This window comes from Cryptomeria japonica, chromosome 10 (assembly GCF_030272615.1).
Source record: "Cryptomeria japonica chromosome 10, Sugi_1.0, whole genome shotgun sequence".
Lineage (NCBI taxonomy): Eukaryota > Viridiplantae > Streptophyta > Pinopsida > Cupressales > Cupressaceae > Cryptomeria > Cryptomeria japonica.
The window spans coordinates 201,840,485-201,912,573 of record NC_081414.1 but is presented as its reverse complement, the minus strand read 5'-3'; the positions used below and the strand labels follow the sequence as shown (position 1 = coordinate 201,912,573).

At 35.7% G+C, this 72,089-nt stretch overlaps 2 protein-coding genes across 2 annotated transcripts; one reads left to right on the top strand and one right to left on the bottom strand.

Annotated features, from left to right (window-relative positions):
- Nucleotides 1-21,052: 21,052 nt before the first annotated feature.
- Nucleotides 21,053-32,345, top strand: LOC131031466 (aldehyde dehydrogenase 1). Its single transcript, XM_057962585.2, has 10 exons — nucleotides 21,053-21,281; nucleotides 24,279-24,421; nucleotides 24,520-24,673; nucleotides 25,243-25,472; nucleotides 25,955-26,041; nucleotides 26,371-26,544; nucleotides 26,658-26,795; nucleotides 31,473-31,610; nucleotides 31,729-31,790; nucleotides 31,934-32,345. Exons 1-10 carry the CDS (start codon nucleotides 21,143-21,145, stop codon nucleotides 32,205-32,207), a joined length of 1,539 nt encoding a protein of 512 aa, XP_057818568.2. The 5' UTR covers nucleotides 21,053-21,142; the 3' UTR covers nucleotides 32,208-32,345.
- Nucleotides 32,346-49,569: 17,224 nt separating this feature from the next.
- Nucleotides 49,570-52,795, bottom strand: LOC131031475 (expansin-A11). Its single transcript, XM_059213549.1, has 3 exons — nucleotides 52,396-52,795; nucleotides 51,769-52,090; nucleotides 49,570-50,126 (listed from the first exon to the last, which is right to left on the bottom strand). Exons 1-3 carry the CDS (start codon nucleotides 52,748-52,750, stop codon nucleotides 49,817-49,819), a joined length of 987 nt encoding a protein of 328 aa, XP_059069532.1. The 5' UTR covers nucleotides 52,751-52,795; the 3' UTR covers nucleotides 49,570-49,816.
- Between the last annotated feature and the right edge of the window lie 19,294 nt (nucleotides 52,796-72,089).

Sequence of the window (72,089 nt, the reverse complement as noted above, 5' to 3'; positions counted from 1 at the left end):
AGTTTCAAGGTAGATATATCGAAACCAATAGTGTTGCCCAATGTAGACATATAAAAATTAAAAGGGCAAGCACTCATTGAATTTGGTAAACTATGCAAAGGAAAGGCCGAATAGGGAAAACAAATGTCCATACAAAAGAAAAATAAAGTACTTCAGAAGGTAAAGACACTATTATCAGATATGCTACCCGCAACTACAGTGTCAATAGATGCAGCCATCCATATTCAGCTAGATGTACTCCTCAATTAGATAGAGACATCTGGAGTAGATGCATCTGAATATTTGAGCAAGTTAAAGGACAAAGAGCTCACTGCAAAAATGATTGAAGAGGTACAGAAAGCTATTGCTCTTGGCAAAGTTAAACTTGTCAAATTTATTGTTGAGTTGTCCCCTCAACTCAAGAACATTCTTTATTTATTTCAGAAACTTTGTACATACTCTTTATTCATTAAAGATATCAAAAATAAAACAAAAGCAATTGAGAAAGAGATCACCGATCGGTGATCTCAAATAAGTTGACCACCGAGCCCAATTCTATTCAGAATTTTTATACAAAGTTACAACAGCTCATGGCTCAACAATTGGAACTCAGGAATGAAGAGCACAAAATAAGGATGGACATTATGACTCTTCAAACCTTATTCATTCCACACTTTTCCTCCGTTCAAGAACAGATCAACCGAGCCACTTACCTATCTACTACACAAGAGGGAAGCACATTAGATGGCTTAATTTCTCTATTGGCTGACATTCAAGGACAAAATTCTTTAATGGACAGTGTCAAGGATGCACTCTCTGTCGCCCTCACCAAAGCAAGGAAAAAGTATAAATCCATTTTTGACCAGTTGCCTCGACCAAATGGTAACTAAATTTTGATGTTTGTCAAAAAGGGGGAGTATAGTATCAAAGTATACAGAGGGAGTGTAGTATACAGGGGGAGTATACCGAGCAGTGAATAGAGCAGTAAGCAAAGAACAAGAGCAGCACACAGAACATTGATCATCGAGCATGCAAAATCAGAGTTATGTACAGTATATTGATAAGGGGAGTATATCTGAATATACTACTTCATTGACAAATGTATGTATTGTCATTTTAGTCAAATTTTGCAAGTATGTAGATTTTTGAGTTATAACTTTGAAAGTAGTTTTTGTCAAACATCTCAACTAATGTCAAAAGGGGAGATTGTTACTACTTACTAAGATTGCCATTAGTCTTATATTCAAAGTTATTCTATATATTCTAGTCGGTTACTTCTACCAAATCTTTTAGTTGGTAAGCACAGTGAAGTCGGTTATAGAAGAAAGTATTCACAGAGCCCAGTATACACCGAACACTCTACCGAGTAACACTCTATGTCTACCGAGCAACAATAATGATATACCGAGTGAACACACACTGAGTGAAACGTGTTACCAGATTCACTGAACCTAGACATATATGGGAAACGTGTTACAAAGATCGAGGAACAAGTAACCGTTATCACATTGGAAATTGCACTTAAAGATTGTGTATTATTTTGAGGTCATCTAACCAATGAAATATTTTGCATGTTTATTCATTCGAGAAATCATGTTTGTAAGATCGAAGCAATGGACCAGATCACCAACATAAGAGATCTATTTATACAACATGAATTCAGGATTAGATATGTGTGCAAGTATATATGTGCATGTGTGTGTGAAGCAAGACATATACAAAAAGGAAAATCATGAGATATCACAGAATGTTATGAATGTTACAGTTGGCAGAGAAACACAGAGGTCATCGAGAAGGATTTCAGAGAACAGTCAAGGATTAGAGTAAACAAAAGGGTTTACCGAGTTAATATATGAATTACCGAGGTATGCTATAAGCAAGGTAATATCATTTTGAGCACATAGAATCTGCTATAACATTTCAGATGTAAATTTGCAGATAATTTGTAAAGATTTGATTGTAATATTTTGAGTTGTAAGAAAAACCTCTAACAAGGTAAAAGACTCTAACTAAGTCTATAAATTGTAAAGCCTCTAACCAGGTGCAACATTTAGAATAAGTGTTGTAAAATCCTTTAGCAAGGTAGATCTAACAGATCTTGATACTCCTAACAGGGTAAGCTATCAGAAATAGCTAAACATGTAGCTCTAACCGAGCAACCTTTATTATTGCAGTAGTGAAGTTGTGGGTGTCATCCCCACCACAGTTTTTCTCTCTAACCAAGAGTTTCTGCGTAACCAAAATATATGTGTTATGGAGTGAATCATGTATGATTGTTATTTATTTATTTTAGCATTATATTATGTTACTGCACTATTCAGTTTATGCTTAACAGTAAAGTTATTGTTGAAGAAAAGTTTTGAAGTACTGATTCACCCCTCCCCTCTCAGTACATTAGCTTTCCATATTGGGCCTAACAATCATAGAAGTTACTGAATTTGAATATAGCACAAAAGTTAATCTATTAAGCTTCAAACAAAACAACCATAAAGGTTGTAGGCATAATCTAATATGTTTATCATTCACAAAACTTAATTAACATAAAGACTTCTTCACAGAGCCAAAGTCTAATCAATTTTCTCCAAAGTCTGAACCCCTAAAATAACATAAAGAAGGCCTATAAATAGTCTTTGGCCCTTAACAAACAACAGGAAAGCACAAGAAAAATCCCAGCAATCGCTCTCTATCAGGAATCTTGCCGCGTGGCGCTCATAGAGATGGATGCAAAAGAAAAAATGAAAACAACCTTGGATGTTGTTATTCTAACTGTGTCATGGTGACCCCTGCACCTGCCAAAACAAGAAAATCGCGACACCAACAACATTTTGGTTCATGAATCACCAAAGAAGACACACGACAACTCAGAGGAGACCCGAAGTCAAATGCAAAAAGGGAACCGGAACATGCAAAGCGGAGACACCAAGTGTCACTGCCAACATACAGAAGATGGTGGGTCTAGAAAACATACGTCGAGAAAAAACTTGCACCACATGGAAGCTCCGCGTTCTCTCAACATAAGGTGAGAAAAGTGAGCTGCTTAGAGAAATGATGTGACACCATGTGGCATGCGCACAAACGAGCGTGAGAGCGGGCTGAAAAACAAAGGAAGGTGCCAACACTTAACCAAAATGCCGCTCATGAACAACTTCGAAAGAATATTAACATTTCTTGGCGACTAAATGAGGAATTCTTCCCATGGAATGCTAGGACCCAAAATTGTTGGTTTAGAGACCAAACTCTATGCTTGAATTGGGAAAAGAAGATCAAAGACCTATTGCAATAGAAACCAATCATCTTCGAAGGGCAATACCTAAGCTTCCAGGATCTGGCAATTATGGTCCAAACAGATCACTTTATTGAATGGAAAGCTTGTTGGTTCATCCTGGACCATCTTCAAGAGTGCATAGAGCTGGGCCAGGGGGTACAAGAGCTGCTCGACTTCCTCCATTGAGATAGGATTACTAGGACACTGTAGGAAAGTCTGATATTGTTGCAACTACTCAATTTGTGTCATAACTTGCTCAATCCCTAAAATGGAGCCATCTGCAGGAAAAGGCGAAGGCAAACCCGAGAACACAAACTTCTCCACACACCGCTTGACATTTGGAACTAAAATCCTCAAGGAATCAAGTGTTTCTAATGCTTGCATGGCTTCCTTATGTTGATTAATGAAAAGATTGGCCCTCCTGATCAATTGTTTGCGATCTACAACTCCCTTTTCTACCAACTCTTCATCTGAAGCAACATATAACAACTGAATCAAACTCTGGGCCACAAAAAGCTTAGGACTAATGAAAAGTGTAATTTTGTCAATAAGAATGCCCACTCTAGCACAAAGATATTGTGCTTCACCTAGGAACCTCAACATGAGCTATAGCGAAGGGCAATATTTCTTAACCTTCTCCTAATGAGAAACATACAATTCTTCCACAACCGGGGAGAGATCTTGAGGAACTTCCAGAGGGGGCGAGGAAGATGAGATAAGTGAAAGATTTCATCATCCTTCACTCTTATCTCATTTTGTGGATCCTTACATCTGTCCTATTCACAAGCAACCTGATGTTCTAAAGTGAGGATCTTGGTACCTCTATCCTGAAAAGCTTCCTGAATCCACACTATGCGATCTTTCTCTTGCTGAAATAATCCCTTTGTATCCTGGAATGTCTTCTCATTCTATTTTAGGATACTCTGCATCTCGTGCGTGTCTATTTCAAACTTTTATCTCTCCTCAGAAAGAGTGACCTGCGCCTTGCCCAACTGTCGAGTGTATTTTTCCTTCAGGCGAATCTCCTCCTGTAGCTGAGTTTGAATATAGGTAGCATCTCTAGTAGCTACTTCCAAATGTTGTATTTCTTGTTCTTTCTATTGCAATTCCTTTAGTGTCACATTCCTTATCACCTCTTGCCATTTCAACTGAGAACTCACGTTGTTTAGGGCGACTTACAACTTCTTTTTTTATAGAATTGGCTTGAGCTAATAGGCCCTGCAACCGGTTAATTTCAACACTTCCTGCCTTGTCCTCCTTCCTTTGATGGTCCAAGGATTCTCTGAGGTGCCTGAGCTTTGCTTGCATCTTGTCTAGGTGATGACTCTTCTTGATAAAATCCAAAGACACATCCTTCGAAGTTTCTTCCATCATTTCCACCTTATCCATTCTAGTAGCATTTGTGAGATCAACCCTGACAACATGTAGGGAGTAATCATCTGGCTTCATTTGAGCCTTCGATTTGATGACCTTTGGGAACACGGTTGCAAAGAAGAGACTATCATTCTCCTCATTGAAATATGTCTGCACATGTCGTCAGGCTGGCTTAGCACAATCCTTCTCCTTCCTCTTGTGAGCTCGGTTAATACATGCAATCTTAGAGTAGGTGATTTGTTGATAATAAGTATCCTGGGCTGAAATAGCTTGACCTGCAAACATTGAACTAGGAGGGATGGTATAGCGTAAAGATGAAATGGGGCCACCAAAGCTGGTTTGAATAGGTTGCACTAGCATAGTTTGGGGAGAACAACTGGACAAAGGGAGAGACTCCTAAAAAAACTGGATCAATGGATGTTGTATCGACATTCGGGGAAGGAGTGGAATCTCTAAAACCAAGCCTATGTGAAACAGGGGTTGTAGGAGAAATCTATAGGAAGAATGTTGTAGGGAAAATGACATCAAGGGTAGGGAGAAAAGAAGCGGCCTGCAATGATGCAACCTGGGGTTCAATCGGTGTTCCGACGAGTGCTAATTTAAGAGTAGTAGGGACCTAAGAAGACATAGGTGCAACTTGGGGCACTGAGGAGACCAAATATTGAGAAGAGATGAAGGGAAAATTAGGGCGTACATGAACCGTGGAAGTCGCCATTTGCAGAGAGGCTGAAGGAACCGCAGGAACTCGAGAAGATGAACCTCTTCTTGCAGAACCCATGTTTTGTTTCTTCCTGGATGGGGGATTGGGGGTTTGCTTTTCAATTGGCCTCTTTAAAGATTGGGAACATGACTTCCGAGCTGAGCTAATGAAAGGAACTAAATTTCAGCCTCGGTACATTTATAACCCCTACTTATCATCGAGCCTCCTCGATGGACGAGTCCTCACGTGGGGATTTGTCACTTGTCGCTTCTTCATCATCATCACCATGCATTTTCCATTCATCTTCAAAATGTCTGTCCAAAGGAGCATTCCCCACATGAGCCCTGGGTTGTAGAGTTTATTAACAGTAGATCCAAAAATGCTCCCTCTTCTTTCTACGCAAAAACTCATCTTTCATAGCCTGCAACATGTTCTAGGGAATAGGCTTAACTGGGTTGTGCCTTTGCGAGGGAGAGTAGAAACTCAACCATGAGGGGCGCTTAGTGATGGGAAAATCACTAGGACCCACATAAAGGCTTGGGTCATTTATTGGTGGGTTGGTGCACACCTCCCACGAGCTTCATGGTACATGCTTAATGGCATTTTTTTTGTATTTGCTGGACAGGAACCCATCCGGGTCATAGCTCCATACATCATCAATTGCTACCAAGCCGAGTTGCACCAGCTTGGAGGTCAAGACCTTCTCAGTGATGCTCCTTCACTTGAGAATGATAGGGCCAATAGCCTTGTGATCTTCGGTTATGGATATATTATTTTTTCTTGACCCTATAGCTTTCTCAACCTCCACCAGCTACCAGAATATTTCAAGGGCTAGGGTTCTCTCGGTGACATATGTAGGCAGGCGGAATGGCGCTTTGGAAAAGCCATGTACCCGGATAAAAGAGAAATATTTACCCAAGAACCAGTCACAGCAGGGGCATTCATTACACATCCAATTTACCCAAATTTGAGAAAATCGAGCAACAGGCTCCTCGAGGATAACACCAAAATCATGAAGGACGAGGGCCAAAAAACAATCAGAAAACTGGTATGTGTCATAGGTGGCTAACAAGATGGGTGTCCAAGTGGACACATGCATCCTATTTCCTCGCTCGTCATGAGTAGCCAATCGCATGAATTGGCTAAAGAAAGTGACATTCTGGTGTAAAAATAGATGAACTAAGATTGAGGCAAACCTAAACCATCGTGATTGCTCAAACTCTGTCAGCTGTCTCACCATTTCTCTAGCTATCAAAATAGAGAAGTCAAAATAGAATGGTTCTTTCTGCTTCTGACATTTGAAAAAAAACCCCATCATGGGAGCAGTGATTTCCCATTCATTGTCATGACCACACATGAACACAATGGTAGAAGTGATGTCCTTAAGATCATCTTGCCTTAAGTCACTATAGGGAACAGGGAGCTTTGGAGGCTCAACCACTGATCTTCGATTCAACCCGACTTGACAAAAGGGAACAACGTCTCGCCTAGAGTACCAATAATATTCCATTTTGTCAAAAATCTATGTGCTATCAATTATGGGACAACACAACATGTCTTGAATAGCTTCTGGGGGTATAATGACCTACAAAGAGGAGCTTTGTATCAAAAGAGAGTTTGGCACGAACCTATTTACACATACGAACACAAATTCTAGACAATGTGGAACCATGGGGACCAGGAATTGAGGAATGCTGCTATTCTATTATTTGAATGTCGTAGACTGCGGCTCATTCCGATAATTTGACATTCTTGCACACACGGCCTCTCTGAGGGCTCTTGGATGTTTACGCAGGTCGGGCTCAATGACCTTTTCAAATGAATCCATCACCGCCTTGGGATCGTGGTTGGATGTCCTTGATTTTGGCTTAGTCTTAGGGTACTCTGGCTTTGGGGGCATGACATGAGAAGCAAGTGAAATTTCCCCGTACACGTCTACCCACACCTCGCCCTGGGAAGGATTAGAAGTCCCCGCTTCCATCTCCATTTCTTTGCAGACGAGCTTTATGACACTTTTGAAGGGCTTTGGCATTGAGATGCAAAATGAAAAGATTGCATGCACTTTTGAGGCTTTCTTCCTCAAATGTATCGCATGCCTAGATTTATGTGCGAAAAGGGTGCATTTATGATAGGTATTTGTCGGCACGTATGTCACCTCATTCTCCAGGTGACATTAATGCTAAAATGGAAAGAAACACCGCCATCTGCCATTTTTAAAAATATGTCAGCCCACTACACCGTCATTCCAATCTACTCAAGATGGATAGATCTCCTCATTAAGGATAATATACGCGGACAACAGAGCTTACACAAGCCAAAATATTTATGTGGATCCGAGCTTAAGCATGACGTACTTGAAGATACGCGTGGCGTCTAATAACGCTACTTCTCTTTTCAAGGTTCTGGAAAGGACATACACAACCCTCAGGCTCGACTCCATTTACTTGCGTGAGTAATGAGAAAAGACAACCGCATCGAAGATCGAGGGTGTTGGCTCTTAATTTTATTTATTACTCAGAGCTAGAAATCATCTATAAATATGTCTTTTCAGACATTCTTTTGCATAGTAGTTGGCCTAACGGCGGAGTTTCTAAAGATATGGATACTCCTGTTAGGCTTACCAGTAGCAAAGCACAAGTTGCTTTCTTAGGCAATATTTCAAACCAGAGGTTGCAAGGCATGATGCGACGAAAAAACCCTTTGATCATTGCTGCCATTAAATTGGTGTTCGGGGAAGATTTTATCGATGACGTAGATAGATACCGTGTCAACACGGATATCTGCTCCCACTTCGTGGCCTCATTGCTAGATGCTGGGACGAATGACTATCTGATGATGGAGCTGACTCAGACACTCCTCCCATCAAAGTATTTGGGTGGCCTTGAGGATGTTGTGGAATATTTTGTTCCTTTTAGAGGTCTGCCCTTGGCCTAGGACTTGCAGTGCTTCATTTCCTTCAAAGAAGATGTGAATTGGTATCCACTTATAGGCATTTTAAAGACTATATTATTGTCTGCTCATCGCCTCTGTGTAGAGCATGCTGCAGATTTTCTCCTCCAAGTCCATCTAATAGTGCCTGCTTCGGCTAGCACAACTTGGTATACTGAGTTCCGAGACTATATCTTCTTGCAGATCCTGACACCACACATTCTTCAAAACCTAGTGCTTGTGTCAATACCTCAGGAATCCGATAGTGACTCCGGCCACGAGTGGATGGGGGAGATGATGATGAAGATGATGACTCTTAATTTCTCATGGACGAGGAGGAGGATGAGGAGATACCTAAAAGATTGCACACCCTGCTTCAAAAATCTACCACTCTTTTACCAAAAATACAGGCTACAAGCCTTTTCAATGCATTGTAAAAAAGATACTATTATATAATATAATGAATCTCTTTTTCTTGTTCATGGTGTATCTTATGGTTTACTTTTTGTTCCTTTCAATGCATGAAGAATCATAATTAAATAAATAAAGGCATGCTAAAAATACATTATTTACGTTGGGAAAGATAAAGCTTTAGTAGAAAGGTTTAATATGAAACCCATTACCTGGCATTTCGAGAGACTCTCCTTGCATGTTCTCGAGGTCGAATGTGTTAAACCCCTTGCAATTGGTTATGCGGAAGGGTCCCTCCCATAAGCCATCAAACTTTGTGTGCCGACCTGGTTTATCTTCCCTCTCATTATATTTTAAAACAAGATCACCCTACTTGATTCTTGGGTCAGAACTCTTCTTGTTATCAAACCACCTCTTGACGATTTGTTGGCGGTTTTGAAGTGATTCAAGCACTTCTTCCCTTGCCTCTTCTAATTCCATAAGTTCCACCAACCTTACTTCCATGGGCGCCACCTCAATGGACTTGAGGAGCTACAAGGCGAGGATCTCCATTAATATGGTAAATAAGGCATCTTTACCGTAAACCAACTTGTATGGGGAGTTCTTGAGAACTTGCTTAGGTGTGATCCGGTCCGCCCATAATGCGCTTCTAAGGTGGTGATTCCACTCCCTTTTGTATTCATACCCAATCCTTTTGATGAGTCTTATCAGGTTCTTGTTGGTAGATTCAGCTAGGCCATTTCCCTGTGGATAATAATTCGAGGAAGTCTTCAGATAGATACCTTGGCTGAGAGAAAACTGAGTTACTCGAGAACCTGTAAATGCTCATGTATTATCTGATATTATGGTCTTCGGCGGACCATACCGACATACTAACTCCTCCAGAAATGCTAGTATATTTATTTTAGTTACATTCCTTAGGGGTACAACTTCAAGCCATTTGGTGAAGTAGTTAGTGGCAGTAAGGATGCACTTGTGTCCAGTTGAGCTTGGCAGATTAATCATCCCTATAAAATCTGGACCCCATTGAGCAAAGGGCTCTTCCACCACTATTGGCCTAAGTGGCATTGTATTCCTGCGTCTACCGCTGTAATATTGGCATTACTTGCATTCCCTCACCAGAGCGTGTGCATCTTTAAACATCAAAGGCCAGAAATACCCAACACGGGTAATCTTGATGATAGTGGTTTGCGTTGAATAGTGCCCCCCTGAGAGTCCATGATGGAATTCATGTAAGATCTTATGGGCTTGGTCTTTGTTTACACAACGAAGTATAATTCCATCAAAACTTCTTTTGAAAAGCACCCCTTCAACCAAGAGGTATCTGCTATTTTGCATACTGTAGAATCTCTTCTTTTCAGGGGGAATGTTAGCTGGGAAGATTTTGGTCATCATAAAATGTTTTCGGTCCTCAACCCAACATGCTTTTGTCGGCCCAGAGGTGACCATCACAACTTCCTCTACAGTAGTTTCTGCTTCTTGAGGGTTAGACTCCTGGTCTATGTATTCACAGAGGCCCTTTCCGCAAATTACCTTAGTAGGCCTGACATCAATGTCATACTCTAAGATCTTAGCAATCCAATTAGCCCTTTTGTTTAGAATGTCGCCTTCCATTATATATTCTCTGACTAAAGGATGAGCAAAATATACAATGGTCTTATTGCAGGCAATGAAATGTCATAATTTTTTGAGGCCATTGACAATGGTCAGGGCTTGTTTTTCAACAAATTTTTACTTAGCCTCGTACTCCTTTAGTGTTTTGGAATGGAAGGCTATCGGGTGCTCACCCTTTTGATATGCATCTTTCAAGGTTAACACCACGACTATGTTGTAATTGCTAGAGAAGACATGCATTATGAAATCCCTAGACATGTCGGGATTTGAGAGAACTGGAGCTGATAAAATGGCGTCTTTGATTTTCTCAAATGTCTCTTTTGCTTTAGGGGTCCATTTAAAATGTGTCATTTATAAGAATTAGCATGATAGGCCTTACCATTCCAGCAAAGTTCGAGATGAAACGACTAACAAAATTGACCTTGCCCACGAATGACTGGACGCCCTTCTTATTAACAGGAAGAGGGAGCTCCTTTATCACTTTCACATGATCTGGATCAATTGAGACTCCTTTTTTGGACACCACATGTCCCAAGAATTTCCCTTGCGAGACTCCAAAGATGCATTTCTTTGGATTCAATGAAATACCAAATTCCAAGCACTTTTGGAAGAGTAGCTCAAGATGATCAAAATGATCTTCTTTGTGTTTTGAGAACACAGTCAAGTCATCCAAGTAGATCAGGATAATTGTGTTAGTCAGCTCCTTAAAACCCAAATCCATAGCCCTCTGAAAGGTTGCACCTGCGTTTGACAATCCAAATGACATTTTTTGGTAAGCAAATGTCTCCCATTTGGTAGTGAATGTGGTCTTATGTTGGTCTTGTGGCTTAACCAACACTTGGTTATAGCCCAAGAATCCATCCAACATCAAAAACATTTCAAACCCAGTCACTATGCTTAACAACTGTTCCATTGGTGGAAAAGGGTAGTGATCTTTTAGAGAAGCTTGATTTAAGTCACGAAAATCCACACAAAGTTGGATATCCCCATTCTTCTTCCTGACTGGTACCAAATTTGATACCCATGTACTATGCTTGATGGGATAGACAATCTTGGACTCTATTAACTTCTTCAATTCTTGTGCCATGAGAGTCTCAATCTTTGGATTGACGGGCCTCTTCTTCTGTTGGACTAGCTTGGCACCATCGACAAGCTCAATGGTATGTTGGATGATGCTAGAGTTATAACCTTACAAATCCTCATACGACCATGCAATCACACCCATGTATTCATCACAATAGCGAGCCAACCTTTCTTAGTCTTTTGGGAAAACCCCCTTTCCAACCTTGAGTGTTCTCCCATTTCCCACTGACATTTCAATGTAGTCACCCTTATCAGCTATGAATTTTCATTTGTCATTTTTAGCATCATCATGATCAAATAAATTCTCCAGGGTGATCAATCCATTTGGGAGCTTATTGGATTTTAGTTGAATGATTTGATCCCCATAAGCCTCCTTTACTTTAGACTGCATTTGATCAGTAAATTCTCTGGAGTTTTGGACAAATAGAGCAATTTGTTCATCACTCTCAAAAACTTTCCAATGGGTGTCATTGTCTAGAATAATTAGTCGAACGATCGCGTGGACCGCTTGAGGGTTGGTAAGCAAATCTAGAGCAGGGTCGAATTGTGACCTGATAGTGGCCATCCGATCAGCGACTGAATTTTCCTTTCGAGGAATCCTCTGGATGTTGAAGGCATCAAATCTTTCGATCAAATCCCATGTCCTATGGTAATAAGACTTCATGCAGACAAATTTGGCACTTGAGATTCCTCGGACTTGGTGCACTATCAGCTCGGAATCCCCTAAGACTTTCAACTCTTTAATTCCCATCTGCTCTACTAAACTCAAGCCTTGGATTAGCCCTTCATATTGTACTTCAATGTTGGAGCAATCAAACCGTAGGCGGAAAGACCTCAGGACTTGTTCGCCGAAAGGTGACGTAAGGCAAATTCAAATGCGTGAACCTATCTTGCATCTAACACCATCAAAGTGCAAGGTCTAGAGAATGGAAGAGAACTCCTCCTTGGTTAGTGGTTCCTTAGTCAATTTTGGGATAATTTGATCCTCATAAAAAATACAATAGGTACCAAGACCTGTAGCATGGTAATTGGAATATGGATCAGAACTTATGAATTCATTAAGGAAAACTTCTTGCTCTGGTGTAATATCACCAATCACCTCTTCATCCTCTAGAAGTTCTATAGTTCTTCTCTCCTCATTGGAGATGGAGGTATGGGTGGGCTCAAAGTTGATCATAGCCTGATCAACTACATGCTCGGTATGTAGGGGCTCTGAAATAGTTTTGAGTTTAACACCATGCTAGGTCCGGAGGATGAGGTGGGACAGATCTAGAGATAGGTAACCTCCTATCTTAGTGGCAAAGTTACGGGAGAGGCAGAGGCCTAAAACAAGGGGGATAACAATAACTACTACCTCTTGGGATACGGTGACACTAGGACATGCGAACGGTGTCAGCAAAAGACTTTTAATAAGACCCACGGTCTGAACTTTGTTTCAATCTAGTTGCATAACGCCCCTACTTAGAGGCTCGTATTTGATATTCAAAACCTCAGCAATTTGATTCGGCATGACGATAGTGCTAGCACCAGAGTCTATCATAGAATTATGCAACAACTTGTCCCCTACAATGAGGGTCAAATAGAAAGGGTTTGGTTTAGGCTTACCTTCCACTTGGGATCTAGGTGGTGCTGCCTCATTTATCAACACAGCTGGCAGGTGCAATTGTGTTACAGGGGTCATACATCTTTCCTCATTAGCCCACGAAGAGCTGGCAGCATTCTTGTCGGTAGGTCTCTCCACCTCTACCAGAGCTTCTTTTAACCGATTCTTTTGCTCGGGGATGCTAAGGAGATACCATAAAGAGACATTAGTCAAGGCTTTCTTTAGCTGCACTACCACGTCCAATACTAATGGCACTAATGCTTTTGCTTCTCTCGGCTTATAGGGGATAAACTCATTCCTTTGATATATGGTAGCAACCGTGGGTTGTTCAGGAGCCTTTTCTGAGTTGAACCTCCCTTGCACCTACATGCTCTCCCATGAACCATCTTTTTGACCAAAGGTTGTGGTTTGACTGCACTTGGGGAGCTCTCGAGCTTGACCCAATTGCGTAGTTTGTGAGTACTGCATCCTCATCTTTCATCCAAGAGAATAAACCATGATCTAGGGCTATCTCTGTTTATTGCTCCATTGACATACATTACATCTGAGCGATGAGCGTTGCATTGTCCATGCCAGGGGAAGCATAAACCAAATCATCTGAGGTAGCACCTTGACTTCGTTGGTCTTCAAATTTTTGTTGCAAATTACCTCTCAGACAATTTCTTGGGGTGTGGGCATTGTTACATGGGAAACACCAAGAATTGGTGTCATCCGCTAGATTATTTTATCCTACAGTCAATTCTTTATTGGTACTAGGATAAACGGTTTGCAGTGGATTGGGCACTGGAACTATCTGGCCATTCGACTGACTTGAGGAAGCTCAGTTATTCGCATATTAGTTTTGTTGATATGGGGGTCTATTCCCTTGGAAATTTTGCTAGAAGGGAGGTCTAGCAAAGGGGATTTGGGATATTTTCAAGTTAATAATCTCATTGGAAAAAGATCTCAGCAATTTTTTCATATCATTGACTTCCGCAACCAGAGATGAAGAGGAGGATGTATTGGCTTGTTGGGATCCGGGGCACACATAAATGGATTGGGGTGCGGATGTGCTAGGCACAACAAGCTCAAAAACTTGATTTGATATTTCAAGGAAGACCTGCATGAGCAATCGTGGTGCAAGATTTCCAGCATCAATTAGATTGTTCTTTACTCAGACCACCAAGTCATACGCATCTGGGAGAGTGCTACCTCCGAGAGATTGGATCATCATAGATATATTTGAATTGAAAGCTTTCAAATAAAAAACAAACACCATATCCGTGGGAGGACGAGCAGACAACGGTATCCTCTGCCAGGTCCGTTGAAACCCCATATTGAATTCTATCACCACTTCATGAGGAGCCCTTTTGATAGTAATCAACTGCTGCATTAGAGATGATCTATCTGCCTTATCAGAAAATATCTTGAAGAAGCGATCGTCAAGATAATCCTAATCAGTTATAGAATTAGGGGCAAAAGATCTATACCAATCTAAAGCTCTTCCTTTAAATGAAGCTGCAAGCAATATCAGAGCTACATTTTTCTTTGTAATATTATAGATTGTGCAAACATCAACCACATCTTGTAGGTGTTCCCTCAGTTCTTTGGAACCTTCTCTAGTGAATTTAAGGACAACTTTTAGCATAGAGGTGGGAATTGGACCCCATACTGTGGGTGGAACGAGAGGAATGAGGGGACTAGCACTATTCCAAGTCACAAATTTTTTGGGAGGAACTTGAGCCATTACTACGAGAATAGGTACTACAGGGATAACAGGTGAATTCTGAGAAGAAGTAGTTGTGGATGAATGGAAATTTACTAGGGGTGGTAGAAGCAAACTAGGATTTGAAATTGTTTGACTCCTGGTAATAGGTCTATGGATCATAAAATTTCTTAGGCTTGTTCAAAATTAGTTCCCATGGGGCGTGCCAAAAAAAGAACTGTTGACTACTAATTTTGTATTAAACGCTAACAACCTTATGGGAAATTCAGTGATGGGGGACCTTTGCGCAAAGTTCACTGAATAACCTCTGGATTTGAGAAGCTGGATCTTCATACAATTGGGGAGAGAAAAAGGGAAGAAGAAAACTTAAAAGATATGCTAATTAGGTTTTATGTGCTGCAAAGCGAAGTTCATTGAATAACCTATAAGGTTGTTAGCGTTTAATGCAAAATTAGTAGTCAACAGGTTCATTAACTCTTACTTCCCATAAAAGGTGGGAGGTTTTACCTAATTTTGTAAATACAAAAACATGTGGCATAACCTCCTTAAATGAAGACAAAAGGAGTTATGAAAGACGTCACGTAAAACCAAAAGATGGTGAACATCTCAACTGCCCCATAACCTACTTAGGTAAGGACAAAATAGTGGTTATGAGAGGTGGCAAAACAAGCCAAAAGAGGGTGTGTAACTCAACTACCCATTTATGAGAGAGAGTGACACATTTATCTAATGTATTTTGCCATGTGTCCTCATATTAACACTCCTATTAAACATAAGAAAGATTAAATAATGTGTAGGAAAAAATAAATACCCACTAACATAAGGAAAATAAAAAAACCACACTAATAGATCATACATCCTAAATCCGTAAAACCCTAAACTTGAAAATCTATAGAAAAGGCATAGAGCTCAATCTATCAATTTATATGATCAACACATCTTGCCCTTACTTTATTTGGTATAAAAATTGGTCCTTGATGCTAGTTATGTATCTTTTAAAGTGTTTGATGAATAACTTATATAACTATTGGTAGTTATAAATGGACCCTTCATCAAGATGATACTACCAATGGCCAAGAAACTAGCATATGGAAATTGACTATATAATAAGACTTAGGAACCTAAGTTACATAGAAAAGGGGAATAGATAAAAAAATAAAATATTCTTTAATATTGTAGAAAAATAAATAAAAGAGATATAATAAAAAAAAAACCACTCATTGTTAAAGCCCAATACCTAAATCTTAAACCTTAAACTTGAGAGCCTAATCCTTAAACCCTAAATCATAACTCTTCAACCCTAAACCCTTGAACCTAACTCCTAAAGCCTAAAGCCTAAATCTAAAATCCTAAACCCTAATCCTTAAACTATAAACACTAAACCCTAAATCTCAAATCCTTAAACCTTAAATTAAAACCCGAAAGCCCAATCCTTCAATCTTAAATTCTAAACCTTACACCCTAAATCATGATCCCTAAAACCCTAAACCCAAACCATAAGCCCTAAACCATAGGTATAAACCCTAACCCTAATCCTTAAAATTAAAATCATAAATAGTAAAATTTAAAACTTAAATCCAAAACCCTAAACCCTAAATTTCAAACCATAAACCATAAACGCTTAACACTAAAACTTAAATCCTAAACTATAAAGATAAAATCATAGATCTTGAGCCCTAAACCCTATACCATAGACCACACATCTTAGACTCTTGAATTAAAACCTTGAACCTAAAAAAATAAAGCTCAAAAACTAAACCCTAAACCTTATATCTTAAACCCTTAAATTAAAATACTAAACCCTAAAGTCCAAATACTAATCCTTAAACTCCAAACACTAATCCGTAAACCCTAAAGCTCAACCACTAAACCATGAATCATAAGCCCTAAATATTAAACCCTTTATTCAAACCCTAAACGTTGGAGCCCAGACGCTAACCCTAAAGCCCAAACCCTAACTCTAGAGCCCAAACCCTAAACCCTATAGGACAAACTGTAAACCCTAAACACTAAGCCATAATGTCTAAATAGTAAAGCATAAACCCTAAACCCTAAAACCCAAATACTATAGCCTAAACTCTAAATCATTGATTTAAAATCTTGAGCCATAAAACCTAAACCATAAAGCTAAAAATAGCCATTCATAAACCCTAAATCATAAAGCCTAAATCATAGCCCCTAAAACCTAAAACCTAAACACTAAACTCTAAAGTCCAAACACTAAACCCTAAAACCTAAACCTTAAACCCTAAGCTCTAAATCCTAACCCCTTTATTAAAATGTTGAAACCTAAAGTCCAAACCCTAAACCTTAAAGCACAAACCTTAAACACTAAATCTTGAACCCTAAACCTTAAAGCACAAACCTTAAACACTAAATCCTGAACCCTAAACCTTAAACTTTAAATCATAAAACCTTAAATTAAAACCATAAAGCCTAAATGATAAACTCTTAAATTAAAATCATAAACTCTAAACCCTAATCCATAAGGCCCAAACCTTATATCCTAAACCCTAAACACTAAACAATAAAATCATGAACCCTAAATACTTAAATTAAAACCCTAAACCCCAAACCCCAAACCATTATATTAAAACCTTAAACAATATCTCCAACTTGAACAATTAGCCATAGATGGATTAGGGAGCTCTAACAATGTCTACCAAGAAACAACATGAATTTATCAAAGAGATGCACCTACTACTTATATGACATCCCATACCATTCGATAGGGGGATTTTATGTTCCCTCTAATATTTACCTTATGCATCTTCACCCTTTGGCATTTTATATTAAGATTCATACCATAAAAATGAATGGATAGTCACAATAGTCAACTAAAATAAATATTCATAAATAGGGTAGAGGAATGCACTATCCAAAACATGAAAAAAAAATATAACATTGAGGATGAAAACATACATCCTTTGCCCTTGACACCTTATAATAGTATGGATAGGGGTAGAGGCTATAGTGCCGAGGGGGTTTGGTTGGGTGAACAAATGTGTATGAATTTTTGTTCTCACAAAAAATAAAAAATAAATTCTCGTGATAGGAAGAAATGTATCCATGTTTTGAGATAGGTAGGAAGAGAGGGAGATAATCATTAGTCATACTGATTGTAATGTGAGCACATTAAGTAATGTTCCCATGTATTACATGGGTGTGTTACATAATGCACATGTGCTACATAGCACAAGCATATTATACAACATTCTCACAATTATAAAATCATTTCCCACCAATTTTATCTTGGAAATTGGTTTGGACAATGAATCTAAAGATCTAGACTATTAACTTAACCCATTTTCACATTTTTTTAATTTTCATTTGTGTTTTTCAACTTACATGTCATGAAATTTTTACACATTATATAGTCACATTTAAAAAAATTTCCACCAAAATATTGCATAAATTCTCATCTTTTAAACCATACATATAATTTGAAATACATTAACTTATTTATTTTGAATTTCTTTTTACTAATGTTTATGTTTTCTTCATATCCATACTTCTTGATTTCTTTTTATAATTTTTTATCTACTAATCATTTTTTAAAACATATGATTGGTCTACCTTTACAAATTAAAAAAAAATTGTATTTTTAATTATTTTTATGTAAGTTATGTGATGTGTATGCTCAGCGATGCAGTTTTCAAGATGCATCCATTTTGAAAAATTATAAAATATATGTTCAATTAAAATTACAAAGAAATAAACAATCTCTAGAACCCACTCTTATCTATAGTGTGCAATATTTGAACCTCCTAATCTTAACTATTTACAAAAAAAATTAAGCTTTGGCCTTGGAATTCCTATAAATACCCCTCATTTTGGAGCAAAAGAGATCCCTTGCATTCATAGCTTTTGCATTGTTATTATAGGCATTTTACATCATATCATCTAGCATAATTAGCATTTTAGATTAAATACTAGCATGCTTAGAATGACTTTTATCATGTTAATCTAGTTTCAATTATCAAATCATGTAGCTTAAATCTTTATTTTAGCTAATCAATCATCCTAGTTATAATCATGCATCAAATCATCCTAGCCTCATGCATTTGCATTATCATGATCATATAGCTACTCAACTTTTGAGTTGCCACTTTGGAGGTCATTGCTTGCTAAGAGTCAACAATCCAACACCTTCAAGATCCTCAAGAATAGAGGATAATGGGACATCTCAAGGAAAGGTTATGGTTTGATTTCATTATGTAGTTGTCAATTTGCTTTCCATTTATGTTTTGTTGTCTCATTAATTGTGCGTGTTGAATGCATAATCAACCACATTTTTAGCAGCACACTTATTTATACGAAATATGAGATTATCACACAAATAAAAAAATAAAAAAAAGGTTACCCTAAAGTCTAAGGAAAAAATAATCATTCATTTAATTAAATTAATAATAATGAAGCACCAACAAATAATACTAGAGATAATTTCAAACATGTGCATCCCTCTATTTTTCCCTATAATGAGAGTACTTTTATGAATACTAAACTTAGAACTACTAAATTAAGCTTCTCCTCCATTACAAGTTTGGAACAATGTTTTGTTGTCTTGCCTTTCCCATCATGTAATGCATCAATTTGCAGTAATACTTTATACCTATCATGTTAGTCGCACAAACCAATTAAAATATATCATATTGTAAAATATTAACACATGAAAGATATGCAAATTAATAGGGCATTGCTTATAAACATGATTTGTTATGAAGTTTCTAGTAATTATTTTGATAATTTAGGTGAGGTCTATTATGTAATATATTTATTTTTCTATTGAACAAAATTCTTGTAGTCTTCAAAATTTCCTTATCGCACTTATTTGTATGACATGAGATTATCACCAAAAAAAAGTACATAGAAGAAGTCATCACACCCTAGTACAAATGGAGATTACAACTAACACATGAATATTTATCTATTGGACAAGATCGTTATAGTCTATGGAGTTTCCTTATCACACTTATATATGTGACGTGTGATCTTGTCACCCAAAAAAAAGGTGGGTGGAGGAACTCACATCTTGAAGTCTAAATAGAAATAATATTTAACACACATGAATATTTATTTGTCTATTGGATAGGATCCATGTAGACTATGGAATTTCCTTATCACACTTATTTATGTGAGGTGTGAGATTCACCAAAAGAAGTAGGTGGAAGAAGTCACATCCCAAAGTAGAAACCGGGAGAATGATTTGTAAACATGAATATTTATTTGTGTATTGAATAAGATCCTGATAGTCTATGAAGTTCTTTTATTACACTTTTTTATGTGAGATCTTTATAGTCAATGGAGTTCCATAAATCTATGAAGTTTCTTTGTCACATTTATTTATGTTAAGTGTGAGATTATCACCCCAACAAAAAAAAGTTGGAAAAAGTCACATTCTCAAGTCCAAAAGGAAATAATAATTTGACACTGATAAATATTTATTTGTCTATTGAACAAGATCCATATAAGTCTATGAAGTTTCCTAATCATGCTTATTAACGTGAGGTGTGAGATTATCACTCAAAACATAGTAGGTGGAAGAAGTCGCATCCTAAAGCTAGATGAAGATACTATTGACATGCAATTTTTTATTTGTCACTTGCACAAGATCCTTGTAATATATGAAATGAACTTTCCTTATCACATTTATTTACGTGTAGTGTGAGATTATCACCCAAACAAAGAGTAGGTGGAATAAGTGACACCTTAAAGTTTAGTGACGCATGAATAATATTTGTATATTAGACAATATCCTTATAATATATAAAAAATGAATTTAAAAATTAGAAAGCCACACCCTAAAGTCCAAACCAAAAATAAATAAAAATTGAAAGGATGAAGACATTAACTCTGTTGGATTAATGACAAGAAACAAGTAGTACCAGAGATAATCAATACTGACACAGAAAAATCTTCACAAAAAATAAAAAAAGATTCTTGAAGCGGCAGGGACTAATAATATGAATACACTTGCATCATGATGATTTGCCTGCTGTTGCAGATAAAACATATACTTACCTTTCCCCAAGGAGAAACAACACTATAAACCTCAATAATTCAACTCAGATAAAAAGATGATGTGCCTGCTCTTCTGTCATTCATCTTTTTCCATTCTTAAACACAAAAATCCCTGTCAGATATAAAATGGGTGTTCGAGAAAGTCAAGCAAATGAAGAAAAAAATTGCACCCATCTTGGGCTCGTTGGTCCCCACCTGCTAAGAATTTGTGTACCTGTCACTGTGAGATGTGACATTAATCACAGACTTACAGAAATGATTCTGTTCTTTGTCTTGACCAGTGAGTTAGGTGCCTGCTGGCTTTTACGTTGATCAGTAGTTGATCCTACTCTGACTTTAAGCTGAACACTTGGAAGGACTTCTCACCTTTTATTTAAGTCCATCATTTTATCTGAGTTTTCCAAGCTACTACCTAGGAAATCTGGTTGAGGAAGTTTTTTTCTTTATTTTTTCACTTTCATGGCATCTTCTCAATCTAATGGAGCAGAAGCAGGGGCCTGGAAGTTAGTAATGGAGGATGGTCAGCCCCTGAAATCCTCTGTCGCAGTGAAGCATACAAAGCTTTTCATCAATGGAGAGTTTGTGGATTCAGTTTCAGGTACTATTTTGGTGCATATGCATTTGTTTCTTGCTATGACTGTAGTAGGTGTACTGTTCTAAAGCACTTTGTTAGCAGTCAGAAAATATTGGGTATTTGATTCAGTCTGTTGTTTTATAGGGTTGGTTTATACAATTGAACAAAATGTGGTTTTGGCAGCTTGGTCTTGTGCTTTGCTTGAATCTTCTTGGTTCTCATAGGAGGACTGTCTTGAAGTGGAAAATGAACTTCTTCCTCTATTAGTACTGCCTCTGCCCCTAGTTTTTTAATCCTATCTCCTCTTTATCTACTCTTCTGCCTTGACTGCTAGCTTGTAGCATTCTTCGACCATCCTAGGTGTGGTGAGACTCAACTCATCTGGGATGTTATACCTCAACCCATTGAAGTATCTTGCCACCATCTCTTCTTCATCCTCTTCATGCCCTGTCCTTATACTTATTTTGTAGAATTCCTCCGTGTAGACCTGCACATCCAACTCTTTTTTCTTGAGATTTTGTAGTCTCTTGATTCTATCAAGTAAAGGCATCACCCGAGCTTCATAATTACTTGCAAAAATCGCCTGGGGTGAGTAGGACTAAGACATACCGGCTAATTGTCCTTCGCATTCTTTGATCTTCTTATCTAGCTCTATAGTGAACTTCCTTCACACTGGTTATCAGAATGACCCTATCACCTTTCATTAATCATTAACAATATTTTCTGTTTTGGTACGTTCTTATACAAGATTTTAGTAGGTATATACATAACTTACAACTAACATCTTAATGTGTAAAGTAATATGTACTTCCATCTACCAGAGTTATATTTGTTTCTGTAGTAACCTTCTTATCATCACCCACCCCTCTTTTTTATCAGGGTGATCGTACATATTTCAAGGACCCACGCCATGTATATAGCGAAAAGGGGGTCAACCTTCGTATAGCCTACCCTATCTATATAGATCCAGGAGGATCCATATCCATGTAGGAGGTTGCCATATCTATATAGGGTTCTCTTCTTCTTCTTTCAAACAAGTCTTTAACTTTGTATATATTCTTTATAAATCGGTATGACTTCACAAATCAATCATAAATCATTTAAAAATATTTTCTTCTTTCCTTCATTCTTATAAAAGATTGAATTTCATATAGAACTTACAACTAACATCATAATGTGTAAAGCAACATGTACTTTTATTCTTTTGTATCTATCATACCCATTTTTCAGTTTCAACAAAAATAACATTTATTTCTGTAATAACCTTCTTATCTTTACCCACCTCCATATTTTATCTAGGTCTTGATATATAGTGTACTTTTATTCTTTTGTATCTATCATACCCATTTTTCAGTTTCAACAAAAATAACATTTATTTTTGTAATAACCTTCTTATCTTTACCCACCTTCATATTTTATCTAGGTCTCGATATGTACTTTAAGGACCCCAATATATATAGAGGAAAAGGGGTCAAGCTTCCTTGATATAGATATAGCCTAGAGATCTAGGGGGGTCTATATTTATCTAGGGGGTTGCCATATCTCTATATAGGGTGCTATTGAGTTTTTAGCAGTATTAATTTTAAACTGATTTCAAAATGGGTTTGCTAGTCATTAAATATACATATATATGTGTGTATATATATGTGAATTGATCTCAGGACCTATATGAGACGAACCCAAAGCCCTTAACCAACTACCCTGCCCCTTCAGACTAATAATAAATATAATTATATATAAATAACTATACAATTGTACATAATATTATTGTACATTTATATGTTAATTTAATTTGAATATAATAATTTTATATTTACATAATAAGTAAAATAATACTGTATATAATATATTATATAAAATAAATTAATTATACACTAATTATATATTTATTATGTTATATGAAATATACACTACATATTAGTTATACATTATATTATGTTTAAATATATTAATTTCTAATATAAATACAATTTAATAATAAACATACTTATAATATTATTTTAAATATAAATATAACTTAATTGTATTATATAAAATAAAAATCAAATAAAAACAAAAATTTAAGTTAATGAAATATTTTTGCACGATGCGAGAGATAAAATCGAGCCCATAATAAAATTTAATGATAATAAAAATCATGAATGCCTCTATTCGACGATTAATTAATTTTAAATGTATCATTAGGAGGTTTTAACGGTTTTAGCAAATACGAAATATAAGAGAATACTGTTTGTCCAAATAAATAATAATAATTTGGTAAAAAAATAAAAATAATATTAAAAAATGAAAATATTTTCTAGTTAAATAAATATGAAACAAAGAAGAAAATATTATTAAATATATATGAAACAAAGGAGAAAATATTAATCTGCTTATGGTACAAGGCCCGCAAAACAAAGCCAAAGCTCAAAGTTAACTTATCGTAGTACACAAATGGCAATAAAAAACAATTTACCTCTATGCATGGGAATGGTGCACCGATAGATAACATAGTTTCAATAATCGTCATCTTATTGTCATGTTGACCCTCCAATAGCTGTCATAGTGAAAACACCATTAATAAATTTGTTTTGTACTCGATCATTTTTTGTATTTTTTAATTCATAATTGGCCCATTTGTGCACTACTATTAGGACATTTGTCAACAAGTACTAGTGATTTTGAGTTGACGGTTACTGGAACGTACATCGCTACTACTAAACCAGATCAATAGCTATAAGCAATTAAGTCGCATACGAAGACAACTGAAAAATAAAATCAAAATTTGATCTGTGGGTGGGTGCGCGAAGTTAGCTAATACGACTATTGGTGCTCTTCCACTACTTTGGGCTCTATCAATTAGCATCAGGCAGCTGGGACCATGCCCTTATGGGCCTAAAAACAATCTCTTTAACTGCATTTTTTTTTTCACCCCCTTTTGGTGCTGCACACTTAGATAAGTTTAGACGTTTGAAAGCACATCTAAATATAAATCAAATTGAATCAACTGTGTGTGGATGGTTTTAACGAAATTATGTGCAGGGAAAACATTTGAAACTTTTGATCCACGAACAGAGGAAGTCATAACGAGGGTATCAGAAGCCACAAAAGAAGATGTTGATTTGGCTGTGAAAGCAGCCCGGGCTGCCTTCGACCATGGCCCATGGCCTAGGATGTCTGGCTATGTCAGTTCTCTCACTCATAATCATGGAAATTACTGTTACTTTTTGCCCTTTTTAGTAAAGAATGATAAACCCTATAAATGTTGTTGCTGTGGTTGCAGGAGAGGGCCTGCATACTTAACAAGTATGCAAATCTGCTTCAACAACATTCCAGCGAGCTTGCAGCATTGGAAACATGGGATGTGGGAAAACCTCGGGATCTGGTTGATATGATGGATGTGCCAGAGGCCATCGGTATTCTTCGATATTATGCAGGTATAGATTATGTCTTTTTGACCTTCTTATGATAAATTACTGAATATAATCTGAACTATCGATTGAAAAATATATACAGTTACAATCGAAAATTATCAATATTTTTGGGCAAATTAATGAAAAAACTAGGGTTCTTTGAACTGGGTATTCCATGTAAGAAATTAGGTCTAGCATTAACCAGGAAAAGAAGGGTATGGATCCTTTGAACTGGGTATTCCATGTAAGAAATTAGGTCTAGCATTAACCAGGAAAAGAAGGGTATGGATCCTTTGAACTGGGTATTCCATGTAAGAAATTAGGTCTAGCATTAATCAGGAAAAGAAGGGTATGGATCCTTTGAACTGGGTATCCAGTAAAAGAAATCACGCCTAGGATCTGATTTAACCCTTCATTAACCAGAAAAAGAAGGGTTTTTCCAGAATCTAACAAATGAGATTATCTGTAATTACCCTTTTAAAATATATATTTTTAAGACTGTAGGAGAATACAATGTATTTAACCAAGTTGCAGAATTTTAAGAATTTTTTCAACTATCAGTTTGCTGATACGAATTAGGCTAATTTTTGCAGGGTATGCTGATAAAATACATGGACTGACATTAAAGATGAATGGACCTTACCAAGGATATACATTGCACGAACCTATTGGAGTTTGTGGTCAGATTATACCCTGGAACTTTCCCCTGCTCATGTTTTGCCTTAAGATTGGTCCGGCTCTGGCCTGTGGCTGCACAGTAGTTCTCAAACCTGCAGAGCACACTCCCTTAACTGCACTCTACGCTGCTTATTTATCTATAGAGGTTTATACTATATAGTATAGAACTTTTAAAAATTGCATTTAGGTTTTTATAATTCATTAGCTGAACTTAAAAATGATGGATCTACATTAAGATTATGATGTATCATGGTATCAATGGTAGGATGCTACACTGAATTGTTGTCTTACAGCTTGTTCACTGTATCATAGTCTTAAATGAATTTAACATTCCTCATCAATGAGAAGTCAAAACTTCACTTTTGTAGCATCCAACCATCAATACCATGATGCATACTTGATGGCTGGATAGTCATTTCCAAATCTATTGAGGGGGTTGTTTAATTTTATTACAAATAATGTTGTTTTTAGAACTTTAAAAGAAAGTTTTCACAATTAGGTGATCTCATAGATTTTATAGTAGTAGACAACATTTTTTTTTTGTTTTTTTGATATCATGAAATAATCCACTCAGTCCAGCATTCCAACTACCTTAATTTATCTTTAATTGATTTATGATTCATACAGGCTGGAATTCCCCCTGGCGTCCTTAATGTGCTCCCTGGTTTTGGCGAAATTGGTGCTGCTATAAGCAGTCATATGGATATTGATAAGGTAAACATATGGATATGCTAAAAAATATATAAAATAAAAAATCATTTTATGATTTGAGTGTGGTTCATTTCTCTTTCACTACTCTTAGTTTAGCTATAATACCACTCTAATTATATATAAAATAGAACTACTTATTATCATATGCATTGTTTACATTGAATTTTATTTAAAATACTTTGTATAAGTATATAATTGTTTTTTCCTGAATATACGTTTGTCAATTCTATTTAATTTATTTATAAATATTTCAATAATGTATGTAAAGTTGACAACTTTTAATATATTTTAAATTTTATAATTGTAAAAATAATACAATATATGTTATCTAGATTGCATTTACAGGATCGACTCAAACAGGGAGATTGGTTATGGAAGCTGCAGCAAAAAGTAATCTGAAAGAAGTAACACTAGAACTTGGTGGAAAATCACCTTTGATTATCATGGATGATTTTAATGTCGACGAAGCTGTAGAGATTGCTTGTGTTGCTTCATTTATAAGCATGGTTTGTGATTTTTTTTTAAATGTTTAGTCATTACATTATTGATGGTATCATTAGTATTTATTTCCAAGATTTGTACAAGAATAAAATTAAAATTTATTTGGTTAATGTTGTAGGGGCAAGTCTGCATAGCAGGTACAAGGGTGTATGTTCAAGAAGGTGTGTACGATGAATTTGTGAAGAAAATTGTAGAAAGAGCGAAGAAGCAAGTGGTAGGTGACCCATTCAAAAGAGGAGTGCAACATGGTCCTCAGGTATTCCACCATTATAATCTTATGCCCTTGTTCATGCTAGTAAATATGCTTATTCTACAATCAAAATTATATATATTTATTCAAAATTGAAAGAAAGTGCTCATCACCATATAGAATATAATTCCAAGGACAACTTTTTTAGAAAGGATGTGAGATACAAATTAATGCAAGCTATAATCTATGCATCACATGTCAACTATTTATGAAAGTTAATTTATTTGTGAGCATACTCCTCTCCTAATAAAATATTTTACATTTGCAAAGAAAATAAATTTTCTTTTATCAAAATCAGGTTTAGTGAATATAACAAGCACTTCAACTTAATTTAATTATTGTTTGTGAGTTGGTTATTTGAAAAAAAAAATTGATATTATTTTATTTCAAGAGTTGATAGATAGCTATCCATTATTTTAATCATAATTTTTGGATTATTTCTCATAATCATTTAGTTGAGATGTATCAAAAGTAAAATGACAAAATTTGAACTAGGTCATTTTCATAATTTATGTGAGGTCAATTACATATCAAAAATTGATATTTTATTTGCATGCAAATGACCCTTGACTATGAAAATGATTTATTATGGAAATAACTTGAATGCTTAGATAGTTGATTAGAATTTGCTTGCCTTAATTATTCAAACAAGTTTCTAAAAGATTAGTGATGCTAATCAATATTTTTGGAAGTTTTCTATGTGAGTAACTTCTCCTTAGATAAGACATATAGCTAAATTAGCAATTTTGACCAAGATCAAAGACATGTAAAACAACCATGTAGTTTGACTTTTCTATCACTAATGATGTTGATGTAGTTGTAAGTCAATACAAAAGAATTATGTGACTTGATCAAATGATTGGAAGCCTGCAAATGAATTAGGTTTGTCCTTTTATATAGCACCCTATCATGTAAATCGTGCATTTCATTCTCAAGTAAATTACAAGAAATACTAAGAAGGGAGTCATCATCTTGGTCCTAGATTTGTATTTGAATTAGGGAATTAAGGGGTCGTTTTTATATTATAGATTTAAACCATATTCAATTTTACATTTTAATTTTGACCAAAGATGGGGAATGGGTAATTGAAGATCAAATATAAATCCTTGACATTTGAAAAGTTAGATTCAAATTAGATCTAGTGATTTGCTAACATTTAAACAAAACCATGTTACTTGTACACTAGTTATTACATTCAAAATAAATCAATCAAAGTAAATCTAAAACGAGTGGGAAAAGTGAAAAGAATGCAATTTTCACCCTTTACATTACTCACACTTTTAGCTGCATACAATTTGTGCTATTGACTGCGACTTAGGATTGTTCGTTCACACATTTTTTCATCACGCTTGGTTGAAAAGTTGGCAGCACAAAGCTACTATGACAAATTATGACTTAAAGCCTCTAAGTCAAAATCCATGCTAGATGTGGTGCATCTCATTCCATCTACATTACACCCAATAGTAGGGATTCTCTTGCACCCCCAAGGGTTTATATCATTCACGATCTTTGATCAACACAAAAAAAATGGTCAAATTAAACTTGGATAATAATTTCAAATGGTTGGTGAGAATGATGTTTTGCAAGATCCTTGGCTCCTACGAGTCATTTCATGGAATTTTACATGGTTCAAAACTCTAGATTTATAAACCCCTTCTCTTATTTGGGATATTTTTGCCAAGAAATTTTTTATGGTACATTTTGGAGCAAAATCAACCTCACTATTGAGTCTAGAAGGCACAAAAAACTATGAGTTGATAGTAAAATTGGCAAGGTTTCCTCATTTTGTTTGACAATGGATTTTTAGGGAGCTACATTAGTTTCCATACACAATTTTGTACAATCCATATGGATCCATACAACTGTCATAGTATTCATTTATTGGCATACACTCATGTAGCCATTCGTTGTGCCTACTTGTGTTCACTCTATGCCTAGTATAATTTTCTTTTAAAACTTATTTTAAAATAAAAAATAAAAATATTATGTAGCCCTATATTAGGAGGTATAGTGGAATGGTTGTTTTAGGAAGATAACCATTAGGAGGTAAGAGACTTCTTAGTCCTTACCTTCTCATTTGGGGGAGTACTTTTTCCCATGCGTTTTCTCATTTTCTCAGTGGTTTTTTAGATTTATTTTATAGGGTACCCCATCATGCCTAGTTGCCAAGATGCATCTTTACATTTATTTATTTCTTCTAAAGGCACACTTGGTGGTTGTTGGCGTGAATGGGGTTATTCTCTAACCATTTACCTTCTTGGCTATTTTTTCACCTAGTTAGTTAAGTCTACTTAGGACATTTAATTTGTCTCAAATCATAAGCTTAGGACACTTACCATAATCTAATGATGTCCTATGTTTCACACATTTTATTTGCATTTAAAAACATTATATTTTAAGTATACATATTTTATTAGTTAGATACTCTTAAGGAGTTGACTTCAACTAGTTAAATACCACTTACATAGGTTAATTCTTTTAGATAGCTACAAGCTCCAAATATTATCCCTAACCTTTGTCCTATCTATATAAGAGCTTAGATAGCTAGTGGTTAAGTATTCTCTATGGAAGATAGTTATTGTATTATTAATGGTAATATAGCTTTATTTTGCAAATCTTCTCTATGGAATGTTTTTTAGTTTTGTAAGGTCCTTCAATCCTATGAGTTCTTTCATAGACTTTTTACATTGCAAGCATAAAAACTTTCAATTAATAAAACATTCATTTAAAATAAGCACAAACAATAACTACATAACAATGTCAACAAACAGTCGGTGTGGCCCCCTTTGGCCCCATGAACCCTTCTCTACTTGTTTCTCCTATTCTACTCTAGGGTTTGGTGGTTGATGTTTCGCCTTGTTCATCTCCATGTACTAACAATCTCACTATGGGGATTCCCCCTCTTGATCGCCCTTGTGATGGTGTTCCAAATGATAGTATTGCTTGGACTGTTGTTTGTCAATGAAGGAGAGATCATTCTCCCTCCTCCTAAATTCTTCCCTAAGTTGTGGATGTTTTCTCTCCCCACCCTTGTTGTAGGTTACTAGCTATTTCACTTGTGTGTTGTTAGTGGCATGTTTGGGCCTTTTCTACCAATGGCCTGTTCTTGACTAGTTGTTTGTGGCCTTTTTGGTTTGTCCTTGTATAGGGTCGACACCCCCCTTTTGTTGCTTTTTAAATAAAAAACAATATCAACAAATAAAAAGGAAGAGTAAAAGGAAAGATAGGGGTTCTGAAGGAGATTACAAAAAAAAACCATTATCCATTGGGGATGGGGGATCCCATAAAAATAAATTGATAGTTATTGAGCATGGTAGGATCTTGTGAAAAAATTGATATTTGTTAGGGTTATAGAAGCTTGTAAAAAGAAAGAGATATTCATTGGGTATAATGGGATCCATCATAATTCATGAGATAATCATTGTTACAATAGCCACCAGAGGAATATTAGTGACTTATATGCCTCCAATTCGTAGTATATAATGAATGTAAGGGATTAAAGGAGAGAAGAAAAATATATTCAACCTTATAAAATTGAATAAGCATGTAATTCAAGTGTCATGGATAGCATCATTTGATGAAAATTGATAAGATAACTAGATGTGATTGAGAATTCATGTGCAATAAAGAAAATAAGGTGCTTGACACTATTCCTCCCAATAAGGGTATTGCATAATTTATAGTATCCCTAATTTACAAATAAGATCATGTGAAGATAATTAATGTAAGATGTAACCACATGATATGCATATGTAAAGTGAAAGCATGATAGAAATGCTAGTATAGGTTTTAAGCATGCAATTCCATAAGAGAAGCATGTAACATATGCATGAGATCATAAGATGTAAGAATAAGAATCATAGGTGAACATGAGAGGATTACAAGATGAGACTTAAGTAACTAAAAATATAAGGATGTGAAATAGACACATAATATACAATCATAATAACATGTGAATATAGAAACATATAAGAATAAGATAATCAAAGTATAACAAAACAAATATTTTTAAAAAGATGCCAAAAAAAAAGAGATGCCTCAAAATTGAGAAATATAACCTAACAACTAAAAGGAATTTTATATGATGTAAGACAACTTAGAACCCAAACCAAGATGACTAATAACCAAGATGACTAATAAATTCTTAAAAATAGACTAACAACTTATCCTTATGAAAATAATTTAAACTGATGAATTGTCTCTATTATTAAACAACTATCATTTGGTGAAAGAAAATCATATACTAAAGAGCTATGAAGTATCTCACTAATGTATATTTTCTTAAAACTCTCTAGATTGTCCATGAAAATCATGCGTAAAAGAGGAGGATGTAAGAGAAGTCATTAAATAGTTGCTCTTTTTCATAGATGAATAAATCATATGGATATTCATGAGAAGGCACTTCACAATTCCTCAATGATGTATCATATCATATCTTCACATAGTATTATTTTAATTATATTTATTTAAGTAATTTTTAAATATTTAAAAAAATTAATAATAATGTTTGATTAAAAATTAATTTAATTTAGATAGATAATTCATTTATATTTCAATATATAACTATCTCGTATTATTTTAATCATAATAAATCTTTAATTTTTTTTGAAATCATAGTAAGTATTTTGAAATAAATTTATTTTATTCATATATATACTAATAAATTATTTTATTTTATTGCAGAATAATAAGTTTCAATTTGATAAAATTTTGAAATACATTCAATATGGTAAGATGGATGGAGCGAAGTTATTAATTGGTGGCCATTCTTTGGGTGGAAAGGGATATTATATTGAACCTACAATTTTCATTGATGTTGAGGTAATGTTTGCCTAACAAATTATATTTTTAAATTAGTTTTGAGTAGTCTAGTTTATCATTAACTAATTAACATGCACTGAGTTAGAGTATTGCACTATTCTAATATAATGTAATGCAGGACGATATGAGGATTGCCAAAGAAGAAATATTTGGTCCAGTCATGTCTATCTTAAAGTTCAAGTAAGAATTTTAATAAATAGATTAACATGACATTTTTCAATATGTTTATAGCATTAATATTTAAAAAAAAGTCATCTTTTTCATTTTACAATGTCGGTGCCACTATAAGATTTAACTTATGCTTTACAATGTGGTTTGTGTAGGACTGTAGAAGAAGTTATCGAGAGAGGAAACAAGACAATATATGGTCTTGCAGCTGGAGTTTTGACTAAAAACATATATGTTGCTAATAGAGTCGCAAGATCTCTCCGTGCAGGGACTGTTTGGATCAATTGTTATCTTACAGGGGGAAGTGATTGGTCACTTGGAGGGTATAAGATGAGTGGAATAGGAAGAGAGTTTGGACCTTATGGACTTCAAAATTATTTACAAGTCAAAAGTGTTATTACTCCTCTTCAAGATTCACCATGGCTATAAAAACAACCTTACAACTATTTTTCTTATGTTTCACTTACGAGTTACATAATATGTATTAGTTGTCTTGAACAACCTACTATAATAATGTAATACAAGTGAGTAAATTTGAAAAATATAATTTTATATTTTAATGTTTAATATTTGACAGCCTTAATGTGATTAGCCATTAAACACAATACTATGTATTGGTAATATTGAATGATATATTTATTGTCTAAAAGTATCTTATGATCAATTAGTAAAAATTTCTATTAATAGTTCAAAGATTTAAGAATTTAAAAATTATTTAATTCTAATATTTTTCATATTTTCTCTTCTTTAAATACATTTATTATATTCTATTTTATTTCATAATAAATAACCTTATTCTTTTTAATATCATTCAATGCTTAATGATTGCACCAAAACAAATTTCACAAAATTCTCTTTCAAATATTAATGATTTATTTATTTTATTAAATTATTATTTTGTCCTTTATTATTAATTTTTGAAAACAAACTTAGTCAAAGGATTAACACCAAAAATTAAAAATTATTAATAATTAATTTTGTTAAATATACTTATTGAAATTAATATTCTAATTTAATATTGTTTAAAATATTCTATTAAAAAATATAATTTAACTCCTAATTTGAAAGAAATTGCGATCTATTATCCTTAATTCATTTGTAAGGAATAATACTTAATCTTACCTTGTTATATAAAACCTATTAAAGGCTATTTTATCATGTTAAGCAATGCCCTTTCTATCACTTGGTTATTTTTCATTTTTTCTTTTGTAGCAAACATTTTATAAAAAAATATATATTTTTGGAATGTTCATATGATCAACTTCACTTAAAACCTCACAAATTTGTTAGAGTATTCGGATATTTACTTGATTAATTAAACATTCTTTGTTTAATTATTTAAGTTCCCTTTATCTCTTTTACACTTAAGCTAACTTTAGGTGCATATAATTAATTATTTTAATTAATTATTATATGCAAACCTAGTTTTTCCCTTTTAGGGTTTCTTGACCTATTAAAGGTTGAGTTCTTTCTTTTCATTGTAAGAATCACATTACATATTTTTGTGAATATTGAGCTCTCTCTTTTTGAGCATATTCTCTGTGTTTTGTATGTTCTTCAGATTTTGCTTCATTGCTTCTCCTTGTAACAGTTATTCGGCTTGCAGAAGATCTTCAGGCTCCTGTGGTGTTGTATTTTCTCAACTCCTATATGGTATTAGAGCTTCGGATCTGCAGTTGCCTGTTCTTGTTTTGAGAATTTTTGTTTTGGAAGCAGATCTGGGGTTTCAGGAATTTTTTATGTACCTAGGGTTTCAGTTTTTTTCTGAGCACTTTGGGCCTAAACGGACCTCATCATCGTGCTCAGAAGGCTCGAAAACCCCTATGGTCATATAAAATTCGACCTATTTTGGTTCCTGAGCCTCTAGGAGCAATTTTTTTCTCAGATCCAGGCCGTACGACCCTGGCATGCAAATCGAGAAAAAAATTTGAAATTTTTTTTTTTTTGCCTTTTTACGGCATGCAAGCCGAAATTTGCCTTTCAAAAATATTTTCTTAAAAAAAGTGGAAAAAAGGCAAATAGGGTTTTATATAAAATTTTTGAGAAGAAAAAAAAAAAAAGTTTTGGGGGTTCCCACGGTACGCAGGGTACCGTGGGACCCCTCCAGGGGTCAGTACGATGCACGGATACCGACCTGCATCCTTGGACCCCACGCCTGCCTGTCTCTGAACCCCGGCCCCTGCCGACCTCGACTTTCGCTCCCGCCGGTCGTTGTCCGCTCCCGTCGGTTGCTGCATGTTCCTCCGACCGCCGCTCCGCTTGCCAACCGCCGCCCGCTGCTCCTCTCCCCAGCCGCCGCCACTCCTTGCGCCCGCTGCCTTCCGCCGCCGCCTACAGCCCCAGCTCGCCGCTCAGTTCTCGGCCACCGCTCCGGCTCCTGGCCCTTTTTTTCGGCCTGCCATCGCTCCGCCACTGGGCAGCCACCCGGCCACCGCCCCATCACCGGAGCTCCGCCCAGCTGCCACCGGTGCGCCACCCACTAGCCACCGGACCACCAACAAGCAACCAGACCCCCTTTTTTGGCTTTTTCAGGGGGGGTTTGGTTTTTTGGCCCTATCTTGGGCATACGGAGTCATTTTTTCGAAAATGAATAGGCGTCAGAAAGCTGGTTCCGAGGCCGACCTCATGGTGTTGGTAATTTTTTCCAATTTTGTTGTTTGACTGTATTTTTTTGCAGTCAAAGTGAGGTCTCTTTTTTGTACTCCGGGAGACATAGAATGAGCATCCGACCTCCGTTTTTTGAAAACTTTATATTTTCAGAAAGCGTGTTCTGTGTACTTTCCAGAAATATGAGTTTTGTTTTTCTAGATTCTACTACACGCATATTTTATTCATTTTTTTGCTTTTCAGCACTCTGGTGGATATCGTGGTTGTTTCAAGTCCTGGGATCTCTTTTCTGAGTAGGGTGTCTCTGTTTTGATTCTCGTTTCTATTTCCAGTCTTCTTATCATTGTAGCTTGTAATTATGCAAACGCACTGAGATAAAGTGCCATCATGCATTGTTTACTTGGAATCTTGCATATCTTGTGTCTTGTTGTACATGCACTGTTGATCAAGTGCCATGAGGGGGTTGATGTTTGCCTTTGTTTGCCATCTTCCTTTGTCAAGTGAGTGTTCCTTCCATGACATTCACCTCATGATGATGTGTCTCAGCACCTTTGATGTTCTTGGTTCTTCGTCATGCAATTGTTTTTTGACTGTCCTTTTCAGTGTTCCTGTCTCGCTCCCACTTCCGCATTATGGGGAGGTTTATCATGTTGGTTCTAATGCTTCCATGGTTCGATTGATTAGCTCTTCAGGCTTTGGTTTCTCATGCCATCTGTATCTTCGATTTCAGTTGTTTTGCCTTGTTTGCCTCCTGATTCGAGTAGTGTCATTTGAGGGCACTCATGCAGATTACAGTCTTCTCTACCTGGTCATGTTCTAGTTCAGTGGATGTTCTTCAGATCAGCAGTTATTCTTCGATAGAGTTTGCAGGGTCTTCATGCTTCAGTGATATTTTTTCCATCTCTTTTTGGAGAAGAGTTTTTTTCCCATGTGGTTTTCTCTATTTCTCCAGTTCATAGAGATTTCATTGTATTTGGGTACCTGATCAGGCCTTGTTGCCGGGACCCATCTTTATTGCTTTCAGTAGTTGTTCTAGGTTTTAGCTTCTCCCTAAGTCTAGCTTAAGGGGGGGTGTTAGAGTATTCGGGTATTTACTTGATTGATTAAACATTCTTTGTTTAATTATTTAAGTTCCCTTTATCTCTTTTACACTTAAGCTAACTTTAGGTGCATATAATTAATTATTTTAATTAATTATTATGTGCAAACCTAGTTTTTCCCTTTTAGGGTTTCTTGACCTATTAAAGGTTGAGTTCTTTCTTTTCATTGTAAGAATCACATTACATATTTTTGTGAATATTGAGCTCTCTCTTTTTGAGCATATTCTCTGTGTTTTGTATGTTCTTCAGATTTTGCTTCATTGCTTCTCCTTGTAACAGGTTATTCGGCTTGCAAAAGATCTTCAGGCTCCTGTGGTGTTGTATTTTCTCAACTCCTATAAAATTTTGAGCACAAACATAGATAACAATAAAATATAACTTACTATTGCATTAATCAACCTTCTTTTAAGAAAAAAAAATTCATATTACAACCAAGAATATTTGTAATTTGGTAAAATCATTGATAGTGATACTAATGAGAGATTTTGCTACAAAAACCCTGTTTGCATTTGGTGTGGCCAACTCCGATGTTGCAAATTTGACGAGGATGGATATTTAGACATAGAAGACAAAGATTTTAATGTTATACATCTTATGGTGGTCAATTGGACATATGAGTGGGTCAGAGAGGAGATTTTTTCTTCCACGTTATTAAGAGATATTTGTAATAACTACCATCGGTTGCTACTATTTTTTTTCTCATAAGTACCAACTTAATTGACCAAGCTTCTTGTTGTATCTTAGAAGTGTTAACTTCATAATTTCTTCAATCGCCATAGAGGTGACAACTCTACACCACCACTTATGCTTGTATTCAAATGTGGTAAGCTCTTAAGACCGAAATTCCCATTAGACATAGACCTACACCTCAAGGGTTCATTCTAGATGACCCTGCTTACATATCCCCTTAAGGGAAGTCAAAGGCTTCGTAGTTCACCCTTGAAGTTTAGAGGGAGTTCATTCTCTCCACTTTGTATGACATCTTTGATCTCTTTTTAAACTAGGACTATTTAATAAAATTAGTCCAACAATAATAAAGCAATGTCTAATTGCCTTCAAGTAGTGTACATACATACATAGTTACATAGTAGGTCACAATCCTTCCAAAAATTCCCAAATTCCATAGAGAGAGACTCAAGTACACTTCCCATAAACACATGGAGACTAGGCTCTAGCTCATGTAACATATACACAATGACTAGCTCTAGAATATATCACATACTCATAGAGACTAGCTTCAACATACACTGCTCATATATAGTGACTAGCTTCAGTAGGCATCACCTACATTGTGACTAGCATATACATAGTGAGAAACTAACATATCCATAGTGACTAGTTGTCACTTGCCCATAGTGCATCCCGGTTAAAAAAAGGAATGTTGGTGCTATGCACAACACCGTGGGTCATATTCATTTGCTTGGTCTTCTACACCAACAAGTGAGGATAGGATTCGATGTATCCCATACTAAACCAATTGTTTGTACTCGTCCCAAAAAGGTACAAAATACCATTTCCACGTCAAGATGTACCCAAAATTATACTATGTGATTGGTTTAATTATTACCTACATATTCTTCATTAGAAATTCTCTTCCCTACAACCCATCAAACAACTAAGCAACAAAGAGATCCATCGTTGGCATGCAACTAGCCCCCAGGCCTACATGCTCTTGGTTATCCAATACCCTAAATCAATGTAGGGCATCCCTTGTCTGCATGCAGCTAATGGTATCCATATGTTAACTAGGTGGTACAACTAACAATCTTTCAGCATAGTATGCTCCTTGACTATTGTCAATCTTGATTGGATAAGCTTATCTTAAGTGGGTCATAGGATTTATCCTTTGGTGATCACATTAGATAGAGAAGACTAGTCTACATGCTAGAGGAATACAATCCTCTACCTATGCCCTCATAGGGTTCTAACTCCATCTGTCACTGTTAAAGTTAGTGCCTGTACTAAGCTTAGCATTATAATTGGAAGAAAGGTTCCTAATTCATAACAAATAGATCACAACGGACTGACCTAGGAATATGTGTGTGTGTGTGCATGTGTATAAGTATATGTATATGTATATGTATATGTATGTATGTATGTATGTATATGTATATGTATACATATATGTATATATATGTATATGTATATGTATATGTATGTATGCATACATATATACATATATGTATATACATACATACATATACATACACATATACATATACATATATATATACATATACATACATATATACATATTGTAAAGTGGAAAATTGAACCCTAGTGACTCCCCACCTAGGAGAGAGAAAGGAAGTCACTAGGATGATTTTCACTTGGAGGAACTTTACATTCAAAAGAGGGGCTTGAATCTACTAGATCCAAATCCAAAGATGTAAATTCCAAGTGGATCACAAGAGTTAAAGTGTAATTTGCCCTTTTGCAAATGGGAAAGTTAACTTGTTGACTATGCAGGAAAGAGAAATAAAATGGGTGAAATGCAGAGCTACCGGTTTGGGATCATGCTCTAAGTTTGGATCTGAGATATTTAGACTGATACAGATCTACCCTACAAATTTGGAGAAAATTCATCAAGACCATGTTGAAAGTGCACACAGTCCTCCGAAAAATCCGCGAAATGAAAAGGGTTTTTCCGCCTCTGTAAATGGAGTTTATATATGAAAATATAGCTGCACACTTACAACCTACACACAGAAAAGAAGGGAAGAATTGTTGTGGATAGGGGTTTGCCTCAGTCAAACCCTGGTTGAGGAATCAACCTTGAAAGAAAGTAATTGCAAATGCTTGAATGTAAATAGTGGAAATGTATACCTTGTAGATCTGCAATTTGTTGATGATGATCACTTTGCTTCTTGAATGGAATCACAAGTGTTTCATGAAATGGCATGTAACATGACGAAACACTAACACACACATGCTTGCAAATGAATTTTGTAATGTTGCTCCAATGGATGAATGAATAAGGGGACTTGATGGATGCTTGAAGGCTTGAATACTTGATGAAGAAATTTTGCTTGAATTTTGCTTATTATCCTTATCTTGCTCATGTATCGCATATCTATATTGAATGAGGGAATTGAATCTCCTTTTATACATGCCTAGAGGATTAATTTTCTTCCACTGAAGGCCGACAAAGAGGAGTGCAATCCCCGAAGAACAAATTGTGCAAAAGGGGTTGGACAAACCTATCTTAGGTCCACCCTAAGAGGTGGGGACAGGGGCGCCACACCCCTATCCTACCCTATCTTGGGGCCCAGATAGGGTCCTGAGCCTATCTCAGGGCTCAAACAAGAAAGGTTCATGGGGTGAAAGTGTAGGAAGAAGTCTTGGTCAAGGAAAGAGATGTTGTCGCCAAGGTGAGATCCTCAAATATGGTTAAAATTGCTAGGGTTGAAATTTTATGAACTAGACATATATACATACAATATATACATATACATATACATGTATATATGTACATATACATATACGTATATATATATATATACATATATGTACATATACATATACGTATATATATATATATACATATATATATATATATATATATATATATATATATATATATATGTACATATATGTATATATATATACGTATATATAAAGTATTGTAGGTCTAGGATTAAAATTCACAAGCACATAAGATCACTTGGATCCAAGATATGATAGCCTCTACTAAATAGATTAACAAAATTATTATAAGGTACTTGACCATTCACTTCCTTCAATCTGCTATTCAAAAGGAAATTATATATTAATACAAGGTATCATTTTTCTTAACTCTTTCATAATCTTGTAATGTTTATTTTGGTCTCATATAAAGTCTACTAAAGAGGTATGGTTAAAGCAATTGGGAACAACCCCTAACTTGGTAGTTATTTCCCCTAGATCCTTTCGCTATAAACATGCGATCACATGAACTTTCTTCACCCAAGGATCGCCTACATTATCGCTTCCAAATGGGTCAAAGTTAGACTTAGTTCTCCTTACAAGGCTCTTACCTTCGACAACTTGCCATTGGGATAGAGACAGGCTGAGACATGTGGTGCCAGGTGGAGTCAATGTCTATTACCTGCAAACCTACATCCACCACTAAACACAACATATACAATATATATACATCATAATAATCAGGCAGGTGATAGAGAATCACAATGGCATATCATGCTCGCTATGAGTGATATGACATAGTCTCTACTCATGAAGACAATCATACAATATAACATCAAAGCATTGCATAAGATCATAATCATGAAATAAGGTTAGTAGCATCATAATATCATATCATATAGTTCACCAAATAGGCAATATATTGTTAAAGAATTTTGGGATATTAAACCCCACAATATGAATGCACGTGATATAATATCGCCTAACTAGTGAAGCCCCCATGATAAGCACTGGCTTGGGGAAAGAAGCCAAGAATATGTATGGTGTTGGCCAATGAACAAGAAATTGAAGTGTCTTGTAAAGTTGATTGTTCAGAAAAGGTGAAGGCAAAAGATGACTACATTGAAAAGAGAAGATGAGAGTATGAGGAAAACCTATAGAGGTTTGGACAATGAAGAGTTGCCAAGTGAGAAATTTGTGCCAGAAGAGGTGAAGAAAGTTCTCATTGTGGAGAACATGAGAAAAGAAAAGAAAGAATGGAGAGAGGAAGAAGTGCAAAAAGAAACACTTGAAGAAGAATGAAAAGAGGAGGAAAGTGTCCATGAAGGAGGCACCCACAGAGAAATCTTGGTCTCTTAATTCATTTGTTAATGATATGTTTGATAATTTGAATGTAGGGATGAGGAAGGTCAAGAAAAAGATCTTGAAGATGACAAGAGAAGTGACAAGAAGAGCACCCAAAGACAAAAAAACAAAGCTAAGAAAGAGAAGAAACAAGTTGTAGCAGTCTACTAAGAAGACATAAGGAAACAATTAGCAGCAGAGATACATTGAAAAATACGTAAAGATGAAAGTGAGAATTAAGTTGAAGTTTTCCATCAATATAAAGAAGATTTTGAATATTCTCTAGAGTTTCATGATGTAATAAAGAGATTTGCAAAAGAAAGGATGAAAGCCTACAAAAAGGAAGAGTTGGCAAGTAATGAAGTTAAGAATGGAAGAAAAATTGGACAACAGGTGATTGCATAGGCAAATAGTAGTAAAAAAGTTGATTTTGGTTATATATGTAGAAATAAGAATGTAGATATACAAGATAGTAAGGGGAAGGATAAATTGGGAGATCATGGATATAAGTTGTCAAGTTGGCTTAAGAAACCAGTTGTTGAGGGGCAACAATTAAAATGTAAACAAGAAGATTGTTTTGATGGAATTTATGACAACAAACAAATACCAAGCATGAAAGGCATGGCAAAATTCAAGAGGAGACAAGACGATAGGGCAAGTTGGCAAGGAAGGAAGCATAGAGAAGATGTTTTACGGTGTAAATCAGATCATGAATTATGAAGAACAAGTGCAAAAATAAAATAAAATCGGTCTATAGTTATGGACAATAAAGTGTGGATGGTTAAGTGTGGGACATAAGAGAAAGAATGTGGTGTTGCAAGACATAGTGATAGGAAAACAATTCAAGGAAATAGAAGATGTGAAGTAAAGGTCAAGTTCGATGAACAAGGAAGCATGATGAAGTCAATAATGGATGATAAGAGGATATCATAGTAGGGTGGACAACAAGTGGAAACTTCTGAAACAAAATTTAAGAAGAGGGAAGAAGCATTGTTACACCATGAAGATGACATGACAATAGAAGATGGAAAGGAAAATGCTAGTAAGCAACATGCAGGAGAATATGAGAAGAAGGAAAGAGATATTATAAATGAATATGAAGAAATAAAAGTATTGAGTGATGAAATACCAAAGACGAAGATTGAAATAAGTGCAGGAATAGCTTGGGAGCAATTTGAGGAGAATATATGCAAGGTAAAAGGTAAGCAAGTTGATTTTGGTGACTTAAATTATGAATTATTTGAATCTGACAAGAAAATTTTAAAATAAGATAAAAATGAGATGAATTAAATAGTGATTTGATATATTTGAATGTGAGATGGAGTTTTGGATGCTTGTAGATGAGAAAGACATTAGAAGGATAAAATATAAAAACAAGGAAAACAAACAAAATCAGATTGAAAAATTCAGAAAGAATAATTATGAGTGTGAAATGGATCCAAAGAAGCAATTGGATAAGAGTAATGAAAAGAAAAAGTGGACAGCCGAGACATAGTATAATGATGGCATGAAAAGTGAAGAGCAAGAAGAAGGTACGATAGAAAATAGAGAAGAAGATGTAGGAGCAACTATGTTAAAGGAGGACACAGACGAACAAATGCATAATAAAGACCCTGCAAAGATGGAAATAGATAGAGGAGCAACCAACATAAATAGTGAGAAATATTTGAGGAGAGAACAAGAATAGATGGAAAAGCTTGGAGGAATGAAGACAAGTAGAACATCGAAGGATGTAAAGATGAATATTGCAGCTCATGATCAAGAGATACGAGGACATTGTTTTGCATTCTTTTGATATGTTGAGTAGTGAGAAGTTTGGAAAGAAAAATGAAGTAGGATATGTAGATTCTAGAAAGGATGTTGTGAAGTATGAAGTAAATGAGGAAGCCAAAGGTGATTTACTATTGGAGATGTTGGCCATTGAGGAAGAATGGTTGGATAAGATGACTAATACAAGTGATAAGATAAATATTGAAGTACGAGATCAACAGGCGAATTTATTCATAATTGTGAAGAAGATGCTCTTGAGATAGTAGGTGTAGATTTATACAAGGACGTAACAGATTTTGATGAAGTTGAGCAACAAATGGATAAGGTAGACAAGAAGTTGGAAGAAGCAATTGTGGGCATCATTAATTCTTGTATCAATCTGTGTATGAATGTGTGGGTAAGAAAACTTTGGCGAAGGAGTTGGAGGAAGTCGAAGAAAAATCACAAAGAGGAATAACTCTTGATTCATGACCTCGTGTGGAGGAGCACATGCTTTCTTTTGTCCCCTGGGAAGTTTAATATAGGAGCATCATATCATTTTGGTTGCATAGTTCAATTTTTGTGTTTGGTTTAGTTTGAGGTAGTTTGGTTGACGATTTTACTTGTGGAAGGGAATCATAGATTCCACTTTATCTTTAATCATTTAGTTTATCACCAATTCAAGATTTAGTTTTGGTAGTTAAGGGAGTTGTTGTTAGGTTGGGATGGTGGAAACATAAAGAATAGGAAGGTGACATGAAAATATATCAAACCCCTGATTGGCAATTTTTTCATGCCTTGATAGTTATTTAGTTGTTATGGACCAAAAGAAATCATTGAATATTTTTAAAATCATCACTTCATGTTGAGAATATATTCTAATTTGAAATCCTTATTTATTTCTAGTGTTGCTTGGAAACCCTCATATATATAAAGAGAAAGAGAGTATGGCCTTGGTGTGTTAATCTCCACCTAGTTGATTTGAAGACTAGGAGTCGGGGAGACTGGCACCATATGATAATATTTGTGATAGACAAAAGCATAGATGCACAAGTTGAATAAGAAACTCCTATGGAATAAGAGTAAAGGACCTTACATGTTTTGTCAATGAGACTTATTATTCAAACGCCCTAGACCAAAATTGGGCAAGACATGCGTGAGAGAAAAGGAGGATGAGGCCAGGGGACCAACTTTTTGTCTTGAAAGTGATAATTCAATAAGTTATTTTTGTAAGTTTGGGATAAGTAGATAGGTTAGTTCTGAAAATATTTACATGGGCTAATTCGCTGAATAGAATTTGCCCTAGAGGCAATTTAGCGTGTGGATGACAAAGAGAGTAATGTTGGTTTATTGTTCACAAGTGTGAGAAATGACATGTTTGACATTTAATGTAACCTTTTGTGAAAATATGAAAGATGACATCTAAGTGAAACTAGATAGGATATTTGAGGAATCAAAATGATTTGATAAAGAGAAGCAAAAAAATAAGTTCAAACTTGAAACAAATCAATGCTTGTACTAGAAATTATTCATGTACAACATAGCCATCTATTGCCAAAACCAAAATGACATGAATGGTGAGATGAGTGTGATAATACTAAAACATGTTAGAAAGAGAGAAGAGAGAAGTGGGATGTGGTCAACTAGTAGTGATATCTATCAAAGAGAAACTAGAAATAATGTGGAGGGAAATTGTTGGGCAACACCTAGGCAATTAGAGATCTCTATCAGAAATAATACATCAATTTGGCAAAACTAGGAACTTTTGACATCAAAAGTCTTAGGAACGGTCCTATATGGTAAACCATGGCTTGGGCCAACTAGTGAAGTAGTATCTATGTCCCATGAAGGCTATGAAATGCATGTAAATGTGCCTACATTCCCACAACATATTTTCAGCTCCTCAAGACCCCATCAAAGTCATCATCAAATTCATCGGCCTTTTGTGAAGATTAGGTAATTCTATGAAAAATAAGAGGCCTCCTAGTCTATTGGCCTATTGCACCCCAAATGACCTCCCGCTCCATTATGATTCGGCCAACTATAGAGTTTGAGCTTCAAGTAAAATAGGAGGCATGCCAATGATTTTTATCACCTTTTCTTCCAATTTTGATTTACTTTTTCAGTTTACTCTTTTCATTTTTCTTTTGAGATACACACTCTTTGATTGTTTGTTGTTTTTCTTTTAATTTTTTTTACTATCCACCTTTATACATAATTGAAAGACCAACAATGGGTATTGTAAGATGACATCACAAAGAGAGTTTACACCTAGCTACAATAGAGGAGAACCTATAAACCAAAATGCCTATAAGTAGATACTCCTAGGCTTGCACTTTATCAAAGGATGAAATCTTGTTTTTGACCTAGATATGCCTTAGTAATGGCACACCAGGCATGATAAAAAAATTGGGGTCTCGAATATTTTGAAAGATAAAATAGGATAGTACACTGATGGAATGCCAAACAAAAAGATAACAGAGCACAATGTCTAACCTGTTGCAGTAGATTATTATTTGAACAAGCAAGCATTAGAAGATCAGACAGTTAATGAATCACATAAGAAAGTGGTATGTTAGAAGGTCTAAAATCATATAGAAATTTCCCTTTAAATAAACATGGAACATTTGTGGCTCCTCCTAACAATGTATTTTTAGTCCCTTTATTAACCACTTCCAGTCACCACTGGTCTTGGAAAAACATCATATTCTTACTGCAGGGATGACATTATGATGTAGACCATAAATCTAATGAGATTGTGAGACATGAACTAGCTCTAATACCATGTGAGACATGGACTAGCTCTGATACCATGTGAGATTTTGCCAAGATCAAGAGGCAATGGAAAGCACAAATAAGAGAGAACAAAATAGATGATAGGAATAAACTGTATTCTATCAAGAGAAAATACTGATCAACTGGATCATCAATCGATGTTATTTATACAATGAATATGAGCCTGCTTATATAGGCAAGGCTATATGGATATGTGAGCACACAAACATGACATGTGGCTCAATAAGACACAAGGGTAGGTAGGAAATAGGTGTGGGTAGGTAGGAGAAACAATATAATATTCCACATGAGGTGGATCACCCACTGAATGTGGAGTGTAACAACAAGATCACACCATAAAAGGTGGAAATTCTCCTACACACACTATCCCAATGTGGCACAAACACCCAAGTGTCTCATACCCAAACTACTATGAAATGCATTTCCTAAGTAAACTTAAGTAAGGTGTAATAATATCCATGATGAATAATTATTTACACCAACAGAGATTGATTCCATTAACATTTAAAACAGATCTCCCTGTGTGACCTTTCTTTTTTTCTTGGACTACCATGTAGACCATGTGGCATCTTTGACAGGTGAAAGCCCTGGACACTGTTTTATAATTTCTCAAAAACATAATCCAAGATTAAAATAGAAAAAAGTAGCATATTATGTGTTAAAAAGAAGAGATACTTAAATTAAAATGCATGAGAATCGGTATCAACTGAGCACTAGGTGAAATCTCCTCTGTGCAGAAAGGTCAGGCATGTTTCTTCCAATTTGAAGCCAATGCATTGTTGGACTTGATATCACTGTAAAACAACTCTAGTAGAAGAAACCGAGGTGGGAGGAGGATAAAAACGGGATCTATAGAAGACTTTTGTTGGGTATTGGCTAAAGACTCAAGCCAGAGACTAAAGAAAATGAGAGTTGTTGCAATTTAAACGCCTGCCCAACACTCAGGCAGGGTTGAATGTTTATGTTGCAATTCAAAGGTCTTCAAAATGGCTTAGTTTCTTGCCTGCTGCTTATCTTATGTAGCCCTCTCCGTGATGTTTGGACAAGAAGCCTTTTCCTTCCACCGTGAAAAGGGCATTTCTTTAGGGGTGGATCTTTCGTTTTCATAATTTGAGTTGGTCTAGTAGTGGAGAATTTGTGTTCTTGAAAGAGAGGTCAAAATTTCAAATTCATATGAGATAAGGTATGTATGTCTAGTTAGAAAATCTCTTGAAAGTTAGAAAAAAGAACAAGTGAAAAATTGAATGTATTTTCTAAAGTTCTTTCTTGCTCATTGCATATAGGCACATGTTAAGGTTTATTTTTTGTTTTAGCTTGCAAGACACATGTGATTGGACATGATAGGAATATTGTTGTTTTTAGACATTTAGATATAAAATAGTTCACATGCCTTGTTTATGCTTCCACATTTTGCATAGATACCTACCAAGATAGTTGTAACAATAACATGGGCAAAAATCTACCTTCCTTTATAATTTGATATATGTACATCTTGTAGGAGATATTAAGGAGATGACGGGTCTATAATTGCATATTGACTCCAAATCCCCATCTTTAAGTATGAACTTTATATTTCCTTAATTAATGATAGGACTTGAAAGTTTAGTGTGAAAAGATTCTAAATAAACTTTTTCATAGTCTTGGCCAATGTTATCCCAAAGTATTTTGTAGAATTTATGGGAAAACCATCTCAATTAGGGCTTTATCATTAGCCATGCCAAATATAGCTAAGTAGAGCTCCTCCTATAAGATGATTTTGTCATAGGTTGTAAATTGGTTGATGAAAATCTTGTAAGGGACCACATTTAGGTAGTTCTTAATGCCTCTTACTTTTCAAGAGATAAAACACTATTCTTGGAAGACCTTGGTATTAATGTTGGACAAATCCATTCAAAACATTAGGAAGTGCAAAGAAGGATTACCTTACTTCTTTGATACACTTGATTAATTGAGCTACAAAAATTGGTTATAGAATTTCAAAAATTTCTTAAAAAATGATCACTAAATTTTAACTATTAGTGTTTTCCTTTCATTTGAGATCAACAAGTAGCATAGGCATCTACCACTTGCACTAGGTATTTTTTCCAAACCACCTAAATTTATAAGGGTTTTTGAAAAGGCATTACTTGAAGATAAGTAGCTATTGGTCTGAGCTTTAAGGACGTGACCACACAAGACTTGAAACATATCCTTTATAGTCAATGACCAAACATTTTGAAAAGATTATTGATACACATAATCAATCCACTCAACATCCCCTTTTGGTCATGGCACAAAGTTATGACCATGTTAGATATGGGCCATTGTGGGCTTATGAAGTATTAATTTGACATGTTCAAATAGATTTTATACTTTTGAACCTTATAATTTTGAATACTCCATCCAATTTTAAATTTGATTGATGACCAGTTATAAATATCATAATCCAACAAGGGTATTGCTGGTAGTGACAAATAACCAACAAAATAGAAGTATAATTTCATTGACATCATGGAATAATCAAATCACCTAAGAAGTCTTTTAAACTCACTACACAAACTATACTATGTGTACAATATGAAAAATATATTTTTTAAATCGATATCCTTTCTTATCAAATGCTACCTCATCCATACTAAATTCATCCATTGGATCTATGCTAGTTCATCAACAAGCCATTGCCGCATGAACATTCTTTCACTTTTATTATTTAAGATATAAATGTTTATACAACCAAAGGTTTCATTAAATGTGTAGGAAAGGACTTTTGAGGCTTAGTAGATGGGTCACAAATATGAGCAACATAGTGAGAACACCATTTACAATCAACAAAAGTTATCATGCCACATCAACCTTTCTCATGATTACAAGTGAAATAGCTACCATTTTTCCATATGACATGACACATGGTTGAAAGAAAAATCCAACAATCTTATTCTTTATGAAATAAAGAATTTTCAAAGAAGAAAATATATATCAAAATCTTGCAAGATGAACTTATAGTTTGGATCTATTTGACCCCTCACATTCCACGACATGCAATTCATGAAGAATACCATCTAAGGAGACTTCCTTGGATTTCAATCCTTATAATACAAAAATCCTCTATGCCCAAACTAATTCTAATTCTTAGGAGATAATGCTCAAAACTTATATGAAATGTGTTATTCTTCCTCTATCATCTAGTGAGGGTTACGTGAATTCTTATCTTCCTTTAGCTGAGAGACAATTTAAATATGCAAGGAGTGGAGTTATAGTATATCAATTTTTACTAACCTCTTTGAAGGATTCACCAATAATATGAGTGATCTCTAATTGAGTAGTGATTTCTTGATTGGATTTTTTTAATTGTATATGGCTCAAAAGGTTATTTTTTGTTATTTTTCTTTATAATTGGCTCATAACTAGTAAGACCGCATTATTGTGACTTTGGTAGTCACACCATTGTTACAAAGTTATACTATTATTGTGTTGAAGACCTTTTTGAGCCCATCATGACTATTTTTGTGGTTGTCTATATTAGTCCAACCATCTTTAGTTTTCCCTACCCCATTCACTAGTGTGGAGGTTCATTTGGGCTTGAAGGTAACTAATAGGCAATCTCTAATCTTATGGTAACTAATTGACTTGACAACATTTTTTCAAGATATAAGGTTATGTAAGGCATGAGAAAATCCATGGTTGCTAGTAGAGTATTCATGGAGGAGTAGAAAATGCTTAAATCAAATTTACTCCAATGTCCATGCAAAAAAACTATGAATTTTAGTTTTAAATTAAACTAATATATCCATGAATAAGTCTATAAATAAAGGCCTCAAAAAAGACAATGTCAAATAAAATATTGTGACATTCATCCATGAACATTGCTAAACATGACTCTCACATATCAAAATTATAAAGCAAAACACATAAATAATCCTAATGATTTATAATTTCATTTCTAAGTGATGAATTGAAAATTATCCAAATAACAAAATCATAGTTGAATTTGATATTCATACCGAAAAATCAAAAGCACAAAAAATATTGAAGACTTAATTATTACCTTCATGATATCGATGCAGATAAATATAAGATTTAGAAAGAAAAATATAAATTAGAATTTTATGATTAATATTTATTCCTTTAGATCATGATAAATCGTTTTGTGGTTAATATTTATTTTATCTTCATTTATTTCTTAAATTTTTTAAATTATTACACCTATACACTTTTTTAGAATTAATACATATACATAAAAATACTATCAAACAGTCCATAGATAGATACATTTATAATCATATAATACAAGTACACAATACTTAAATAATATAATATTATAAATTTGTATACTAATCAACTTAATCAATAACATTTTTAAATAGACTTAAAGGTAAATTATTACGCAAACTCACAATTTAAGTTTTTCCATAGTTTTCGGAAGACTAACAAATTTCCCAACAAAAAACCCACATATAAAGCTTATCAGCTTAAATTAAATTATTACATTTATAAAAAAATTTAACAAATAACAATGCATAAAAATGTTATCAAATAATCAAAGACATTTATATTTATAATCATAAAATATTTGAATAATAAAATTATAAATTTTCAATAACACTTTTAAATAGTCTTAATAATTATTAATAATTTAACATTCCAATGTTGAGCCAAAATTAATGTCCATACTCCATTTGAATTATACCATCGACAGCTTAAATGGGCATTGAAAATTTATCATCTCGCTTCGTAACTGTGATAGCAGAAGAGACATTCTTAAAAAAATTATGTTTCTTTGGAAGATTGAAAAGGGAAAACTTGGAATTTAGAACCGAAACAGTTCAATCTTATTATTAAAATCCGAAGTACTTAGGCAATACAATATCTGTTTTCTCGCTGGAAATAATATTATACAGTGGAATGGATGAAACCATGGGAGACAGAATGAAGCCGCGTATACAAAGCGGGGGATTCCAAGCACAGCGGGCTGCTGCAACGAAGATTTAGCTCGCCTCTGCTGCCGCCATTAAAGCACCTGGATCTCCATCAAAAAGTATTATTACTACGAATACTCTGTTAATTGAACTGCAGCGGGGAACTGAAGGTCTGTCCGAAGGACCATCCTGCAGGAGCCATGTCATTGAAGGTGGCTGTTTTGCCGTCGCTGGTGGTGACCCGGAAAGACAGACTCTGTCCATTCAAGTAGGAGTTGCTCTGCCAATTGGCGCCCCAATTTCTCGACATTGTCTGCCATCCAGTGTTAGATCCTTTTATCGACACCGCGGTCACGATTCCACTTCCGCCCACATTCGAGATCAGCACAAGCTCGAAGTAAGATCGCCCGTTTATGGTGAACCGAACGCCTCCACTTTTCATGCACGGTACTCTGCAACAGCAAAAATAACAAGGAAAAGGATTTAATATGTATACCAGAAGTTTAAACAGTTGGTAAGTTGTAATTTTGAATTTATTGTTTGTTTCATAAAGTAGATAAAATCATCTAGCATAAACAGTTAATACATTGTGGTCAATATGTAGATTGTTGGCATTCCTGGATGGCATAGGGTTCTTTTCATATAGATTTTAAGGTTGATTCTCGCTGTCGAAATTTATGTGATATCTATGATTTGGGACAGTTGTAATCATCTCTCCGGAGATTAGGCTTGTCTTATTGGTACCCCAAAACTTGGCAAACAGCATAAGCCCAATGCAACTTCTAGTGGGAATTGTCGAGATAAGATGCGGGGTGTTCCTCGAGTAAGGATAAATAATTCATCAATTGATGGAGTGTTTTTATAAGGAAACTTTCATGTCATCTATCAACACATTGACTGTTTATGTGAAGAATCCTTCGTTCCATGAACATGTGAAGAGAGAAATTATGGCTTAAACCGGACAGCTTAAATCACACACACTAAGCTTTGATTTCTAGGCTTAAAAGTGTTAAACACTCAAAGTTGACTAACATTCTCTAGGCTTAATATGTTGCTTAGTGTGTGTGGTTTAAGGCTGCCCAACTTAAACAACACACTTTAAACCCTGACTTGTTTAGATGGTTGACTCATCTAGAATCATACTAATAAGTGGGGTCTACTAGAGAAGTGAGTGTGATTTTGAATGGGCCACCTAAACAAGTAAAACTTTATATTGTGTTGTTTAAGTTCAACCCAAACTAACCTAGATCAATATGTCCATTGCTTATATGAAGAATCTTTCATTCCATCAACATGTAGAGAGGGAAGGGGTAAATAAATCTATCCACATGTTGACTATTTATGTGAAGAATCCTTCATTCCATCAAGGTATGGAGGGAGAGGGGATAAATAATCCATTGGCACAAAAGAATCCTTCATTCTATCAACATGTAAAGAAAGAAGGGGTAAATAATTCTACATCTCGACTCTGAATGTGAAGAATCCTTCATTCCATCAACATGTGGGTTGTTTATCTATAAAATATCTATGATAGTGAGGAAAGGGAAAGTGAATCAATCAATGTTTAGCTGTTCAGATGAGATATCTCTCTCATGTGAAAGAAAGGTCAAATAACCGGCTAGACTTAAACAACACACTCTAAACTTTGGCTCATTTGAAATTGCATTCATAAAGTGGGCCCTATTGAAAAAGCTAAAATTACATTCATAAATGACCCCTATTGAAAAAACTAGTACAAATCAAAACTTAAAATGTGTCATTCAAACCAAACCCAATTGATCCATCTAACCTGCCAACTAGTTTAAAAAAGAAATCCCCCATCAAAACTTCTCATCACACTAACCACTTAGTGCAGACAGTCAAACATTTTCTGATTAAAAAACTCGAATCTTGTAACAGGTTTTCATCACACTAACTACTTAGTGCAGACAGTCAAACATTTTCTGATTAAAAAACTCGAATCTTGTAACAGGTTTTCTGCACATTAGCTACAAACTGCCAACTGTTTAAGCCTTTTTCTATAAAAGTGTCCCCTGTTTACACTAAGCCCAAAACTGATATGACAAAATAATGGCGGAAAGGATCGATAGATACCGTCTGTAAACAACGGGCACGATTCCTCCTCTGTAAATAGCGATCTTCTCCCACGCAGGCTGCGCCATGTCGAAGTGCTGCAGAGGAGGATTACACCACCCTCCATTATCGTTGGGTAGAGCGAAATTTGGAGGACAGAAATTTGTAGCCGTAATGGTAATCGACTTTCCAGGCAAACACCATTGCGTATCTCTACTAGTATCACATTGTATCTCAAAGCATTCCCCACAAGAAGCCCCATCATTGAACAGAGCTGTGCTGAGCGCCGCCGTATTGGTCCCATACCCGGCGCTGTACAGGTTCCCATATCCGCAAGCCCCCCCTGCATAAAAATCCAGAATCCCCATTAAAATTTGCAACATAAAAACCAAAAAGTTTGAATCTTTAGCATAATTTTCAGCACAAAATGCAAAAAGCTTGAATCTTTAGCTTAAATTTCGACACACAGTAGAAAATCCTTGAATCTTTAGCTCAATTTTCGACACACAAAACAAAAAGCTTGAATATTTAGCTTAAATTTCGACACAGTAGAAAAAGCTTGAATCTCAATTTTCGATACAGAAAGCAAAAAGCTTGAATCTTTAGCTCAATTTCCAACTGCTGATTACAAGAAATGAAATAAATTACCCATAGTGCCCGAGGCGTCGCTTCCTCCATAAAAGGTCGCATGGGCGCTGGTCCATCCGCCATAATCGGCGGCTGCTTGAATGATTATCAGTAGAACTCCCAGAAGGGTGGCCGCTACCTGGTTTTTCACCGCCATTATTCTGTTCCAAAGCAGAAAGAAGATACCTTGAGAAACACAGAGTTTAGGTATCTCGATCTTTTTTCTGTGTTTCTGTCTTATCTTTAAGTATCGTCTGCATGTTCCAGAGCTGAGTCGTGTATAAATAGACGTGCCCTTTTCAGATCTGATCTCTTCAATAATTGGCTGCCCCGTGATCACTGTGTCAATATTGAATATAATATTTTGACGGCTCATCCACCGTCTCGTATTTTACAAGCTCTCACGTTCCTGCACATGCCATCGTCATGATAAGAGCTTGATATGCGCTTGATATCAGATACCTGGCATGCTAACGTCCAGAACAGAATTATTAAATCACCTGATTTCCCTCACCTGGACTTTTACGGTCACCATCGCAGTCCGGATGAAACTCAATGATATGCCTTTTCGTTTAGATATCAGTTTTTTTAATATTTTTTATTAAAAAATTACAGGTTCAATATTTTTTTATTTATTAAGGTTTTGGTTTTCGGGTTGGATCGAAGCTCAAATTTAGTAAGTATTTTGGATTGTTGTATATCATATCTAATTTAGCATTTAGCATTTAACATAAGATATTAAGATCAAAAGGGCTATCTCTTCCGTCTAATTTATAAAGGATTTGCACCTTGCTTCTAGTCTCGATTGAAGGGTATCTCTTCTATCAAATTCACTTAAAACCCATCAAATTCACTTAAGGCTTGCCCTTGAGTGAAAGAGTATAGTGTTTGTTATTTTGAAAGTTTAATGAATTTTCAGCTCCAAAATAACAAACAATGTATCGATGATTTAAGCTCAACCTTTCTCTTCTAGCCTTGATTGAGGAGTGTCTCTTCCATCAAATTTATCAACGCTTGCATTTGCCTCTGGGACTTGAATAATATGCATCTTTTCATCAAATTTACTTAGGCCCACCCTTGATTTCTAGCCTATTTATTAAGGTACATTGCATCCAATTTAGCATATCACTAGCTTAAATACCACAACTAACGGGTAAATATTTCATCAAATGACTTAGATATTATAATTGAGAGACATGTCTTTTCAATTAAATTCACCTAGGGGTTTCACTTGCCTCTTTCCTTTAAATCTTGTTTATTGAGCTATATTACACCTAATTTAACATTTGACATCCATTTCAAACAAACAAAAGATATTTCTTCTATCAAATTCGATTAGGAATTGTATCAAATGTTTGGGCTCGTTCTTTAGACTATTCTTCATTTGATTCAACATACATTAAAGTATGACTCACTCGATTCAACATTTAACATATGTACATGTTAAATAATGTAATTTATTGTCAAATTTATTAGGATATGCCAATTCAACATTTTATACGTAAAAGGGTAAGGAGAGAGGGGGATGTGGGCATATAAATTAATTTATCTATAATAACTCATTCAAATTCATGTGTATGTGTTGGATGATGAGGTGAGGGGGAAGGTGTGAAGGAATAATTTATCTATTATATTTGAAAACTGTATTATTGAAATTTTAATGAAGAAAAATTCTTTATATATAATTATATAAATATTATAGATGTCTTTAAATAGTGATAAATATTTCACTAAATGTGGATGTACAATGTCTTATAATTGTTTATAATATTATTGGAAGTCTTGAAGAATTTTACACATTCTTTTGTAATCTCCTTTATAATTCAAATCTAATTCATATACTTTTTTAAAATTCAAACATAAATTTTATACTAATGAACACTCAACAACTAACCAATAAATTTGTCCTAGAATTTGTCATAACATTACCTCTACACAAAAATACCACACATTAAATATTGTTGAGATTTTTTATAAGAAAACTTTTTTTTGTGAACAGTGTGAACGCCTAAAAGAAAACATTATTCTAAATTTGCGTGTGAGACTAATAATACAATGAATAACAAGACAAAACATAAAAATCATTTGAAAATTATCACCGCAAGGCCAGGTCCAGATCCCCACGAGAAGACAGCCTGCAAACCGTCAAATTCCGTCACTCTGTGGGGCCTACTCGCCGTCTGGACTGACAGGTGGCGATATGTCGTAAGCCTGAAGCAGAGCAAGTGCGTTATCACGTGGACGAGTTGATTTTGCGGCTTTGATTTGGGCACGCGTCCTTTGCGCCACGTGTAACTTTAATGTTTTTGTCTTCATACTCACATGGGAAAGTGGAAACTTGATAAGGAAAAGCGCCGACGTAATATACTAGCAATTTAATTTTTTATTTTAAATTTTTTAATTTCTACCTAGTTTTGGATGATTATTTTTGTACATAATCCAAGGTTGTTGATACACAATCCACCCATGTTCAAAGCATATATTCCTCCGCCTTTGGAGTTGAGCTCATGTTGATTTGGTGGTTGACATAAAATTAGGCATTTTGCAATAAAGTCTTAAGAATAATTTAATGCTTATCTTTCCTAGTTTGGGGAATATATGGTGTGGAATAAGCATGGGCAATTCACACTTTTTTAATACGGTTTTAGTTTTCAAATATCAATTTTTTTTATGGAGATTTTGATTTACAAAATCGTGTTAGTTATCCAATGTGGGAGCACAAATCTTACATTGAAATCTATTTTATCTGATGTGGGAACACAAATCTTACATTGAAATATCTTCGATTAAGAGCAAAGGACTGAGGAGTATCCATTTTGCGAAATTCGTCCAGGGCACGATCCCGACCTCTCCTCTTATGATGTCGAAGCCTTGCACTCAACGAGACCCGATCCCTGATGGACTCATTAAGAACCATTCAACTTCATTAAGAGACCAAGGCCTTGTTGACAAATAGCAACTATTGATTTCTTGTGTTTTCAAAGAAAAAATGGTTTTTAAATTATTGAATAATGATGAAATTATAATTAAAAGGTAATTATAAAAGTTGTCATAAATAAATATATCTTTTGAAAAAATGAATAATTAAACTGTTATAGATTTGGGTTGCATGTAGTTTTAAGATAAGAAAATTTATAATTGATCTTAGATATACTAAAAAAAATATCTTTATAGATTGTGAAAATACCTATCTTTATAAAAGATTTTTCTTCAATTAATATTTATGTAAATTGGAATTTGGGATAAATGTTTCTCTATTGACAAAGTTGGATATTGAAGTCAAAGAGTTGAATTAAATTGATCAACTTGTGTGATCAACTTTTTCCTAGACTTTATTTTACACACGTATCTATGTCATTTATGATTTATCTATCAATTTTGGTTTCCTATTTTTTCCCAATCTTGTTTTACTATAATGATAAATAATTTTGAATTAATTATTGTGATTGTTGACTTTATAGTGAATTAAAAAAAAGTGCTATTTAAATTTGTTTTACTTTCTTATTGTTGACAAAGTTGGATATTAAAGTCATGGTTTGATTGAATTGATCATCTTTTCTTTAGACTTTATTTTACACATGTATCTATGTCATTTATGATTATCTATCAAATTGGTTTCACTTTTATTCAAATCTCCCACAATTTATAATTATTTATTCTGATTGATGATTTTCTAGTCAATAAAAAATGGTTTTTAAATTTGTTTACTTTCTTATAATTGACAAAGTAAAACATATAGTTTTTAATCAAAATATTATTTATTTAAAATATTGTGGAATTAAAAATTTGAACTTTGTGTAAATCAAGAAAATATTAATAATGATTTTTTCAATACAATACATAAATTATATGTGCTTATCCCCCGGCCTTTTTTTGTGAATATGTACTTTAATATTTTAAATTATAGAGAAGGCCTATTCATCAAAAAAATTATATGTGCTTTAAACATTTATTATTATTAATATTATAGTAGTTTTATGTCATAATTTTTAAATATTATTATTTTCTATTTTTTCTTGATGTTCATTAAAACTGCATGAAATTCCAAGCATGAAGTGTATATTCAATCAAAGAAACTGGAGTATACATCTAAAAATGACTAATGCATTTTCACCTTGTCCTCCATAGCATTATTCTTCTATCTTTTATTAAATCAAAATATTTTTTGTTTAATTAAGCTATATTTTCCCCAATGATTAAATAATTTTTAATTATTTCATTAGACTTTTATCCACATTTAATTAATTTCATCATTTTATCCCAATATTAATTAAATAATTTAATTTTTATATAATTTCCTTCACAATTAAACAATTTTCAAAAATTATTTAATTATCTAACACTTCCCTCTCAAATTAAATAAATTCAAATAATTTATTTAATTTTCTTATCACAAATAAATACAATTAAGATTTTATTTATTTATCTCCTATATGCATTTATCCTTACCTTAATAGTATCCTTCCACACAATGCATTATAGGTCTCACCCCCCACTCAATTTTTCTCACCTATTGATCTTGCCATTTAATGTCTACCATTGATCAAATGTAATATGAGGCATATAAACAAAACCTTTGTTTCATTCATTCTCCCTAGCTAGCACTTTTCAGCACCTACAATATGGTAAAATTCTCACTTGCATGAGCATTCTCAATCAAGAGTCGGCAACTATCAAGCATTTTTCAAGCATCAATCCTTCATTATCATATTATTGTACAAACATGGTTATGTTATTTTGAAGAGCAACCCACATATCAAAATATTCAAGCAAATCTCAAGTAATAATATGATGCAAGTGGGTTCTCCCCTTCATTAAAATAACTAACAAAATCACAAGAAATATGATCTAAAATATGCAAGACAAAACATAGAATTTTAGATTGGAAACAAAAACATGAGCTTGATTACAATTTCTAAGCATATTGGTTTCACGTCCAATACATATAAATCTGATTACAAAGCCTTCACAACCCGCAAGAAGAAACTACAACAACAACTATCATTCTGAATCTAATTTCTCCTTGCTTCACCTTCAAACCCTCAAAACTCTAAATCTGGAAATAAATGAATGGGAGTTAAAGTTTTAAAACTCCAAATGAGCTACCTCAAGCTATGGTTTTGGAACCCCAACCTAAAGAGTACACCAAAACCATATGGGGGCCTCTTTTCCAATTAGAAATTGCATTAAATGTCAATAAATGATTTTCCAACTCCACCTCCAAACTTGCCAATAATATCAGCCAACTCGGCTAGGGTAAGTGCACAAAGATGGTGGTCAAAAAGAGGGTATAAGTGGACACTTTTTTTCTGAAATCAAGTGAACCTGAACTTAGAGGCAAAATTTGAAAGTCATCCACTCAAGATATGAAGATAATCAAAGAACAAATATTGTATTACTCTGAATCTAGTTTCCAAACTACTAAACTTTTTCAAAATTGGATAAGATTAAGGGGGTCAAATCCTTTGCACACGAAAAAATGACCCTATTTTTTTCTAAAAAACATAACATAGTGTCTAACGTGTGCATCAAAAAAGTCATAGTTAGATTTAGTATTTTGACAAATCCTTTGGCAGAAAGATAGTTAAGGTGAGAACTAGAAGATCTGTATTTTTTTGTAATTTTTTGTTGAGTATTTATTTTTTTATGATTTTTCCAATCGATCACATCTTGAAAATTCGATACCTGTTCGTGCACGAAGCATAAGTTGCACTAAACAAATCGAAAATACAATTTTTTTTTTTAAATTGTAAAGAATCAAGTGCACTACAATAATATATAAAGTTTTTTAAATTTGGATATGCATATCAAAAGTTATTCAAAAAATGGTGCACCTATGTCTGTGAGAACTATGGAGACACTAGTAAAAGAAATTCAATAATAATATGTTATTAATGTTCAAATTGAAAAAAATTATATGGTTAGAAAGCTCAGAAGATGGGTGAAAATATGGTGGCAATTTTAGAAATACCCACTTTATGAAGTGTAAACTTGATGATGACAAAGTCGATAAACCAAGTTGATAAAATAAAATACGTCAAAAATGAGAGAAATGGAGGGAAATCAAACTTCCAATCCGTAGCTTTGTCATCCAGGCCTATTTCCAAGCCTAAAAATTCAAAAGCGCGTACGGGGTACTTATGGTGTTAAACAGCGCGTACGGGGTATTTATAGTGTAAGAAGCGTGTACGCGCTTGTTTCCCTTTAAACAACACGGTACGCGGGTGGTCGTTTACTATAAACAACGCGTACGCGCTATGTATAATATGATATTCTATGTATAATATGTGTATATTCATAGAATAGATGTAATAGATATATGTGTATAATATGACATGGATATATAATAAGTTTTATATACATATAATATATTAAACATATATATACACATGTAGTGGTATCGTCTCTCCCTCTCAATGTATACAGGTCTGTCTCTCTCTCTCTCTCTCTCTCTCTCTCTCTCCCGAGCCGCCAGACCTCGACTGCACTGTGTCTGCACTTCTAGGAGAGATAGGAGTGTGATGGTTGGCTTTGCTGGCAACTTCCTCTTTGATTTTAGCAGGGAGCTCGGGCCTCACCTCTCCCTTCCCCCGATGTTCTCTCCTCTCGTCCCTCCTCATCGTCTCTCGGCTCTCTCATCTCTCTCTCTCTCTCTCTCGTCTGCCTCCTAGACGCTCCCAGCCCCCCCCCTCTCCTCTCCTCTCTCTCTCTCTCATCTCTCAGCAGTCGTCCTCGTCCTCAGCCGAGCGAGGAGAGAGCGCTCGCGCGCTCGATCGCGACCGCTACCGGCTAAGCCTCTATACCTCTCCCCTCTCTCCTCTCTCCTCTCTCTCCTCTCTCTCTCATCTCTCTCTCTCTCTCTCTCTCCTTCTCCCTCTCCTCTCCTCTCCTCTCCTCTCTCTCCCTCTCCCACCCCCCCTCTTCTCTCCCTCTCTCCCTCTCTCTCTCTCTCAACTCTCTCTCTCTCTCTCTCTCTCTCTCTCTCTCTCATCTCTCTCTCTCTCTCTGTCTCTATCCCTCTCTCCCTCTCTCCCTCCCCTCTCCTCCCCTCTTCTCTCCCTCTCTCCCTCTCCCCCTCCCTCTCTCTCTCTCCCTCTCCCCCCCCCTCTCTCTCTCTCTCTCTCTCTCTCTCTCTCTCTCTCTCTCTCTCTCTCTCTCTCTCCTCTCCTCTCTCTCCCTCTCTCCTCTCCTCTCTCTCCCTCTCCCTCCCTCTCTCTCTCTCCTCTCTCTCTCTCTCTCTCTCTCTCTCTCCTCTCCCCCTCCCCCCTCTTCTCTCCCTCTCTGCCCCCCTCTACCTCTCCCTTTCCCCCCATGTTCTCTCCCTCTCTCCCTCTCTCCCTCTCTCTCTCTCTCTCTCTCTCTCTCTCTCTCTCTCTCTCTCTCTCTCTCTCTCTCCCTCTCTCCCTCTCCCTTACCCCCATGTTTCTCTCCCTCTCTCCCCCTCCTCTCCCCTCTCCCTCTCTCTCCTCTCCTCTCCCTCTCTCTCCCTCTCCCACCCCCGCTCTTCTCTCTCTCTCTCTCTCTCTCTCTCTCTCTCTCTCTCTCTCTCTCTCTCTCTCTCTCTCTCCCCCTTCCCTCCCCCCCTCTTCTCTCCCTCTCTCTACCTCTCCCTTCCCCCCATGTTCTCTCCCTCTCTCTCCCTCCTCCCCTCTCCTCTCCCTCTCTCTCCCTCTCCCCCTCTCCTCTCTCTCTCCCTCTCTCTCCCTCTCCCTCTCCTCTCCCTCTCTCTCCCTCTTCCCCCCCTCTTCTCTCCCTCTCTCCCTCTCCCTTCCTCCATACCCCTTTCATAACTTTTTAAAGGCTTAGTAGCACGTACGTGTGGTACTTATTACTCATAAGCGCGTACGGGGTACTATTCCATTATTCGATACCCTGGGATAACATTTTTAGGCTTAGTAGTGTGTATGCGCTACTTATCAGTCGAAGAATACCATTGGCTTGCCAACATTTTATGGCATAGCAACGCATTACGCAGTTTATAGACATAGTTTTAGTTGCCCAAGAGCCTCAATGGCCTCAAAAGAAGTTTTTGAGGTCATTGAAGGCCCCACTGGAACTGTGTCTACACTTCTATCACTGTTGTATACATAAAAGTAAGTGAATTTTTTGTTTTTTGCATGATTTCAAATGATTGAATTGTTGTTTTTATTAGGTTTTTGTTTTTGCATGGTTTCAAATGATTAAATTGTGATTGTTTAATAGTTTGATTCCAAATAATAGTGATAAGATGCATACTTATGGTTATTTATTTATTTTTGAACTTTTCTTTACATATATATGTAATATGATTCTATTTAGGTAAACCGATCTCAACCATGGGAAAGAACAAGCAAGGAACAATGGAACAACGAGAGGCTCAAGAGGAAAGACAAAGGCATCGTATGAAGAAATTGCGTGGCACAAGAACAATGGTAGAAGAAGGTATGTCAACCTCAACATCTCAATTCGATCTACCAAACGAATATAATGCACCTAATGCAATTGAAGAAGATACATTTGATAATTTACCGTTTGAACCTAATGCAATTGAAGAAGAAACATTTGATAATTTACCATTTGAACCTAATGCAATTGAAGAAGATACCGCATTGAATAATCAATTAAATGATGAACATATTATACCTTCTCTACTTGATGAATTGAATGTACATAATGCACTGATGTTAACACCTCCTAGAATCATTCGTAGGAAACCAAAGTATCTAATTGACATTGATGAGAATATATTGAAGTCAATGCCCAATAAAATGAATGAACGAACTTGTAGGAGAATGGTTAAAAGAATATGGCAAAACTATTTTAAAAACTTAAATCAAACCGCAAGATGTCAATTAATTGTTCAAATGATTAAAAATTTGAATTTTAGAGAGAATGAAAATTCTAGGCCTAAGATCATCTTAAAGTAATAGTGAAAGAACTATTGTCAAAAATCTATTTGATGCATATCAATCTATTGGTTCAAAATCACATAGTAAAGATTCTAATGCTACTCGACGTGTCAGTAAGTCATTGAACATTAGTAAAACAACATTAAGTAAAGCATTAAAGAGGTCAGAACAAATAGAGGAACCTAACAATAATTCTCTTTGGGCATTCTTGGGTAGACTACCACGCAAAGACAAGGTTGTTGTAGATGCACTAAAAACATTAATTGAAATTTTTTGGCATGACAACACAATAGTATCGCCCAACCAAAGAGATGTTGTTAGAAGGCGAATTGGGTCTAAAAATCGTGAGCCACATGCGAAACACTATTTGGATATGACTCAAACTAAATTTTATGAAAGATTCCTTCAAAAGTTTCCTCAAATAAAAATTTCTCAAAGATTTTTTGAAATGGCAAAACCTTTTTATATTAAGATTAATCATGTACGCACCACGTGTTGTTGTAGGATGCATATTGAATTTTCCATGCATTATGATATTTTTCGTCATATTTGTTCTACTTTCCACACTAACGATGTTTTGCAAGAATGTACAAGCACCTCCTAAGTCGGCAAGAGAATTTATTTCAAGTGTGTTATGTAATAGACATGATGGTTGCATTTATTATAAGATGCCTTGTTTGGAAGGTTCTTGTGCTATATGTGGTGGTTTGCAACGTTTACCAAGATGCATACATTTGGAGAGCACACATGCAATTGGTACGAAACTAGTTTCTTTTGGAAAATACAAGATAGTCACATATGGAGTTAAAGATGGAAAAGATTTGAAGAGATGTGAGCTAGTGAAAAATGATATATGTGTAGCTCAATTTATGAAAATGTTTCAAGAGAAAATAGTTTATGAGTACATAATGCATACACATAGAGCTCGATGGTTAGATGAGCAATTCAAGTTGTGCAAGGACACATTTCCTCTTGGCACCATTGTCTCTATCGTTGATTTCGCTAAAAATTATACACTACAACCTCAAAATGAAGTGCAATCCATGTATTATCACGCTACACAAGTTTCTATTTTTGTACACATAGCATTCATGCATGCAGATGATTGCACAGAGGAGGATAGAAAGGTTGTAAGAGAGTATCACTTATACATAAGTGATGATCATACTCATTCATCAGAGTTTGTACAAGGATGCTTTAAAGTTTTCTATGATAGTTTAAGGGAAAGGAACATACGATACAACTAACACTTAATATGGTCAGATAATTGCACCGCATAATTCAAGAATGCAAGGATGTTTTATTGGCTGACAAGGATGCATGTGACAAGTGGTGTACAACATTTTTGGAATTTCACTAAGGCTGGACATGGTAAGGGAGAGCACGATGGTGCAGGAGCATGTGTGAAAAGAGCCCTAGCCAGGGAAGAATTGAAGTACAAAGGTGGTGCTGAGTTGGTAGATGCAGAAACAATTGTGCAATGGTGTAAGTCTACGATGGGTCCAGGTAATCTAGGTACGTCATTGGTTCGTAGATATTTTTGGTTGATTACTAAATCTAACATTGAAAACTATCTAGATTGTTGTACAGTTGCAGGATCGAGTGACATGCACTCATTTATGAGTTCAAATTCAAGTTCACTGGTAATTTATACGAGACATATGGTATGTTTTTTCTCTTCATGCATGTATTGTTTGTGGGAAGAATGTGAATCAGAAGAGTGGGTTGACAAATGGTCTTGTAGACCATTGGTTCCCATTGATTCATATCAAATTCCCAAAGCACTACAATTGAGCCAGATGGAGACATCAGTGGATTTTGACCATGTATCCGACCTAGTGGATTTAGGTGATTTTTTGAGTTAATTTTTTTGCAAGTATTCTTTTTGGTTCATTTTGTTGTACATCATACTTTATTTTTGGTATTAATTAACACTTATAAAATGCAGGTCATGTGTATGCAATTGTCGCAGAAGAGAACAATGAAGAAGGAACATATTACTATTTGTGTCATTGTGTTGAGCCTAAAAGAAAATTGACAACCACAATCATTGACGGAGAGGGTATTGAGTACCCAATAGGGTCTGTTGTCGTGACAGGAACATGGCTTCAGAGATACCCTATTAAGAATTCTAATGTTTGGTTATTCGAGGACTTTGAAACACACAGACATATTCTTCATTTCTCTAACCTTGTTGTTGTAACAAATATTCATTTGATGAAGTATCGTGGTAGATCTCATAACAAGATTTTATGGAAAGTTCATGAATTTGACCATGAGGCAATACTTGACACAATACGGGTTAGAGCCGATCCTGAAGGCTCACTTGATTGATTCTACGGTTCAGAGTAGAATGATTTTGAGAATTTTGTATAAATCCTCGACGAATTGTTCTATATTCATTTTTTGTATATATAAATGCCCATGAGATAATTTTTACATGTTTAGGGGCATAATTTTGTATATTTAAGTGGCAATGAGTTGATTTGTACAAATGTACATGTCAAATTTTGTATATGAAAATGGCGATGAGCTGAATCGCACATATTGTAATGCCAAATTTTGTATAAAAGCCAATGAGATGATTTGTATATTAAAATGGCGATGAGCTGAATTGCATATATTGTAATGCCAAATTTTGTATAAAAGCCCATGAGATTATTTGTAAGATAATTTTTTGTATAATCAAATAGCCAAGAGCTGATTTGACCATATTTAGAGGCAAATTTTTGAATAATATGCGACAATGTTTTGTGACTATTTTGTGTGTCAATGTTTTGTGACTATGTTTTGAGTATATGTGATGTGTCCCTGGTCAATCATGAGCATTCTTGATTCTTGTATAATCATGGATAATTATTTGAGTCATTATCGGGTCATAGGGGTGATAGATTGAGACTAGATACAATTTGAGCAAAAATTGTCACTGTTGTCAAAAAAATTGTCAAAAACGTTGTCAAGCAACTTCTACATTGCGTCGGTAGGGTATGACTCTCGACGTTCTGGTGCTTTGGGATACATGGCAGGGGCATGCCTAGCGTAAACATGCCCACCCGAACACGCTCACGAAGTCGTTTTGTGCACATGAGGAACAAAATCAATTCTAGCTAATCTTGCAACTTTTCCTTGCAAGCAATTGACGATTTTTTGAGCAGGCAAAAAAATGCTACTAATTGAAAATGGCTTCAAGTCATTGAAAACCGAGATAGGCCATTATAGAGGAGCCTCACGCGACCCCACAGGATCAAACAGATTGACCGTATGTGTCATGGATTGGAAGAAATAGTTCATCAAATTTTGACAATTTTTTGGACTTAGGGCACTTGAGAGATCTCACCGGTAGGGTATGACTCTCGATGTTCTGGTGCTTTGGGATGCATGACAGGGGTATGCCTAGCGTAAACATGCCCACCCGGATGCGCTCATGATGTCATTTTGTGCACATGAGGAACATAATCAATTCTAGCCAATCTTGCAACTTTTCCTTGCAAGCAATTGATGGTTTTTTGAGCAGGTGAAAAATGCTACTAATTGAAAATGGCTCCGAGTTGTCAAAAACTGAGATAGGACATTGTAGAGGAGCCTCACGTGACCCCACGGGATCAAACAGATCGACCGTATGTGTCGTGGATTGGAAGAAAGGGTCCGTCAAATTTTGACAATTTTTTGGACTAAGGGCACTTGAGAGATCTCACCGGAAGGGTATGACTCTCGACGTTCTGGTGCTTTGGGATGAACGACAGGGGCATGCCTAGCGTAAAAATTCCCACCTAGACACACTCGCGACTTCTGTTTGTGCACACGAGGAACATAATCAATTCTAGCCAATCTTGCAACTTTTCCTTGCAAGCAACTGATGGTTTTTTGAGCACGCAAAAAAATGCTACTAATTGAAAATGGCTCCGAGTCATCAAAAACTAAGATAGGACATTGTAGAGGAGCCTCACACAACCCCACGGGATCAAACAGATCGATTGTATGTTTTGTGGATTGGAAAAAATAGTCCGTCAAATTTTGATAATTTTTTAGACTTAGGGCACTTGAGAGATCGCACAGGTAGGGCATGACTCTCAACGTTCTGGTGCTTTGGGATGCACAACAGGGGCATGCCTAGTGTAAACATGCTGACCTGGACATGCTCGCGATGTCTATATGTGCACACGAGGAACATAATCAATTCTAGCCAATCTTGCAACTTTTCCTTGCAAGCAACTAACAGTTTTTTGAGCACACGAAAAAATGCTACTAATTGAAAATGGCTCCGAGTCGTCAAAAACTGAGATAAGCCATTGTAGAGGAGCCTCACGCGACCCCACAAGATCAAACAGATCGACTGTATGTTTTGTGGATTGGAAGAAACAGTTCGTCAAATTTTGACAATTTTTTGGACTCAGGGCACTTGAGAGATCGCACCGGTAGGGTATGACTCTCGACGTTCTGGTGCTTTGGGATGCATGACAGGGGCATTCCTAGTGTAAACATGCCCACCCAGATGCGCTCGCGACGTCTATTTGTGTACACGAGGAACGAAATCAATTCTAGCCAATCTTGCAACTTTTCCTTGCAAGCAACTGACAGTTTTTTGAGCAGGCAAAAAAATGCTACTAATTCAAAATGGCTTCAAGTCATCGAAAACCGAGATAGGCCATTATAGAGGAGCCTCACGTGACCCCACGGGATCAAACAGGTCGACTATATGTGTCGTGGATTGGAAGAAACAGTCCGTCAAATTTTGACAATTTTTTGGACTCAGGGCACTTGAGAGATCGCACCGGTAGGGTATGACTCTCGACGTTCTGGTGCTTTGGGATGCACGAAAGGGGCATTCCTAGCGTAAACATGCCCACCCAAATGTGCTCGTGACGTCTATTTGTGTACAAGAGGAACGAAATCAATTCTAGCCAATCTTGCAACTTTTCCTTGCAAGCAACTGACAGTTTTTTGAGCAGGCGAAAAAATGCTACTAATTGAAAATGGCTCTGAGTCATCGAAAACCGAGATAGGCCATTTTAGAGGAACCTCACTCAACCCCACGAGATCAAACAGGTCGACCATATGTGTCGTGGATTGGAAGAAACAGTCCGTCAAATTTTAACAATTTTTTGGACTTAGGGCACTTGAGAGATCGCACTGGTAGGGTATGACTCTCAATGTTTTGGTGCTTTGGGATGCATGATAGGGGAATGCCTAGCATAAACATGCCCACCTGGATGCGCTCGTGATGTTGGTTTGTGCACACAAGGAACAAAATTTGACCATTGTGAGCATGAGGGTGCTCTCGCACCAAACACATTGTTGTTTAAATTCATATTGTCAATTTTTGTTGTTTATATTCATATTGTTAATTACATATGCAAATATTAATTTAAATTTATAAAAGGGCAGCCACCAAATACAGTGAATACACAATAATGAACTGAATACAAAGAGTTTTGTAGGGTTAATTCAACATTTTAGAAATTTTATCAAATCATATTGCACGATTGCAATGCTTTATATCATATATTTTTGTTGTTTATATTCATATTGTTGATTACATATGCAAATATTCATTTAAATTTATAAAAGGACAACCACAAAATACAATGAATACAAAATAATTAACTCATTACACATTTATTGGATCGAATATCGATATTTATATATATAAAAAAAGGCATGTTTGCCAAGTCAATACAAGTATTACAAAAATGTGGCATATACCATGTCCAAATCGAAATACAATAAAAATGTAGAATATATCTACATGTATTGGTCATTCTATGACCAAAACTAACACTATATGATCCTAAACTTCTTGTGGCTCTCAAAATCAAGCCTCTTCAGTGCAGTACGCGACTCTGTAGATGGCTGCAAAACCACAATTCAAAAGCCAAGTTAGAATTCTTTTGTAGAAAATAGTTCACAATTAACATCATAACTATGCATTTAACTTTAATTCCTTTCCAATTGAAATGTAGATTACCTCATCGGCTGATTCAGGAGCTAATGTCTTCGCTCTCCTCTCCTTGTCACTCTTAGGAGTTTTCTTGAAGACATACTTAAATTGATCCATGTTATGGCCGTACCACAAAGGAGTCTTTTGTAGATTAAATGTACAATTAATACAATGTACTAACATAAATATATCAAAAACACATAAAAGCTATAATATAGAGAACAATGACGTACCTGTGCTTGAGATGCTTCTCCAATGGACTTAGGATGGCTCACCATCGATGTAGAAACTGACGCTATTACCTATACAAAAAATGTACAAAGATTAAATACAATTAATATAATGATAAGTATTGAAGGTTGAAAACAATTAATTTTACATATCAAACAAAAGTGTACCGGATCCTGAGATGCTTCTCTAGTGCAAGGAGGAGGGTTCACCATTGACGAAATAGGTATGGATATTTCCTGTATGAAAAAATTATAAGATTATAATATATCACAAGTTCACATGTACGCGTGCATATAATCATAAAATCAAGAAAATAAAGTAGAGATACATACCTCCACCCTCTCTTGATCCACAGGCGAATCAGGTGCATTCAACATATCCACAAAGCTCATTGGCCGCTGTACATGTAAAATAGACAAAAAACACTAATCAATCTACAAACCCCAACTAATACTTGATTTCAACATTTTCAAACAATTGTACAACTAAAAATGTGTTCAATTACCTTCTTCACACATTTTGGCATCTTCGAGGAATTCTTTTTCTTAGGATGAGCCCTAGACGTGGAGGGGGTACCCTAAAAACACAAAATTAACATGAGATATTAGTACAGATAATAAATTAAACATAATTTTAAAAATCTAAAATGAAATGAATTGCATATTCCATCAAAACAATACATAAAAAGAGTTATACAAAATATCATACCATATAGCCTTGTAGGCCAAAATCGATCACTGACAGCATGATGTCATCAATCTGGGACATTTTGTCCCCTGTCAACACCTACAAACCAGAAATTGGACCAAGCATTAAAGATAGTATATCTTGTATTTTTTTGAATTCAAAGTGTACTATTCTATTTTAACATGTTACAAAATTTATACCTCAGGCGTCGAAGTTGCAGCTGTGGTAACTGGGGGAGGTGTATGGGATACCATTGCTGCATCCTGAAATGCATATTATTTGTCTCAATTTAAATCGATGTATAAATGAAAATTCATTTATGTAATTACAAAATTAAAGTGACTGATAAATAAAATGGTATGAATTCAAATCAACACACCTGTGTCTATAGCTCATGGGCAAACACCATGTCCATCAACTCATCTGTCAGCATGACATCCTCAATCGTGTGAGCCTGACATCTACAACCACAAATCGTGCATAGATGATATGAGTAGCCATCTGCACTGGTTGCATCATCTATCCCCGAGCATATCCCTGAGCAACTGACACACATATGCTCGATGGGCTCTCTGTCGCCCTCTAACGGCTCATCATCCAATACAATAGGGTGTGCTAATGATGTCCCATGCTGGATGATGGCACCAGTCAATGCTGTGGCCGCTTGAAGAGTCTGTAGCTCCATTGACTCTTTCAACTCTAATGGGACGCCTGATGCACCTTGGGTTTGGGTGCTAGGGGGCGGCGACTCTTCGTAGCTAATTGCCTACGAGCTCTAGGTCTATCTTGGGTAGAGCCACCACCTCTACCATGAAACTCTCTCATGTCAAAATAATTTGGGCACACATTGAGCACAAACTCAAATATATTTTTCTCAAAAAATATAATGGCACCTCATAATTATTACAAGGTGGATCGTCAAAGACCATCCACCACCTCTGCCAAAAAAGATTCTTCATCTGCACATTGGTACACCAATGTATGGGAAACCTCTTTGCATTAGGAGGTAATGAATGACCAGTTTTGGGGTCAACAAAAAGGGCACATATTTGTTTTTTAGAAATATTTTTGTTTTTAACTCCATCGTATGATAGCCCATTGACATAGAATTGACGACACCTATCCCTAAAGCTTCCCCATTTAGTAATTTCTGTGGAAACAGCTATGGCACACTAGCTAATGTTTCTAGGCTAGTGGCGAGGGATTGATGATGGTCAAGTTCAGAAGTTTTCAATTTTACAATCAGTCTATTGATTTTGGATGTATTTTGCCCTAACTGATTAATTAATTCTTCCTGTGTTTCGACTGTGCGGTCAAAAGGATGAATTGGGGGTTGTTCTTGTGTGTTTTCAGGAGGTGTATTTGGTTGTTCTTGTGGGTTTTCAGGAGGTGCATTTGGTTGTTCTTGTTTTGGATTAGAAGAATTTGGTTTTTGAAACAAAAAATGAAAAAACCTAATCAAAATTAATGAAATTAAATTCAAAATGTAAAACAAATTGCTTAAACAAGAAAGAAAGACAAAAATAAACAAAAACTAACCTTGATCCATAGCCTGGAGGACAAATTTAGCACCCCGTTCATAGTTTAGGTTAGAAAATGGGAAAAAAACAAACTAAAAAATGCGCTTTTCGGGTAAATGAGGACCTAGTTTTTTTTTAAAACTTTTTTTATCAGGCACCGCGTACATGGTTTTACTAGGATTATTAGCGCATACACGCTCATTTTCTTATAAGCGGTGCATACATGCTAATTTTCCTATTCATAGCGCGTACGCGCTCAGTTTCCTAAACGTAGCGCGTACGCGCTCAGTTTCCTAAACGTAGCGCGTACGCGCTCAGTTTCCTAAATGTAGCGCGTACGCGCTCAGTTTCCTAAACGCAGCGCATACACGCTACCTTTTCTAGGCTCGGGAAGAACAAAACTAAGCGCGTACATGAGAATTTTAAATTTTAAAACCGCGTACGCGCTGCCTGTTTTTCCAAGTTTTTTTTGGGTGGTGTCCACTTTTTTGACCACCATCTTTGTGCACACGCCCACCACTCACTTCACTCAATAAGAGCCACAAAAATAGAAATAGGCTCAAAACTCATTCTTGGCACCCATTTGAATAGTTATCATTTATAATGGAAATTAAGGGTGGTCACAAATGGTAACTCCCAAAATATTACACCCAAAAAGGAATATTCCATGTTCGAAGTGGAATATGCTATATTAAAATTTGAATCACCTAGTCAAATCTGCCTCCAAAACATGGCCACAAATATTTAATAAAATGTTGGCAAGTTATTACAAACTTATTCATCTTACAACATTATTCAACAAAAACCTAAGAAAAATTAAATTCAACATTTTTTAACTGATGAAGATGGCCCTTTTACCATGTATGCTCCTATGTCAAACACCTAAGGTAGAAAGAAAAGTGACTTGATCACTTCTCATGGGTTAGAGGAAAACCAAAACTTTTTGTTGGCCATTTGGTGGAATTGATTATGTGTTGCATTGATGTTTTGTCATTGATGTCAACACTAGTTGTTTGGATGCTTTACCAACACCCTTCTGGTCCCAGTAGGTTGAGTAGTCTTTGGTTAACTTGGATCCGACATGATCTGGTTGACTCTGGTATAATCTAGTGATGGAATTGACTTATTCATAATGCTTATACTCATATTTGGTCAATTGGTTTTGGTCTAGTGATTGGATGCTATCCTGCTTGCTATGAAGATTGGTTTCTGGTTTCGGCGAGGGTTTCACCGGCAGAGCTTTTGGTGGAGATCTTTGATGCATTGCATAATTGGTGTTGGTGTAGCTTCTGATAGAGTTTCAGGATGTTGTTGGTGATCATTTTTGAGAGTTGGTGTTTGGAGATCATTGTTGAAGCGTGTGGACCTATACTTGGTCCTAGTTGATCTAGGTTATGGACTGACATTGATGTAACGTGTGGATAGGACCTACTGTTGTATTTCTGGGGTGTCTTATATGTTGGATATTATTTGTTTTGGTCTAAGGCTGACATGGTTTGTAATTATGTAATTGGTGTTGTAGCGTCCTAAAATTGTGACACTTGCAATTTCGACTGCATTTAGGTCTTCACGATGGCGATGCAACACGGAACCTGAATGGAGACCTCGAAACTTGTTCATGACATCAAAAACTACATTTTTCAGCACCCTGGCCTGATCCTCCTTGCACCCTGCTGCCCCTGGAGGTGGGACCATGGCGCCCAGTGCCCTGGTCCCCCAGGACCATGGTGCCCAACACCCTGGTCCCTGGCCCTATTTTGGGCCCAGTCTCTTATGGGGCTTCGGGTCTTTAAGTTTGCAAATTGGAAAATAATATTTCCTAGTCAGCCTAAGGTCGGGAAAATTAGTCTGTCAGCCCTAATTGACAAGTATATAAACTACATTTTCTCTCCCATTTTGGTAGATGGAAAGGAGGTGAAAACGATATTCAAACATTCAAGCATTCAAGCATTCAAGCATTCAAGCATTCCTTCAAGCAATTGAGCATTCTAAAGTCTCCATTCAAGGCTAAGTGTTGCATTCAAGACAAGTATTCAACCATTGAAGAGGAGATCACATACAACATACAACATACTACATACATTACACCTTCGCATGTAAGAATACAAACATTCTTACAACAAGGTATCAGTACTTGTTTACATTACAAACATTTACAGTTACAACATTCTCATTTCTTAGTTAATTCCAAAACCGGGGTTTGACCTAAAGGCAAACCCCTCATCCCTAACCCCCCAATCGTCCTCTCTTTTCTGTGTGTAGGTTGCAGGTACGTGGCTGTAATTGAAGATCTGGAATCCTTGTGCAGAGACAAACAGATCCCCCTTCGTTTCGCGGATTTTTCGGAGGACCGTGTGCACGCCGGGCGCCATCGTCCCGTCAACTTTCGCTCAAATTTGCAGAACAGCACCGTCTCGACATTTTACTACTAATTCCAGGTCCACAGCTTCA

What these genes read in the sequence shown, in the direction of transcription:
- LOC131031466 (XM_057962585.2), top strand. Translation starts at nt 21,143, where the DNA reads ATGGCATCTTCTCAATCTAATGGAGCAGAAGCAGGGGCCTGGAAGTTA. An exon ending in GTCATATGGATATTGATAAG is followed by an intron (nt 26,042 to 26,370) that starts GTAAACATATGG and finishes TATGTTATCTAG; the next exon opens with ATTGCATTTACAGGATCGAC. An exon ending in TTGCTTCATTTATAAGCATG is followed by an intron (nt 26,545 to 26,657) that starts GTTTGTGATTTT and finishes TTAATGTTGTAG; the next exon opens with GGGCAAGTCTGCATAGCAGG.
- LOC131031475 (XM_059213549.1), bottom strand. Translation starts at nt 52,750, where the DNA reads ATGAGCCGTCAAAATATTATATTCAATATTGACACAGTGATCACGGGG. An exon ending in CGACGCCTCGGGCACTATGG is followed by an intron (nt 52,091 to 52,395) that starts GTAATTTATTTC and finishes ATTTTTATGCAG; the next exon opens with GGGGGGCTTGCGGATATGGG. An exon ending in GTGCCCGTTGTTTACAGACG is followed by an intron (nt 50,127 to 51,768) that starts GTATCTATCGAT and finishes TTGCTGTTGCAG; the next exon opens with AGTACCGTGCATGAAAAGTG.